We start from the raw sequence: 65186 nt of genomic DNA, 5'->3' as shown, positions 1-65186 counted from the left end.
GTAAATGACCATGTTAGCTTTATTAGATCACCATGTTTGGGAGCAGCATAACAGTGAGCAGAGATTCCTTTTTTGATGTAGATCTTCTTTTTGTCAAGCTCCTGTTACTATTTACGATGTGCATAAACCCCCCCCCCACACCACTATTGAGAAGGACAAAATAGTAAAGGGTGGTCTCACAACCAAAGAGATTCAGTATGTCAATAACACACAGGTAACCTATTCTTCCCCCGTAATTAGAAAGGGCTAAACCTTCAGGTTCTTCGTTCTTACAGACCTAAGACGAGTTAGTGATGATTAACCCCTCTGTCTTTGATCCAGGGGACTTAAGTGTGCTTACCTGACCTATGACCCATAAGCCTTAACCCACCACCTGCTCAGGTGAAACTGCCTGGAAGAAAATGTGCATTATATTTGTTGGTAGAATGCTCATAACTTCCCCAATTTAGTTGGAGTTGGTATAAGCAGTGGCGATTTTAGCATGTAAATGTTGATGGGGCAAACTCCCCAAAAATGTTTTAGATGCATGCCAGCAAAGCTATTACACAACACAACACTAAACAATACATTAATTGCACTATAACAGTGACAAACGGTGCCCACAAACTGTTAGGGCCTACATAAAGCTGTCCCAACAGAGATGAGATGAGTAGTAGTGCAAGATATGTAAACATTATTAAAGTGACTGTAAACCTTATTAAAGTGACTAGTGTTCCATTTCTTAAAGTGGCCAGTGATTTCAATAGGCAGCAGCAGCCTCTAATGTGCTAGTGATGGCTATTTAATAGTCTGATGGCCTTGAGATAGAAGCTGTTTTTCATTCTCTCGGTCCCAGCTTTGATGCACCTGTACTGACCTCGCCTTCTGGATGATAGCGGGGTGAACAGGCAGTGGCTCGGGTGGTTGATGTCCTTGATGATCTTTTTGGCCTTCCTGTGACATCGGGAGCTGTATGTGTCTTGGAGGGTGAGTAGTTTGCCCCCGATAATGCGTTCGGCAGACCGCACCACCCTCTTGAGAGCCCTGCGGTTGCGGGCGGTGCAGTTGCCGTACCAGGTGGTGATACAGCCCGACAGGATGCTCTCAATTGTGCATCTGTAAAAGTTTGTGAGGGTTTTAGGTGCCAAGCCGAATTTCTTCAGCCTCCTGAGGTTGAAGAGGCTCTGTTGCGCCTTCTTCACCACACTGTCGGCGTGGGTGGACCATTTCAGTTTGTCGGTGATGTGTACGCCAAGGAACTTGAAGCTTTCCACCTTCTCCACTGCGGTCCCGTCGATGTGGATAGGGGCGTGCACCCTCTGCTGTTTCCTGAAGTCCACGATCATCTCCTTTGTTTTGTTGACGTTGAGTGAGAGGTTATTTTCCTGGCACCACCTCAGAGCACTCACCTCCTCCCTGTAGGCTGTCTCATCATTGTTGGTAATCAAGCCTGCTACTGTTGTGTTGTCTGCAAACTTGATGATTGAGTTGGAGGCGTGCTTGGCCATGCAGTCATGGGTGAACAGGGAGTACAGGAGGGGGCTGAGCACGCACCCTTGTGGGGCCCCAGTGTTGAGGATCAGCGAAGTGGAGATGTTGTTTCCTACCTTAACCAGCTGGGGGCGGCCCGTCAGGAAGTCCATGACCCAGTTGCACAGGGCGGGGTTCAGACCCAGGGCCTCGAGCTTGATGATGAGCTTGGAGGGTACTATGGTGTTGAATGCTGAGCTATATACAAGACCACTGATAATCTCCCTCGATCTGGGGCTCCACGCAAGATCTCACCCCGTGGGGTCAAAATTATCACAAGAACGGTGAGCAAAAATCCCAGAACCACACGGGGGGACCTAGTGAATGACCTGCAGAGAGCTGGGACCAAAGTAACAAAGCCTACCATCAGTAACACACTACGCTGCCAGGGACTCAAATCCTGCAGTGCCAGACGTGTCCCCCTGCTTAAGCCAGTACATGTCCAGGCCCGTCTGAAGTTTGCTAGAGTGCATTTGGATGATCCAGAAGAGGATTAGGAGAATGTCATATGGTCAGATGAAACCAAAATAGAACTTTTTGGTAAAAACTCAACTCGTCGTGTTTGGAGGACAAAGAATGCTGAGTTGCATCCAAAGAACACCATACCTACTGTGAAGCATGGGGGTGGAAACATCATGCTTTGGGGCTGTTTTTCTGCAAAAGGACCAGGACGACTGATCCGTGTAAAGGAAAGAATTAATGGGGCCATGTATCGTGAGATTTTGAGTGAAAACCTCCTTCCATCAGCAAGGGCATTGAAGATGAAACGTGGCTGGGTCTTTCAGCATGACAATGATCCCAAACACACCGCCCGGGCAACGAAGGAGTGGCTTCGTAAGAAGCATTTCAAGGTCCTGGAGTGGCCTAGCCAGTCTCCAGATCTCAACCCCATAGAAAATCTTTGGAGGGAGTTGAAAGTCTGTGTTGCCCAGCGACAGCCCCAAAACATCACTGCTCTAGAGGAGATCTGCATGGAGGAATGGGCCAAAATACCAGCAACAGTGTGTGAAAACCTTGTGAAGACTTACAGAAAACGTTTGCCAACAAAGGGTATATAACAAAGTATTGAGAAACTTTTGTTATTGACCAAATACTTATTTTCCACCATAATTTGCAAATAAATTCATAAAAAATCCTACAATGTGGGACTCTGCCCCACCTGTCCTGAATGACGGGTCGCAACTGGGCATAAGTATAATGACTGTCACTGGTTGACAACCATGATAGCCATACATAAAAAAAGGATGGGCCTTGATAGCCTGAGGTTTCGCCACCTCTGTCTACCTCTGTTTATCACTAGGACCTGAGGGGTTTCCTACAAAGCAGGATCAATGAGTTAGCCAGCTAACTTGCATAAATATTCTGAAATAACTTTTTCTTTAAAAAAAGATATGCTTGAAATGGGTATGGTCTAATTGAGTCAACAACCAAAAACACATACCTAAGTTTAATGAACCAGAAAATCAAAAGTTATTTCTGGTTGTTTATCAAAGTTAGCTGGCTAACTCATTGATCCTGCTTTGTAGTATACCCATCTGGAGGGGCCACGTTTTAATTTACTTGGTTAACCCGTTTTCACATTTTCCCTTGTTTTCTCTGGCCTTTTCCTTGTCCCACCTGTAATGCTTATTAGTGTTATTGGTTGATTGACTGACACAATGTTAATTTTCAGCACTCACAGTGTGTTATAGGGACCCAACACTGTGAAGGGTTCAATTTATCAACACCTTGAAAAAGATGGTCCTATGTACAGTATGAAAATATTGATTTTAACACTGTGTATTGAATCTACGCCAGAAAGGATGTGTTTACACACACAGGCAGCCCAATTCTGATCTTTTGCCCAACTATTGACAATATATCATAATTGGGCTGCCTGTGTATGTAAACGCAGCCAAAGTGTGTTTCAATCAAAATCAGTTCAGTTTCACACAGTAAACATGATCTCATTGATAAAATTAATACAAACATTCTTACAGCAAAATAGGTATGTATTTTAGACTGTACTATAATACCTGTTACCAATTTTCAGTGAGTGCCTCTGGTGCAGTTTTAGGGGGTTAAGTGCCTTGCTCAAGGACACAACAATAGGAGGTACCATTGAGTATACTGATTATGTTTCTTGTCTATTTCTTGTCTATGTGCTTGTTTATTGCATGTGTGAAGCACCACTATATCACTTATAGAATTGTCCTAAGAGAAAAAATAAAGTTGTTTGAATTTAATTTAAGTGATGCTGAAATACCTTTAACCTGATAACTACAATTTTATCAACCACATCAAGAGAGACCTCTGGATAGACTGGAGCCAAGACGTGTGTGTTAACATCAGTCCCCAAATTAAAGGTTCAGATGGCCAGCACACCCATGGACAGAGAACCAGCTCCAGATCCCCTTAAAACAGGATGGTATAGTGCCACACTTCAGCTATAGTCTAGTCCTCACATTCCACTACATCCACACACACTTTATCCATTGTGATCTCCCTGGCCTGACACACATTCACCCCTACTTGTTTTGTCCATCCATTCCTATTTTAAAAAGGGGATTTTCTCCTGGGCTAGAAATATACTTTGCACAGAGCCCCTGGTTATTGGATTAAGTGTTTTGACGCCCCCCTCAACTCTCTGAGCCAGTAAAGCTGCTGCCCCGAGACCGAAGACAATCTAACCTTTGCTCTAAATCAAGGTTTAGTCCGAGTGGGTGGGTGGGTGGCTGGCCGGCCGCGCTAGTGAAGGGATATTTTGATTGACAGAGAGACAGACAGAGGAGAGGCTAAGGAGGCTTAGAAGGTGATGGTTTATGCCAGGACAGAGCGGTGCCAAAGCCATCTAATGGCCATGCCATCCATCCTATTAGTCTGTTTGTCAAAGATACATGCCATGGTAAATATAGTGAAGGGTATTGAATCACAACAATGTAACATGGAACAAACAAGCCAGGGCAGGACAGGCTATACAGGCTGGGCAACTCCATTCCTGGTGGGCCTCAGACTGGGCAGGCTTTTGGTACAGCCCTTTTGTTACAGCCCAGCTCTTAAATACCGGATTAGACTAATCATGATCTTCATTTAAGGCCATGATTAAATTGAAGACCATAATTAATTAATTAACTGCTTCTACAGTGGCAGGCAGACAGCAATCGAGGCCTTCAGTTACTGTTCGATTGAATGTTAAACTGGCAAAACGAGTGACCTAAGCGATTTGTGTGTAGTATGATCATCGGTGCCAGGTGCGCCGGATCTAGTATCTCAGGCCAACCTCCTGTGCTTTTCACGCACAATAATGTCTAGGGTTTACTGAGAATGGTGAGAATCATGTAAGCTAACAGGCAGGCCACAAACAGACAAATAACGGCGCAGTACAACACTGGTGTGCAGAACAGCATCTCTGAACGCACAAATCGTTGATCCTTGTCACGGATGGGCTACTGCAGCAGACGAGCACACTGGGTTCCACTCCTATCAACTAAAAACAAGAAAAAGGGCCTCCAGTGGGCACGCAATCACCAACACTGGACAATTGAGGAGTGGAAAAACATTGCCTGGTCCGACAAACCCAGTTCCGACAAACATTGCCTGGTCCGACAAACCCAATAGAGCATTTAGGATGAGATGGAATGGGCTGTTCGCAGAATGAATGTACTGCCGTCCAATCTGCAGCAACTGCGTGTTGCCATCGCGTCAGCATGGACCCACATCCCTGTGGAAAGGATGGACCACGGTAATTATTTGCTAGGATAATAATTGCTTGTCAATAAATTAAATGTAATACAATGGCAATCCGGGTTATATGTTAAAATCCTACATATGAACTGCCGACATTATTACGCATATTAATTGATAATGATGGAAAATAAGATATGCAAGATATTTGAATAGATATATATTTTTAAATAGTTAGAGGTGACAGCATTAGAAATGCTTTTGGCGGTTAATCTGCTTCTGTTTTGTGCGTGGCACTGTGTGCTGTTTTTCGATGGATGGGTCCTGGCCTCTCGGGGCCCTAGGGATCCGGAGGGATGTGGGTGGGATGCCGATCACTGGGATGACGGCTCAACTTGGGATGGGGAGGGGCTTTAGCGGGGGAATTAGTGGAGAACAATTGAAGGGATACTTAGTAGCAATGCAAATATCATGGTACAGCTATATGGACACTCAATCATTACGTTTTTTTTTTATGGTACATTTACAAACATATATAATGATAAATAGACTTGAAACGTGTATCTCATTATGGTGTATGGTGAAATAAGTATAGCCAGTTATAATTGTAATGGCTTAGCTGATAATAACAAAAGAAGAACAATATTTACATGGCTCAAAGAGAAGGAATATAATATCTATTGTTTACAGGAAACTCATTCAACAATTCTAGATGAAGTTGCGTGGAAAAAGGAATGGGGGGGCGAAATATACTTCTCCCATGGGTAAAGAAATTCAAAAGGGGTGATGATAATAATTAATAGTAATTTCGATCCGAATGTGCAAATTGTCAAAATAGATACGCAAGGTAGATGGATTATTTTTAATATGTTATTGAACAATAAACAGATATGGCTCATTAACATTTACGGACCAAATAATGATCCACACTTCTTTGACAATATATATAAAAAATTATCAACCCTGCAAGCAATTCCAGACAATATTATTATGGTGGGGGATTATAATACTGTTTTAAATAGCTCAATGGACTGTAAAGGAAATCACACCACAAACAATCACCCACATGCTCTTAAGGAAATCGTGAATGTTATGGATACGTTAGAACTAGTAGATATATGGAGGCTTAAATATCCGGATCTAGTGAGATATACAGTGGGGAGAACAAGTATTTGATACACTGCCGATTTTGCAGGTTTTCCTAATTACAAAGCATGTAGAGGTCTGTAATTTTTATCATAGGTACACTTCAACTGTGAGAGACGGAATCTAAAAAATCCAGAAAATCACATTGTATGATTTTTAAGTAATTAATTTGAATTTTATTGCATGACATAAGTATTTGATCACCTACCAACCAGTAAGAATTCCGGCTCTCACAGACCTGTTAGTTTTTCTTTAAGAAGCCCTCCTGTTCTCCACTCATTACCTGTATTAACTGCACCTGTTTGAAATCGTTACCTGTATAAAAGACACCTGTCCACACACTCAAACAGACTCCAACCTCTCCACAATGGCCAAGACCAGAGAGCTGTGTAAGGACATCAGGGATAAAATTGTAGACCTGCACAAGGCTGGGATGAGCTACAGGACAATAGGCAAGCAGCTTGGTGAGAAGGCAACAACTGTTGGCGCAATTATTAGAAAATGGAAGAAGTTCAAGATGACGGTCAATCACCCTCGGTCTGGGGCTCCATGCAAGATCTCACCTCGTGGGGTATCAATGATCATGAGGAAGGTGAGGGATCAGCCCAGAACTACACGGCAGGACCTGGTCAATGACCTGAAGAGATCTGGGACCACAGTCTCAAAGAAAACCATTAGTAACACACACATTACCTGCAAAACCAGTCCTTTATTGGGGGTGTCTTGCTAATTGCCTATAATTTCCACCTGTTGTCTATTCCATTTGCACAACAGCATGTGAAATTTATTGTCAATCAGACAGGTTGATTTCACAGAAGTGTGATTGACTTGGAGTTACATTGTGTTGTTTAAGTGTTCCCTTAATTTTTTTGAGCAGTGTATATATATATATGTATATATATTTTGTTTTTAAACATGGGGGATTGGAAGTGATGCAGACAATTACATTGATGGAAGTTACAATCTATCTGCAATATTAAGCTGATCTACCCCCCGAAAAAATTAAAAAATTCTGAACCTTTGTAGAATCCAAGCCCCGAAGAATGCAGGCTGTTCTGGAGGCAAAGGGGGGGGTCCGACCCGGCACTAGATGGGTGTACCTAATGAACTGGCCTGTGAGTGTATATTTTTGGTTGCTGACTCTTAGGGTCCATAGGATTACTTTATACTATTAGATACCATTCCACCTATTCCGCTCCAGCCATTAGCACCAGCCCGTCCTCCCCAATTAAGGTGCCACCAACCTCCTGTGTCCATGAGAGCACATTTTCTCTCCCCTGCCTTCCATTAAGCCTGTTGTTTTTAGTATAATTGTACTAAATACTTCTTGCCAGGTTTACAGGATATCAGTTGATTGACGGTATCCTCTGAATAACACAGCAATAAACTTCATTTGAGCCCTCTCAATATGAAGCTAATTCATTTTTGTTTAAGTAGTAAAACAAAAGCTCCCATTTTGCTCTTATTGGCTAATCAAATTGTGGTCATACACAGCACATAGAAGCTAGAGTACAATTATGAATATCTACCTCCACATAGCGGTAGGCATAGTAGTCATCATACATACTTGCATTGGTGTATCTCTACGATGGAATATGCATTGTGTGCATGTAGGTTCTTAAGTGTGTTTAAATGTATGCTGTGTGATTTGGTTGGTTGAATAAGAGTGTCAGTCCAAACAGGTCTACTAGTACATAATGTACATCACAGGAGGTTGGTGGCACGCACCTTAATTGGGGAGGACGGCTCAGTCATGGCTGGAATGGACTAAATGGAATGGTAATCGAACTTATCAAACACATGGGTTCTATGCGTTTGATACCATTCTATTCACTCCATTCCAGCCATTATTATGAGCCGTCCTCCCCTCACTAGCCTCCTGTGATGTACATACTGTACTCTCCTTGTGGGGACCTGAGAATAAATCTGTTTGTCTCCATCTACAGTTCACAGTAAGAACTGTCCCAAGATAAGAGGGAATGGTCAGAGAGACTGAAAATACTGCAATTGCGCCTACTAGAAATGTAAAATGCAATGGATCACATTCACACTGCAGGATTGCAGCTTGTGTGACAAGCAATCAATATTTAAATTCCTACCATCTAAATGATTTACATTACTAGTAAACCTACAGACATTTCCTAAATTGAAAGAGCCCCGTAGAAGCTGTTCACACAAGGAAACATTTATTAGCAAAATAAAGAGATGAAAATTATTGACTGTAAGGCCATTTTACTCAATTAAATCACATCCACTATGCCAGATGTAACAGATTAGCAATTGCATTATTAAATACATTTTACTTTGGACATTAACAGTTTGTAATATATAGGGGACATAACATGCATTTCAACTGCTAGGCATAAAACAGTGCTATTATTACCCATCAAACATTAATAGTGCTGGACTCATTTAAAATACTGCACTAGCACAATAACTATTGAGGTGGTTCAATGTGAGGGGAGACTGGGGATAATTGATCCAATCCATGTCTTGCATCCACCCACCAATGTGTAGACGGAAAGCCTATTGAGAGAAGAGGTAGAGAGAGGTTACATTTTAGTCATTTAGCAGACACTCTTATCCAGAGCGACTTACAGTTAGTGAGTGCATACATTTTCATACTGGCCCCCCGTGGGAAACGAACCCACAACCCTGGCGTTGCAAGCGCCATCCTATATATATATATATATATATATATATATATATATATGCCATTTAGCAGACGCTTTTATCCAAAGCGACTTACAGTCATGCGTGCATACATTTTTTGTGTATGGGTGGTCCCGGGGATCGAACCCACTACCTTGGCGTTACAGGCGCCGTGCTCTACCAGCTGAGCTACAGAGGACTACAAATTAATTAATTATTTTAGATGCTGCGGAGTAGATGCATCACAATTAGCATGTCTTGGCACGTATTCATTTTATTTAGCCTTTATTTTAACAGGGAGTCATGCTGAGAACAAGGTGTCTTTCACAGATGAGCCCTGTAAGTATAATGTAGAATATGTTTAGGCCTATAAACCATTATTCAAGTCTCTATTAGTAACTAAACTTACCTGCTTTTATGGCCAGCCACCACAGCCCTAAGGCCCCCTGTGGCGATGGATATGCATCTTGCGGCTGAGGGTGCGGGCCAGTCGGTCCACGGTGGTGCCGATGTGGCCCAGCTCTTTGCTTGAGGCGAGGCCGTCAATGTTTCCGCTGTACCACAGCACCCAGCCCCCCAGAGACATGAGCACGAACAGTGCTCCTGTGTACACGAGGAGGTCCCCAAAGTCCCTGCCTTTGATATTTAGAGGGACAAAGACTCCCACCAGCAAGGCGGTGCCACCCAGCAAGTCCATCAGCACTGCAAAGGCCAGTGCCAGTTTACAGTGGGACAGGCCATCACAGAGCCCCATGGCCACACCTGAGAGAGCGATGGAATCAGAAATCTGACCTGGGGTACTACAAGTTACAGGGTACACAAACAACTGGGTAAAAAATAAGTGCAGCAAATAAATTCTAGGGAATATGAAAGGCTACATTAAATGTATCATCTACATGAGTGGGAAATAAAAGTGGTTGGTATTAGGTTACAACGATTTAAACAGTTTGTATGGGATAAACAGGAACCCACTGGGCAAAACGGGTTGAATCAACGTTGTTTCCACGTCATTTCGACCAAAACAATCAATGTAATGAACTTGAATCAACGTGGAAAACTGATTGGATTTCCAAAAGTAATCAAGGTAAGGGAATTTCGTTGTTTTTTTCACCCAACTTTTAACCTAAATCCATTGATAGGATGACATTTTTGGTTGATTTCACGTTAGTTCACAACTCAATCAAATGTAGCCTAAATCAACTGAACGTTTAACTGAGACGGCACTAGTGGGAAGGCACTATTTTATAATCTCAGAATAGCCAAACAAATTACATTTTCACTCCAAAGGAACAAAGAAAATAGTTAGGCTAGGTAGGCTACATTGTTTTAAAACCATTGGCTTTCCATAGTCGGTAGTTTACAAGTTGCCCTTTGTCTGGAAAATGTGTCATGTTTTTACTTTGCCCTGGTGAAACTGATGTCGATTCCGACACCGTTTAATGTCGTTATTTATTAGCAAAAATAATTGTCTACCTGGACAAGTTGTGTATTCTTCCGGAATTCGAACCCACCTTTTCACTTTTTTTGTGTTTCTCAACGACCACTTTTCCCCCTCCCACATTTTCACCTGAGCCCCACCCACATATGGTATGCAGAAATTGTATAATAAATGGTTATCATTGGTAGGCTAGTAAGGCTAGAAGATGCACATTTAGTAGTTGATGTATGTGAAGACACGATGAAGTAGGCATAAAGTTAGTTTCACTGTAATTATTATAAATCTCATTAGCCATCAAAGGAAGTCCGAAGCGTTACAAGTCCTACACACGTGCGCTCGAGTAGAAAAGCTGACGAATTTACCTTATGGGAAGCGGAGGGTTATTAACTTGCTTATTAACTTGCGTCTTTTTTTAGCAGAACGAGGTAACAACTAATGCAAACCATTCGATGACCTTTCATGCGAAAACATAAGGTGACATCACCGTCTCGAAATAATAATGACTGTTTTAACACTTTCCGTACAATGTATGATCCACGATTATGCTTATTATAATGTTACAATGTTTCCATATGTAGCCTATCACAGATTTGCAAAACAGCACTCAGCCCAAGAAGGATGACTGATCCTCGGACAAGCACAAGGAATGCAACAGGTACTTTAATTTGTCTTCCTCCTCCAGAAAGGCTAGTTGTTATTTTACTAATTTACTGCATTTACTATAGAAATATATAAAAGCAGGGTTAGCCTAATCTCTAGGCATTTCCATTTAAAGAGCCAATCCTCCCTCACCCCTTTCTAGTTTATTTATCAAATGACATCATTGTTAATTATGTGTCACTCATGTGTCACTACCATTTACTGTGGTCCCTAAAGGTCTGTATAATGTTGTGGATGGATGTGAAGTCTCCTTCCCCTTTGAGGAGAACCTGGACCGGTCTGCCTATCTCAACCAGAGTGAGCAGATTTTGGAAGGTAAGTATGGGCATAAGACCAGTCACACAGATTTTTGTTTCTTTTTTTTTGGGGGGGGGGGGACAACCAGGCTTCAGTATTAACAATTTTACCTGTCTCTCATACATAATACTAGTGAGTTAAGCAACCCCTTATAAATGTGTTCTCTTATCATTAAATGTCAGATAGTTCCGGGCTTAAATGTCAGATAGTTCCGGGCTACTCGAACACAAGCAACATGATATGCAGTTTATTGATTAATTTCCCTAATTGGCTAGAAATTCCACACACCTGGAGGGTGGAGGTAATTAAACTACCACCCCTCATGAAAAGGGTTCTGCATAATCACCTCTTGATACCTTCATCAACTCAATTAATTATGGTGTCATAGGTCAAGTGGTCAATAACTTCTCAGTGCCTACCCATGAGGTATGACTAATGTCAAATAGTTAACTGCACTCCTCCCCCTTCCAGAGTCGGCATCTGAAATGCCTCCGCACTACAGTCCGTTCATGCTGATCACCAACCTGCGCACCCACCTGTGTGTTTCCCTAGAGAAGAATCCATGGCTGCAGAAGCGCATCGACGACCTGGAGGAGGAACGCAACTTCCTGCGCTGCCAGCTGGACCGCTTTGTCTCCTCCATGAGGACCCCGGAGAGCAACCGTAAAGACTGGGGCAGTGGTGGGTGGTGGTGGGGAGCACTTTTCTACTGACTTCCCACTGGGCACAGACGTCAATTCAACGTCTATTTCATGTTGGTTCAACATAATTTCATAGGGTGTCAGGTAGCCTAGCGGTTAAGAGCATTGGGGCAGTAACCGAATGGTCGCTGGTTTGAATCCCCGAGCCGACTAAGTGAAAAATCTCTCAGATGTGCCCTTGAGCAAGGCACTTAACTCTAATTGCTCATATAAGTCACTCTGGATAAGGGCATATGTGGAAACAAAGTTGATTCAACCAGTGTGTGCCTAGTGGGTTAGTACTTGACTATACGTTCCAACTTGTTGCCTCAAAAATATCTAGTCACACTTTCTATTTAATACACTGTTTGAGAACATAATACAGGTGAATACATTATATAGGCTGATACATGGAGAGAGGTGAAATGGAGGTAGAGGAAAACAGATGAGAATTTCAAAATTGGAACTCTGTTGAACTCTATTATCCTCTGCCCTCTATTAGATTGGTATCCTGAATCCCAGCACGCTAGTCTGAACTACACTACTCTGAAACCTCCACCAGAAAGATCTCCAAGCCCTCCTCCTTCACCCATGACCACCAGGTCTGGAATGCTACGGAAACACGTCCAGAGCCAACTTCACACACGTAGCAGCAGAGTACCTGGTGAGAGGGAAGCAGAATCAATTTTGGGTGGGATGGCTTTTTAGGAGTGGGAGAATCATACAGCTTAAGCTAGGCTTTAGTGTCAAATGTCATCAAGTGTCTTGAAGTGTATGTGGATACATTTTCTCACCGTGTCCCCCCCTTTCTCCAGTAAAACAGGAGGTGCGGGTGATAGAAGAAGATAAGTACTTTGAGGAAGACAGTTATTTAGAGGAAGTGGAAGAGGAGGACGATTCATCGGATGAGATGTCGTCCAAGAAAAAGGGATCCAAGAATGGTGGGGAGCCAAGAATGAAAATGAGACGGGTCTTCCGGATCACTCGAGGCAAGGAAAGACAAAGAGGTAACCAAGTCATAGTTTATTGCTCTATTATTTCCAATGCCCAGTGCATTTGTGTCAGCTGCGTCATAATATTCAATTGTATGTTGGAAAAATTAGTTTCCTTGTTATCACACTTTTGGGGGAAATCCCTATCAACTGCTAACTAAAATGGCTCCTCTCTCCTTCAGTGAAAGACCCTGACGGTGTGCTCCATCGGTACCAGAAGATCCTCCTCACTTACCAGCGCCTGAGGAGCATGTCCAAGACCTTCCAGGTCCACCGGGTGGACCGCAACACTATGGCCTCCACCTCCCCCATCGCCGAGCTGCTGCTGGTGGCCCCAGAGAAGGTAGCCGAGGTGGGCGAGTTTGAGTCTTCTAAGGAGAAGCTCCTGGACTACGCCCGCCGCTGCTACAAGGCCCTGGACGAGCCCATGCACACCAAAGTGGCAGCCATGAAGAAGAACCACCTGCTTCTGCCCATCTCCTACAGGTTCAGAAACTAATGGGGGGTCCTTTCCTCCTATAAGTTTAGACATCAATGGATAGGAATGTAGACAGAGAAGTTATTGACCTTCATGGGGATTCACTTACCAAAGGCTATAAGGCTTTGGTCACAGCCAAAGCTTCAGAATATTTTTTTGAAGTATCTTATTCATTGTCCAAAGTGGAGATTGTGGTTGAATAATTTTCTGACAGTGGCTAATTGCAGGATTACTGTATTGGGGGCTCTAGGTTCTTTTTTTGTTTACCGAGAGATTTCTGTTCTCCCATCCTTTCATTTTTTTGCAAGGAAGAAGAGATGTGTAAGAAAGATTTGGAGCCTGTCACTGTATTAACTAAGAGCCACACACTGGATAATTTTGTGATGTAGCCTATTATAGCAGTTACATAGAAAAATTGTGTTGGCTCCATCCTGAGTCATCCACTGGTTGGGCATGCTGTTTATGGTAATTGGTTTATGTTTTGATAGCCATGAATCAAAGACTATCTATCTTTCATTCAGTCAGATGGCAGAGCAGAATTATGATTTGAGGTGTTGCTGCATGATTCATGAATGGTAGAAGCACTGACATATTGCAGACTCTGCATTCCTTCGTTTGAGAACCTTGCTAGTTTTTGTAGATGACTGCCATTCAGGGAAATCTTTTCGACAAGTTTGCTTTAAAATAATTTGGGAGTCCAAATGTGAATAATTTGAGCATGTATTGTTGTTTTGATGGTAGAGAAAGTTAATGGACAGGCACACCGTTTTGAGCTGTGGGTTTGAAGAAAATCCACCTGTACATATATTTATTTGTTTTCATTGCCGAACCATTTGTTAATACCTGATTCACAGCTAAAATATTATTTGTATGTTTATTTTATTTTTTTCTTCACATTTTGATAGTATGTTGAGGTTAGTGAAAGCAGTGTAACCCATCTGCTGTACAATAAAAAACATAATTTGTGCAAAATGCAGTTATGAGTTTTAGTAGTTGGTATCTGTCTTCCTAGATATGAAATTGATCAGAAATGTGCCTGTGTTTATAACTAAACTGGGTGGCCTCTGAACAATGAATTCCTCTGCTCAACACACACTAGATTAGTATTATTCCATGCCGACAGAGGGCGTCCTAACTCCCTGTGTCCAGTCTTGATTCAAACAGATGTGTTTATTTGTAGCCTTGGTAGCTAAACTAACAAGATAGATAAGTCATAAAATCTAGGTCCAAAATGTCGGATTTTGATGAATTCGAGAGACTGTTGACTGAAAATAAGAAAGGTGAGTGTTGTTGCACATTCATCCTACAGTAATGGTTAATTTTTACCAGCTACAGTAGCTCCAATATATTATTTTAGCTAGCTAGCATACCAGTAGCTCGCTGTCACTGCATTGCTGCTAGCTAGTTTGCACTAGGCCTATAATGTGTTTACCAAAACAATATTATGACTGAGAGACTCACATGCTTGCACGTCTGCTTGCAATGTACAACAAAGGGCACTGATTGACACCCTAGCCATCCCTGAATAGCTAGCTACATCTGCAGGATTGACTAGTGACATTTGTATTTATTTGGGAGCGACATTTTTAATTGCGACCTGATCATTACTTTTTGACTTGTGCTGCTATTAACTGCAGCACGCTCACTATCAGTTAGCTTATCTAAAGGGTACTGTACCAGGACACATAGCTATACATTTATGCAATGTAGAATCAGGGAATGTCAGGGAATAGTGTTACAGATATGCCTACAGATCGTGTTTTCTCTGCATGTTGATGGAGTGAATTTTGAATTGCCTTTTAACTCTAACGTTCGCTATAACAAGAGTAGCAGCATATAATTGTGCTTATCACAGTTTTTTTTCGGTAGTATGCATAAGGCTTTTTCTCTCCTGCTGCAACTAAGGGATCCTGTGTCATTGTCAGTGACTCTCGCCTCCTCTTCCTCCCTCTTTCCCCTTTTAGAGCGGGACAAGGAGAATCGGCACGGGCGGCGCACCTTGTCCCGCAGTCGCAGCCGAGAGAGGAAGAAGAGGAGCTGGGAAAGGAGGAAGAGCAGGGATAGCCGCAGCGACAGCAAGGACCGTCAACACAGGCGCAGGTGGATACCGCTGTACAAGTATTTGAAATGAGATCCACTCCCATTTTGTGTGAATAGTTGTCTGCTTTGTGCACCATTGACTGGTTTCAAATATTTATTTCCCCACCTTTATGCAATAGTAAAAGGAATACCCATGTTTTAACTGTCATTTCAGCACACAGACTCAAAAACAATCCCAAGAGACTGTTGTGAGGTACAGTAATACAGCGGACAGTGACTTGCATGACACCTTCAAAGTATAACTGCTAATTAGGAGTCAGCTGTCCATCTGTTGGTTAAGTACTGTACTTGGTGGTTGCTGAGTGTAATAACGTTAGAATTGCTTCTTAATACAAGGTCAAGGTAAGGGGAGACTACTTGGATCTGTAATTGTCATAGAGGCTTGCTTTGAAATCCATGCTTATATTTTGGTCGATGTCTGATGTTTAATCCATATACAAATGTGAACATGTAGATGCTAGATATAGTTCTGAGAGGAATGTGTTATAACTATCCATCCCAAATGTATTTTTTAGTTTTTTTAACATCTCTTTGATTCCCATACTTGTGCTATTCGTTGTCCTCTGTCCACACAGTCTCTGCATTGCAAGGCTATATATATGTCCATCTCTCCTGTCCTGTCCCCTACTGTCTCTCTCCTGCAGTCGCTCTCCAGCTCTGCACAGAGAGAAGAAGAAGAAAGTGAGGAAGTACTGGGATGTCCCGGCACCGGGCTTTGAGCATATCACCCCCCTACAGTACAAGGCTATGCAGGGTCAGTTTGGCAATACTGTCACATCACAGTCCGTATTATGTCTGCTCAAAAGCAAAGGCTGTTGATGTGATATTGTATGAAAGTATTCAACTCAGTCCCTCTCTCACTTCATACATATACATAAATATATAGTCATACGTACACTGAGTGTACAAAACATTAAGAACACCTTCCTAATAATGAGCAGTTGCACAACTTTCACTGGAGATGGAAAAATGAAATTACTTTTTTGTCCCACCCCAGTTTTATAATTGCACTGTGATACAAATCGCGGCACCAGTGTGCTTTAGGACCATGTGGACGCCTCAGAGCGGTCGGGTAGGCTGTTTTCCGGTTTCAGCCAGCTGGATTTAGGACCGCACGGACATCACAGAGTGTGCGGACAGGCTGTGTGAAGGCAAAGCTTCTGAAAGGCTGGCGTATAGGACCAGCACGGGAGAGATGATCAGAGGCAGCTGCTGTCTGTGTTGCGCTTTTTCTCCGACTTGTAAAAGCAGGCAGAGCAGAAACTGGCTACTCTTTAGTTGACTGATCTAGCTGGCAAGGTAACTGCTGTTTGACAGAAAAAAAGTAGTTATTCCCAGTGCTGAGCTAGTAGTGTAACTGACATGTTACGTTAACCAATGTTTCATCCCCCCTCGACTGAAATGAATGAACTACTAGCAGCTAGTTAATTCTAAAATTGATTAAATCGTTTTTTCCCCTCATCAATCTATACACAATACCCCATAATGACAAAACAGTTTTTTTGAAATAGTTGCAAATGTATTAAAAATAAGGCTGTTATCACATTTACATAAGTATTCAGACCCTTTACTCAGTACTTTGTTGAAGCACCTTTGGCAGTGATTACAGCCTCAAGTCTTCTTGGGTATGACGCTACAAGCTTGGTACACCTGTATTTGGGGAGTTTCTCCCATTCTTCTCTGCAGATCCTCTCAAGCTCTGCCAGGTTGGATGGGGAGCGTCGCTCCAAAGCTATTTTCAGGTCTCTTCAGAGATGTTCGATCGGGTTCAAGTCCGGGATCTGGCTGGGCCACTCCTGTGTTGTCTTGGCTTTGTGCTTAGGGTCTATGTCCTGTTGGAAGGTGAACCTTCGCCCTAATCCTGAGGTCCTGAGGTTTTCATCAAGGATCTCTCTGTACTTTGCTCCGTTCATAGTTCCCTCGATCCTGACTAGTCTCCCAGTCCCTGCCACTGAAAAACACTCCCCAGCATGATGCTGCCACCACAATGCTTCACCGTAGGGTTGTTATTGGCCAGGTGATGAGCGGTGCCTGGTTTCCTCCAGACGTGATGTTTGGTATTCAGGCCAAAGAGTTCAATCTTGGTTTCATCAGACCAGAGAATCTTGTTTCTCAAGGTCTGAGAGTCCTTTAGGTGCCTTTTGGCAAACTCCAAGCAGGCTGTCATGTGCCTTTTACTGAGGAGTGGCTTCCGTCTGGCCTCTCTACCATAAAAGCCTGATTGGTGGAGTGCTGCAGAGATGGTTGTCCTTCTGGAAGATTCTCCCATCTCCACAGAGGAACTCTGGAGCTCTGTCAGAGTGACCATCGGGTTCTTGGTCACCTCCCTGACCAAGGCCCTTCTCCCCCGATTGCTCAGTTTGGCTGGGTGGCCAGCTCTAGGAAGAGTCTTAGTGGTTCCAAACTTCTTCCATTTAAGAATGATGGAGGCCACTGTGTTCTTGGGGACCTCCAATGCTGCAGCAAATTTTTGGTAGCCTTCCCCAGATCTGTGCCTTGACACAATCCTGTCTCGGAGCTCTATGGACAATTCCTTCGACCTCATAGCTTGTTTTTTGCTCTGACATACACTGTCAACTGTGGGACCTTATATAGACAGGTGTGTGCCTTTACCACAGGTGGACTCCAATCAAGTTGTAGAAACATCTCAAGGATGATCAATGGCAACAGGATGCACCTGAGCTCAAATTTGAGTCCCATAGCAAAGGGTCTGAATACTTATGTAAATTAGGTATTTCTGTTTTAAAATTTGTACAAATTGCTAAAACCCTGTTTTCACTTTGTCATTATGGGTTATTGTGTGTAGATTGATGACGGGAAAAAAACGATTTAATCAATTTTAGAACAAGGCTGTAAGGTAACAAAGTGGAAAAAGTCAAAGGTGAATACTTTCCGAATGCACTGTATATACAAAAGTATGTGGATTCAGCTATTTCAGCCACACCCGTTGCTGACAGGTGTATAAAATCGAGCACACAGCCATGCAATCTCAATAGACAAACATTGGCAGTAGAATGGCCTTACTGAAGAGCTCAGTGACTTTCAACGTGACATCGTCATAGGATACCACCTTTCGAACAAGTCAGTTAGTCAAATTTCTGCCCTGCTAGAGCTGCCTCGGTCAACTAACGTCTAGGAGCAACAACGACTCAGCCATGAAGTGGTAGGCCACACAAGTTCATAAAACGGGACCGCCGAGAGTTCTGAAGCGCGTAAAAATCGCCTGTCCTGGGTTGCAACACTCACTACCGAATTCCAAACTGCTTCTGGAAGCAACGTCAACACAAGAACGGTTCCTTCACGAAATGGGTTTCCATGGTCGAGCAGCCGCACACAAGCCTAAGATCACCATGCCCAATGCTGCCATTGGACTCTGGAGCAGAACTGTAAAGTTTGGTGGAGGAGGAATAATAGTCTGGGGCTGTTTTTCATGGTTCGGGCTAGGTCTCTTAGTTCCAGTGAAGGGAAATCTTAACGCTACAGCATACAATAACATTCGAGCTGATTCGGTGCTTCCAACTTTGTGGCAATAGTTTGGGGAAGGCCCTTTGCTGTTTCAGCATGACAATGCCCCCGTGCACAAAGCGAGGTCCATACAAAAATGGTTTGCCGAGATCAGTGTGGAAGAACTTGACTGGCCTGCACAGAGCCCTAACCTTAACCCCATATAACACATTTGGGATGAATTGGAACGTCGATAGAGAGCCAGGCCTAATGGCCCAACATCAGTGCCCGACTTCACTAATGCTCTTGTGGCTGAATGGAAGCAAGTCCCCGCAGCAATGTTCCAACATCTAGTGGAAAGCCATCCCAGAAGAGTGGAGGCTGTCATAGCAGCAAAAGGGGGACAAATTCCATATTAATGCCCATGATTTAGGAATGAGATGTTCGACGGGCAGGTGTCCACATACTTTTGGGCATGTAGTGTAGCTACCACAGTCAGTTCAGCTCTAGCTAGCCTCTAGCTATCTGTCAGGTAGCAGTATCTAACAGCTGTTGTGTGTATGGAAATGTGTTGTAGCCTTTGTTTTGTCCCATTTCAACAGAAGTACATTTGAACCATTGTATCATTAGCTAGAGCTAGCCAAAAGTTGGGTAATGTTAGCTAGCTAGCTCACTAACTTTTGCTATTATTTTTGCCTCAATCACACTAGACCTGAGTCAAATGATGAAACCAGCATCCAAACGATTGAAGACATATATTCTGATGTTTCTTCAGCGTAATGTGAGTTTATATTAGTCAGTAAAGCAATTGTGACGTCACGAGAGGCTACACAGCTTTCAGCGGGATTGCTCAAGTAGTGCAAGGAGACAAGGTTCAAACAAAACAAGGATTTTATTAAAGGTCTTGGGAAATTAACGAAAATATAAAAAAATTCTGTTCTCTTGTGGCTCTTTAAGGGTTAACAGTTCAGGGAGGTCTCTTCCACATCCAAAATCATAATTCTCACTCGCTCAGATAACTTTTCCCCAGCCTTACTGTAGTCCACGTTGCAGCTAGTGGCCAACCCAGCAAAAAGTCCTTCCAAATGTCTCTCCCGTATTTCCACAGGCGAATATATCCAAAGGTGAGTATTTCCCAAAGGTAAGTATCTCCAAATCCTTATATTCCTCATGGAAGTGGACGTGCAGCACTCTTGTCCTCCAGAGAGCCCAGGTTGGAGACTGTGTTTCTTCACAACCCCCACACTCCCTCTCAGTGTGTCTCTTCCCTTCAAACCACCTTCAGCTCATCAGCTCCTGATTTGTTTCAGCTGCGTGGGAAGATTGGCCATAGAGGGGTGGAGTTCCCGACCATACCAGCAGATGGAGCCATAGCTGTCTGGGTTTGCAGCCATCTCAGGGGGATGTAACGTCCCTCCAGGACACAGCCTCTCGTGACATCACACATCCCCCTCCTCGGGACCGACGTCCTCGTCGGGGTAAAGGCAGCGAAGAAGGCATCACGCCGGGAGAGGGCGTCCGCATTGCCGTGGTGCTTGCCAGCCCTGTGGACAACAGAAAAGTTAAACGGTTGCAAGCTCAAAAACCATCTGGTTACTCTACTGTTTGATTCCTTGTTCTTGGCCATCCACTGCAGAGGGGCGTGGTCAGATACCACCATGAAACGTCGGCCCAGGAGATAGAACCGAAGGGACTCCAGGGCCCAGACTACAGCCAGACATTCTTTCTCCACCGTTGAATAGTTCTTCTCTCTTGGAAGTAACTTTCTGCTTAGGTAGAGAATGGGATGTTCTTCACCGTCATGTGCCTGGGTGAGGACAGCACCCAGACCCACCTCCGAAGCATCCGCTTGGACAATGAATTCCTTCTTGAAGTCTGGTGCCACCAGGATCGGACTGGAGCAGAGTGCTCGCTTCAGGTTGAGGAAAGCCGCCTCCGCCGCAGGGTTCCACTTCACCATTCGTGAGTGGCGTTTGGTCGTCAGCTCCGTCAACGGTGCAGCTATGGTAGAAAAATCTGCAATAAAGCGTCTATAGTAGCCAGCGAGGCCCAAAAATGACCTTACTTGCTTCTTGGTGATGGGCTGCGGCCAGTCCTGTATGGCCCGCAGTTTGGCTTCCTGTGGTTTGACCAACCCCCGCCCAATGGTGTACCCCAGGTAGTTTGTCTCACTGAAGGCCAGCTTGCACTTCTTCGGGTTTGCCGTGAGCCCTGCTTCCCTGAGCGAATCCAGCACCGCTTGTACCCGGGGTATGTGGCTGGCCCAATCCGGACTTTGTATAACAACATCATCCAAATAAGCCGCTGCGTACCTCTTGTGGGGCGCAAGGACTCGATCCATCAGGCGTTGGAACGTGGCAGGTGCCCCGTGGAGACCAAACGGAAGTCGGGTATACTGGTAGAGCCCCTCCGGGGTGGCAAAGGCTGTCTTCTCCTTGGACGCCGGGGTCAGGGGCACCTGCCAGTAGCCTTTTGTGAGATCAAGAGTGGTTAGGAAACGAGCATGCCCCAAGGAGTCTATTAAATCATCGATACGAGGCATTGGGTATGCATCAAATTCAGACACTTCATTCAACTTTCGATAGTCATTACAAAATCGTACTGAATCGTCTGGCTTGGGAACTAGTACGATGGGACTTGCCCAGGCACTGTGGGACTCTTCGATTACTCCCAACTCCAGCATCTTCCTTACCTCCTTCTGTATAGCCACTTTACGAGCCTCTGGCACGCGGTACGGGCGCTGGTTTACCGTTCGGCCAGGCATGGTGCGGATCTCATGTTGGACCACCTCTGTGTGACCGGGAAGGGAGGAGAAGACATCCTGGTTCTGCTCCACGAGTTCCAGGGCCATCTGTCGTTGATGTGGGGACAGATTTGGACCCAGCTGAACCTCTTCTCGCGCCGGTTCCTTGGTCTCTGTGGGGGGTAGACAGCTGAACATCGCCTCTCTGGCGTGCCACTTCTTTAAAAGGTTAACATGATAAATCTGCTCAGTTTTTCTTTTATCTGGTTGCCTCACCTTGTAGTTTACTTCTCCCATGCGTTCAATGACCTCATATGGTCCTTGCCAGGTTGCCAGGAATTTACACTCAACGGTTGGCACCAGGACCAGCACTCTGTCCCCCGGCTTAAACTCCCTGGGTTGAGCAGATCTGTTGTAGGAGGCTTGCTGTTGCCGCTGACTGGCCTCCAGGTGTTCCCGCATCATGGGATAGATGGCCTTCATTCTCTCCCTCATAGCCCCGACATGGTCGATCAGTGTCCGCTGTTGGCATGGCTGCTCCTCCCAGGCCTCCTTGGCGATGTCGAGCAGTCCTCTGGGTCTGTAGGAAAGCAAGAGCTCAAAGGGTGAAAAACCAGTAGAAGACTGAGGTACCTCTCTCACCGCAAATAATATGTATGGTAACAGCTGATCCCAGTTGCGCCCATCTTCCCCTACCGCTTTCCGCAGCATGGATTTTAGTGTTTTGTTAAAACGTTCGACTAGGCCATCTGTCTGGGGGTGGTAGACCGAGGTTCTCAGCTGTTTGATTTTCAGTAAAGCACAGAGTTCTTTCATCACCCTGGACATGAATGGAGTCCCTTGGTCCGTCAATATCTCCTTTGGGATTCCCAGACTAGTTGAGAGAAGGAACAGCTCCTTGGCGATTTGTCTGGATGTAGCCTTCCTCAGCGGAATGGCCTCCGGGTACCGGGATGCATAGTCCAGAATGACCAGAATGTATTGATGTCCCCTGGAACTTTTCGGTAAGGGCCCGACTATGTCTAATCCAATCCTCTCAAAAGGAGTTTCGATAATGGGCAAGGGAATGAGCGGGTTTCTATATGTGGGCTTTGGCGCAACCTGCTGACACTCAGGGCAACTACGGCAGTAGTTCTCTATCTCTTTGTGTACTCCTGGCCAAAAGAAACGTTGCATGATTCTTTCCTTAGTCTTCTCTACCCCCAAGTGGGCCCCTAGCGGGTGTGTGTGTGCTAGGTTGAGTACTGTGGCCCGATAGGGCTGTGGCACGAGGAGCTGTTCATGCACTTCATCATTTTTCTTGACTATCTGATATACTAACCCCCGGTTTACTGCGAAATGGGGGTAAGTAGGGTTTGTCTTATCACCTAACACTACACCTTCTAATACCTGCACATTTCTTAAGGCATTTGCAAGAGTAGGATCTTGTAATTGAGCCGTACCATACTGGCCTGTGAGAGGGGGAAGCTCTTGGGTGCCTGGGACGTCTTCTTCACTGGAGAACGGAGCACTTTCCTGGGCTGCGTTCTCTTCTCCCGTATCCGGACCAGTCTCTGTGTCGGTCTGGGCACCTGCCATCCCTATCAGAGCCCGGGCGGGAGTGAGTAATTCGGAGGATTGCACCGGAGCCTTCCCGGGATGAGTCTTGCCTCTCCGTTTCCGAGGTACTCGGGTTATCCTCTCCTGAGACTCTCTCCAGAGTGGGTAAAAGGCTGGGCAGTCTCGTCCAATTAGGACAGGGACGGGGAGGGAATCAACCACCCCCGCCGTCGTGTGTATGGTTCCCCGTGTGCTGGTCATTGTAAGTTCAGTAATGGGGTATTCTCTGGTGTCTCCATGGACACAGGAAACTGGGAGGACTTTCCCCGGGGTCAGACACGTTGGGCCCACCAAATCCTTACGCACCAGGGTGGCCCGGCTACCAGAATCTAGTAAGGCCTCCACATCATGGTGATTCACAGTTACCGGGCAGGTGGGGGGTCGATCTGGGCCGCCATCTACGACTCCCAAGAGCGAGGCAAAACGGTGTGTGGGTGCTGAGCTGGAGGACTCCGCAGTGGGCATAGGTTCATCGGCTGGTTTCCCACACTGCCAGGAGATATGTCCCATCTCCCCACACCGGTAACACTGTCGAGTTTCCCCCTCCTGGTGTACTCTTCTTGGACCCGCCTGGTTTCTGGCTCCCCCTGGAGCCGGGATAAGTCCTGACGTGGCTGGGTTCGAGACCTTGGGGTCCTTTGGACGGGTTCTTCCCATTTGTGGTGGGGCCGCACTCCTGGGGTCTTTTCGGGAAGCATTCAGCATCTCCGCTGTGGCCTGGTACTTTTCCACAGCTTCCACGGTCAGATCAGCCGTGGTCAAGGCCTGTTGACTGATGAACCGTTTTGCCTCATAAGGCAGGGCGCGTAGGTAACGATCCACCACAACGGCCTCCACCACCGCCGCTGCTGTATTCCTCTGCGGATCCAGCCATTTCCTTGCGATTCGGACAAGTTCATGCATCTGCGCCCGAGGAGGTTGGTCTGGTTGGAAGGTCCAGCTGTGAAAGCGCTGGGCCATACCAAACTTTGTGAGTCCATATCTGCTGAGGATCTCAGACTTCAGGGCATCATAGTCAGTAACCTGGTCAGGGCCCAGGTCCCGGACAGCATTCAGCGATTCCCCGGTTAGGAAGGGGGCTAACAGACCAACCCACTGTTGCTTGGGCCAGGCTTCCCTAGTGGCCGTGGCCTCAAATGCATGCAGGTATGCCTCAATGTCATCGGTAGCTCCCATCTTAGATATAAAGTCACTTGCCTTTATGGGGCGGGTATTTTGGACAACCATCTGTCTCTGCAACTGCAATTCCTCTGCCTTCAGAAGGTTGGCTTTCTTTTGCTCCTCCAAGAGAGCCACGTTTGCTTGCATCTGGGCTTGCTGGCCAGCAACAAGGGCTTTCAACATGTCCTCCATTTCAGTCGGCGGGGAGCCTACGGCCAACTTGGAAAACTGGGTGATCAAACCTTCGGTATCCTCCTCTGACATGCACTATTAACGCTTGAGCTTGCCCGTATTCTCCACCATCTGTGACGTCACGAGAGGCTACACAGCTTTCAGCGGGATTGCTCAAGTAGTGCAAGGAGACAAGGTTCAAACAAAACAAGGATTTTATTAAAGGTCTTGGGAAATTAACGAAAATATAACAAAATTCTGTTCTCTTGTGGCTCTTTAAGGGTTAACAGTTCAGGGAGGTCTCTTCCACATCCAAAATCATAATTCTCACTCGCTCAGATAACTTTTCCCCAGCCTTACTGTAGTCCACGTTGCAGCTAGTGGCCAACCCAGCAAAAAGTCCTTCCAAATATCTCTCCCGTATTTCCACAGGCGAATATATCCAAAGGTGAGTATTTCCCAAAGGTAAGTATCTCCAAATCCTTATATTCCTCATGGAAGTGGACGTGCAGCACTCTTGTCCTCCAGAGAGCCCAGGTTGGAGACTGTGTTTCTTCACAACCCCCACACTCCCTCTCAGTGTGTCTCTTCCCTTCAAACCACCTTCAGCTCATCAGCTCCTGATTTGTTTCAGCTGCGTGGGAAGATTGGCCATAGAGGGGTGGAGTTCCCGACCATACCAGCAGATGGAGCCATAGCTGTCTGGGTTTGCAGCCATCTCAGGGGGATGTAACGTCCCTCCAGGACACAGCCTCTCGTGACATCACACAATGTATTGTTATTCAACTGTCAGTTTCCCTAGTTAATTCCCTACTTTTCACACTGACACGGTATAAACAGCTCTACAGGCTTCACTGTCATGGTGCACAGTCAGTACACAACACTATGATCATCATGTCTTAGCAGGGTCAGGCAGCCAGGGAATACCAGTCTACGGAGCTCAGGTGAATTTTGCGATCAGTGAATGGATACAAAGTTCCATCTTGAGTTGATGGGTAGGCTGCAGTCAGGAATCTGGGAATAATGGTAATTTCAATTATTGAACCATTCATTATATTCTTGGATAATATAATGTATAAATGTACACCAAGGAAATTCTTTGTCATGCCTCATCTGAGCAGGATCAGATGGTGACGGGTCTCAGCAGGGTCAGGCAGGCAGGGAAGACCAGTCTGTGACGGCGCAGAGGTGAACATTTGCAGATACAACACTTTATTCTCTCTGTGCAGCAAACACTGGACAAGAAAGAAGCTTCAAAGATTTAAACTATTTTATGGCAGTCTGACAAACCTCTAAAGTTGATTTCCAAACTGTATCAAGGGTTGATAGTGGCTTTTCCCAATGACACAAAACATGTAAAACAAAAATGTGAGGAAGACCTGGGAGACGCTATTGATGATGATGAATGGATACAGATATGTTAGAATGCCCAGTCATGTTCATATAATCTCAGACATAAATTACTGCAGTTTAAGACCATCCATATAACATATTATATGCCAGTTAAACTGAATATCATGCACTCAGAAATTAAATTATTCTGCTGGAGGTGTAAAACACAAAAGGGGGTATATTTGCATATATTATGGTCTTGTAAAGGCTGGCTGAATTCTGACAAAGAGTATGTTCTTTTATCTCAGCATGTTTACAGATTCACCCTGTTTTTGTTTGCTTATAAATGTTGATACTGGAGACTGTTATCAGACAAAACTATAACCTAGCGGCTAAGAAATGCATTGCCATTAATTGGAAGGTTGGTGATCCTCCCACAATGTCACAATGGATGGCAGAAATGTAAAGTTATGCATCACTGAATTTGATTTATTACAAGATTAAGGGTATACTGTGCAACTTTCATAAGGTCTGGATTTCTTATATGGAATACTGTACGACAAAAGCAGTCTATTGAAAACATGCCCACTTCAGGGGAGATACAGTACCTATTTAGGCAATCGCTAGCTGCTGGGCTGCTCAATCCTGGCCCTGGGGGTCTGCTGTTCTGTTGGTTGTCACTCTTGCCTTGGCCTAACACACCTGAAAACAATAATGAATGTTTCACTAAGATTCTGAAGCTGAGTGGGGTGTATTGGGTTGGGGCGCTGCATGGTCGTGGACCCCTAGGGGCAGGACGGGGAGACCCAGCTATATTGTGTGCAAGTAAAAAGAGCTCTACAGTACTATTAGGCTTATGATACGAATTATATGGAGGATGTACTGTTTCTGTGTGTTAATGTGTAGAAGGTGTATGTGTGTTTTTATTAAACTTTTGATTTCCAAACCTTTCCCTTGAGACATAAGAAAAAGTAGATGTGAAGGAAGTTGTGTTGGGGAGAGAGTTGAGTTATTGACTAGACTGGTGGGGGTCGGGCGTGCAGGCGGATCGGGCTGGTCTGGCTGAAATTTGATATAGATGATGTCTTAATAAAGACAATCAAAAGTTAAGTCTTTTGTACTTTATTTGTAAGAGTTGTTCATTTGTTAGGCTGTTGGTTAAAGGTGCAACACAATATTGATTATTGAATTATCATTGATCTATACTGAACAAAAATGTAAATGCAACATGTAAAGTGTTGGTCCCATAAAATAAAAGATCCCAGAAATGTTCCATATGCACCAAAAGCTTATTTCTCTCAAATGTTGTGCACAAATTTGTTTACATTCCTGTTAGTGAGCATTTCAACTTTGCCAAGATAATCCATCCACCTGACAGGTGTGGCATATCAAAAAGCTGATTAAACAGCATTATCATTACACAGGTGCACCTTGTACTGGGGACAATAGAAATACACTCTAAAATGTGTCACACAACACAATGCCACAGATGTCTCAAGTTTTGAGGGAGCGTACAGTTGGCATGCTGACTGAAGGAATATCCACCAGAGCTGTTGCCAGATAATTGAATGTTAATTTCTCTACCTCCAATGTCATTTTAGAGAATTTGGCAGTACGTCCAACCGGTCTCACAACAGCAGACCTCGTGCCCTGCGGGATCGTCTGAGACCAGCCACCCGGACAGCTGATGAAACGGGACTATTTCTATTTTTGTGGGGAAAACTCATTCTGATTGGCTAGGCCTGGCTCCCAAGTAGGTGGGCCTATGCCCTCCTAGGCCCACCCATGGTTGCGCCCCTGCCCAGTCATGTGAAATCCATAGATTAGGGCCTAATTAATTTATTTCAATTGACTGATTTCCTTATATGAACTGTAACGCAGTAAAATTGTTGCATGTTGCGTTTATATTGTTGTTCGGTATAGTTCAGTCTTATCAATCACTTAAATATTTAATAATGGTCTCTTACCTAGCTTGATGACTGGTCATTTTTTATTACTTTTTTGTTGTTCTAAATAGAGACAGCTAGAAGGGCAATGGGTCATATTTGATTGTGTAGAAATTCAGGAAATGAGCTTTAGATGCCCCAAAAAATAGAAGGACCCTCAGACCCCATGCCAAGTTATATCCCCTCCACTTCTAAAACCAAAGTTGTGCCCCTTCCCACAGTGGTGTCAAGTTCGCTGGATGTCCTTTGGATGGAGGACCATTCTTGATACACACGGGAAACTGTTGAGCGTGAAAAACCCAGCAGCGTTGCAGTTCTTGACACACTCAAACCAGTGGGCCTGGCACCTACTACCATACCCCGTTCAAAGGCACTTAAATATTTTGTCTTGCCCATTCACCCTCTGAATGGCACACATACACAATCCATGTCTCAAGGCTTAAAAATCATTATTTAACCTGTCTTCTCCCCTTGATCTACACTGATTGAAATGGATTTAACAAGTGACATCAATAAGGGATTATGGCTTTCACCTGGATTCACCTGATCATTCTACATCATGGAAAGAGCAGGTGTTCAGTATTTCTTCTTCGTTGGGAGTCATATCTAACTTGAGTCCATGTTCCTCTCTCAGCTGCTGGCCAGATCCCAGCCACGGCCCTGCTGCCCACCATGATAACTCCAGAGGGGCTGGCCTCCACCCACACTTCTGTACCCATGGTGGGCAGCCAAATGACCAGGCAGGCCAGGAGGCTCTACGTAGGCAACATACCGTTCGGCATCACAGAGGTAGGTAATAGGGAACTGCTACCCTTTCCAAACTACTGAGTTGTACATAAGGCCTAAAATACAGTTAAAGACGAACGCCACAACCCTATGATATAACTGTCATAGCATCAGCTGGTCGAGAGCCTTCTACATACTTCTGCCTTCCTCACTGCAAAATGTATAATAAGTGACTCTTTCGTGTGATCGTCTATGTTGTGTCAATAGGAGGCCATGATGGATTTCTTCAATGCCCAGATGCGCCTCGGCGGTCTTACCCAGGCCACTGGCAACCCTGTTCTAGCTGTGCAGATAAACCAGGACAAGAACTTTGCCTTCCTCGAGGTGTGTGCTCAACTAAAATGTATTTAATATAAAAATGAAATAGCATGAAATAGATCATGGATGGCAGTTATTAGCTAACTTGCATTGCCCGTGAACAGTTTCCTTCCTGAGTGCTGAAGTTTTGTTGAGTTCTGCATGCTTCTACCATAGCACGTCATAATGTTGACCTTCTCTCTACTTGTTCCTCTTCCAGTTCCGCTCGGTGGACGAGACAACCCAGGCCATGGCCTTTGACGGCATCATCTTCCAGGGTCAGAGCCTGAAGATCAGACGGCCTCACGACTACCAGCCCCTTCCCGGCATGAGTGAGAGCCCCAGTGTCTATGTACCAGGTGGGTCTTTCCATAGGACATCAACGGCTTGTTTACCCTGTTGAATCCTCTGATTTCAATGAAAATTTTCTTAACCCCATTTCTCACTGTTGCTTGGATTAGGAGTGGTTTCGACTGTTGTGCCAGACTCCGCCCACAAACTCTTCATCGGTGGCTTGCCAAATTATCTCAATGATGATCAGGTCAGTCCTTTCTAGCTTATTGAAGTCCTTCTTTCTAAGTCTCTGGCATGATCAATAAATGTCATACTACTCTTTATTTTTGTCAATCATCAAAGGTTATTTAGTTCCAACAATGTTACTGTTACTGGCAATCTATCTTTAATTTCCTCTCATATTATGATGTTCATTGTTGGTGTTTTCCTGTCTTCACACCCTGCCTTTGTTCCGTAGGTAAAAGAGCTATTGACCTCCTTTGGCCCTCTGAAGGCCTTCAACCTGGTCAAAGACAGCGCCACGGGACTCTCCAAGGGCTACGCCTTCTGTGAATATGTGGACATCAATTTGAATGACCAGGTCAGTGTCAGATATTGCACCTGTATTGCTGGATGCAATCTTGTTATAGACTTGATGTTAACATAAGGTCATAGACTCTTGGGCTGCATGTCAGTAGTCCAAAGTGGCTACCCTGTGTTTCTTCTTTCATCCGCACTGATCTGATATACCTGGCCAAGTGAAAGCAAATCTCATAATAGTTTTCTGCCATATTGCTTTCACCTATCCAGCCTTTGCAGATCAGCGCTGTTGTAGGAAAGGAGATGAGAATAGGATGCACATTTTGAGTGGAAAGATGGGCGCAAATCCCAAACTCCTTCTATAATAAAAATTAATATATTAACTTTTCTAGTTCCATGATCCCTCTGTCACCACCAGCAGGATACTGGGACAGGCTACATTCTTTACTTGCTAAATTCATTTGGAAGATGAAACACCCTCGTATTAAGTTTTCTACTTTTCAGCGTGAAAAATGTGCAGGTTACCAAAACCTCCAGCGTGAAAAATGTGCAGGTTGCCAAAACCTCCCAAATTTCAAATTCTATTTTTGGGCTTTAATTTTACTCCCTCTGTACTCATGTTTAAATCCTGCTACAGCTGTATCTTGGTGCCCCATAGAGGAAAAACAAGTTGCCCCTCAGACTCCAAGACACAATCCATTCTGATATCCCGTCAAACATTGCAAACTCAAATTTGGCCCTATCATCTCACAACTTATTTCAGTCTGGCGCCTGGTTGGTAAACATACCAAAACCAATCTCACCATCCTCACCTTCCTTTATTTCACAATCACACTCTCCACCTGGGTGGTCGTCCTCTCTCTTCATCAATGGTCGGAAAGAGAGAATCCTACTATCTCAGATATAACTGAAGGCTACTATCTGTGTGCATCTCAAGCAATTTAACTTACCTGGTACTTCCTTTTTCTTTTACTTACAACTCCGTTCTGCTTTGCGTGTTTATGGAGTTCCTTTGGGGGACAAGAATGGTCTATCCATCCTATCCAGAAATGATTTATTCATAGTAGTACACAGGGACTGGTCTCTAAATGACATTCTCTGCTACTTAAAATTACTCATAAACCAATTCCTTCCCATGTATCATGGAAGAAAGACCTTTCCGTATGTACAGTCGTGGTCAAAAGTTTTGAGAATGACACAAATATTAATTTTCACAAAGTCTGCTCCCTCAGTTTTTATGATGGCAATTTGCATATACTCCAGAATGTTATGAAGAGTGATCAGATCAATTGCAAAGTCCCTCTTTGCCATGAAAATGAACTTAATCCCAAAAAAACATTTCCACTGCATTTCAGCCCTGCCACAAAAGGACCAGCTGACATCATGTCAGTGATTCTCTCGTTAACACAGGTGAGAGTGTTGACGAGAACAAGGCTGGAGATCACTCTGTCATGCTGATTGAGTTAGAATAACAGACTGGAAGCTTTAAAAGGAGGGTGGTGCTTGAAATCATTGTTCTTCCTCTGTTAACCATGGTTACCTGCAAGGAAACACGTGCCGTCATCATTGCTTTGCACAAAAAGGACTTCACAGGCAAGGATATTGCTGCTAGTAAGATTGCACCTAAATCAACCATTTATCGGATCATCAAGAACTTCAAGAAGAGAGGTTCAATTGTTGTGAAGAAGGCTTCAGGGCGCCCAAGAAAGTCCAGCAAGCGCCAGGACCGTCTCCTAAAGTTGATTCAGCTGCGGGATCGGGGCACCACCAGTGCAGAACTTGCTCAGGAATGGCAGCAGGCAGGTGTGAGTGCATCTGCACGCACAGTGAGGCGAAGACTTTTGGAGGATGGCCTGGTGTCAAGAAGGGCAGCGAGGAAGCCACTTCTCTCCAGAAAAAACATCAGGGACAGACTGATATTCTGCAAAAGGTACAGGGATTGGACTGCTGAGGACTGGGGTAAAGTCATTTTCTTTGATGAATCCCCTTCCCGATTGTTTGGGGCATCCGGAAAAAAGCTTGTCCGGAGAAGACAAGGTGAGCGCTACCATCAGTCCTGTATCATGCCAACAGTAAAGCATCCTGAGACCATTCATGTGTGGGGTTGCTTCTCAGCCAAGGGAGTGGGCTCACTCACAATTTTGCCTAAGAACACAGCCAAGAATAAAGAATGGTACCAACACATCCTCCGAGAGCAACTTCTCCCAACCATCCAAGAACAGTTTGGTGACGAACAATGCCTTTTCCAGCATGATGGAGCACCTTGCCATAAGGCAAAAGTGATAACTAAGTGGCTCAGGGAACAAAACATCGACATTTTGGGTCCATGGCCAGGAAACTCCCCAGACCTTAATCCCATTGAGAACTTGTGTTCAATCCTCAAGAGGCGGGTGGACAAACAAAACCCCACAAATTCTGACAAACTCCAAGCATTGATTATGCAAGAATGGGCTGCCATCAGTCAGGATGTGGCCCAGAAGTTAATTGACAGCATGCCAGGGCGGATTGCAGAGGTCTTGAAAAAGAAGGGTCAACACTGCAAATATTTACTCTTTGCATAAACTTAATGTCATTATCAATAAAAGCCTTTGACACTTATGGAATGCTTGTAATTATACTTCAGTATACCATAGTATCATCTGACAAAAATATCTTAAACTTTGTGAAGACCAATACTTGTGTCATTCTCAAAACTTTTGACCACAACTGTAGTACTGTGACTAATTGGACTAGAGTTTGGTCCAACAAATCAATTTCATCAAGAAACCCCAACCACCAAATGATACATTACTATTTTGCCCATAGAACTTACTGTACACCATGCAAACTATTTAAGATGAAAGCTAGACAAACCCCAAATTGTTCGGTCTTGTCACTTGTTTTTCTGTCCATGTGTACCTGTTTTGTGTACCTTATTACAAATAGTAAAAACATTTGATCACAAAAGAAAGGAAGCTAATTTTGACTATTGAGATGCATCCCTCTGTTTTAACTGTTTACTGTCTCAGGCCATTGCAGGGTTGAATGGGATGCAGCTGGGGGACAAGAAGCTCCTGGTCCAGAGAGCCAGTGTTGGGGCCAAGAACGCAGCTCTGGTGAGTACCGGAGATGATAGACTACATGGAGAGACACACTTTACAAATGGTTGCTGTTCAAAAGGAGCAAACAGGAGAGAACCTTTCGAAATAGAAGACAGAATGGGGAAAAAAATTAGTGATATTTTGGGGTAAATTAGGACCTAACTACCCCCTCTGTTTCAAGCCTTTTTTAATCCACCTCCACTGACCTAAAACATCAAGCTTTGTTTCATAACTTAATCAGGACAATCCAGAGCTGATTAACGATTGACTAAGCGTATGCACCACTGCAAAGTAGACATAATATTATTACAAAAACAAGTTGAATAATAACAGTTTCATATTTGTTTTTGTTTTGTAGTTTTTTTCTTTCATTTGTTTTTACACCATAAACATTCTAAAACGTTTTCTAAAAGTATCCCATGTTCTTTCAACCTTCCCAATAACCAACACCTCTCCCCACCCTTCCCCTCTTCCACACCCCCACCGTTCCCCTCTTCCCCCACCAGACGGGTATGAACCAGACCCCAGTGACCCTCCAAGTGCCAGGCCTGATGCCAACCTCCATGGCCTCGCTGGGTGGCCTGCCCACTGAGGTGCTCTGCCTGATGAACATGGTGGCTGTGGAGGAGCTGCTGGATGACGAGGAGTACGAGGAGATCGTGGAAGACGTCCGCGGTGAGTGCAGCAAGTACGGCCAGGTGAAGAGCATCGAGATCCCCCGGCCTGTGGATGGCCTGGAGGTCCCAGGCACTGGGAAGGTGAGGAGGGGGAGAGGAATAGGGGGGGACATGGGTGTTAGGATGGGATAGGGCATGGGGGTGTTTGTTGCAGTGTTTTGAGGAGAGTTTGTGTTGTGTGTACTCTGAAATTGCACAGTTTCAAAGTGAATCCGTTAAATTATTGAATCTCCTTGGGGAAATGTGCCTTTCGCCTCCCATCAAACAAGCATAGCAATTCATAACATCACTCTTGCCTAGTCTTGTGGTAATAGTTTCCAATGCGATAATCCCTTTGTATGTGTATGTGTAAACATTTATCATAGTTCATTGCTGTAGAATTATATTTAACATGGTTGTCTGGTTCCATACAGAATGGCCATACACCCACTCTCCTATCCTTTCTTTCCCTCACCCTCAGATCTTTGTGGAGTTCATGACCCTGTTTGACTCCCAGAAGGCCATGCAGGCGCTGACAGGCAGGAAGTTTGCCAACAGGATGGTGATGACCAAGTACTGTGACCCGGACGCCTACCACCGCCGGGACTTCTGGTAGACCTGAGAACCAGAAAAAGGGAGAATAGCAGAGTTTCATGTTATTTATGTAATTATATGAATATTTATGAGCATCACAACACTCCTAACTTTTTGCACTTTTTTAAAGAGGAGGCGTAGAAAGTTCATTTAAGGCCACTTATCACTGTAAAATCAGCAGAATTGGTTGAAGTATTACTTTTCGCCTCATCGCTTATGAGTATATGATTTTATTCAATGAATCAAGTTCAATCATGATTTTAACCATTTTATTTTGCCATGCCTGAGCCAGAGGTACCAGGTGTTTTTTGTTACACTACATGACCAAACGTATGTGGACACCTGCTTGTCGAACATCTCATTCCAAAATCATGGGCATTAATATGGAGTTGGTCCCCCCTTTGCTGCTATAACAGCCTCCACTTTTCTGGGAAGGCTTTCCACTATATGCGGGGACTTGCCCCAAGAGCATTAGTGAGGTCGGGCACTGATGTTGGGCGATTAGGCCTGGCTCGCAATTGGCGATCCAATTCATCCCAAAGGTATTCAATGGGGTTGAGGTCAGGGCTCTGTGCAGGCCAGTCAAGTTCTTCCACACCGATCTCGACAAACCATTTCTGTATGGACCTCGCTTTGTGCATAGGGGCATTGTCATGCTGAAACAGGAAAGGGCCTTCCCCAAACTTTTGCCACAAAGTTGGAAGCACAGAATTGTCTAGAATGTAATTGTATGCTGTAGTGTTAAGATTTCCCTTCACTGGAACTAAGGGGCCTAGCTCGAACCATGAAAACAGCCCCAGACCATTATTGCTCCTACACCAAACTTTACAGTTGGCACTATGCATTGAGGCAGGTAGCATTCTCCTGGCATCCGCCAAACCCAAATTCGTCCATCGGACTGCCAGATAGTGAAGCGTGATTCATCACTCCAGAGAACGCCTTTCCACTGCTCCAGAGTCCAATGGCGGCAAGTTTTACACCACTCCAGCCGACGCTTGGCATTGCGCATGGTGATCTTAGGCTTGTGCGTGGCTGCTCGACCATGGAAACCCATTTCATGATGCTCCCGACGAGCAGTTCTTGTTCTGACATTGCTTCCAGAGGCAGTTTGGAACTCGTAGTGAGTGTTGCAACCGAGGACAGACGATTTCTACGCTCTACACGCTTCAACACTCGGTGGTCCCGTTCTGTGAGCTTGTGTGGCCTACCACTTCGCGGCTGAGCCGTTGTTGCCCCTAGACGTTTCCACTTCACAATAACAGCACTTACAGTTGACCAGGGCAGCTCTAGCAGGGCAGAAATTTGATGAACTGATTTGTTGGAAAGGTGGCATCCTATGACGGTGCCCCGTTGAAAGTCACTGTGCTCTTCAGTAAGGCCATTCTACTGCCAATGTTTGTCTATGGAGATTGCATGGCTGTGTGCTCGATTTTATACACCTGTCAGCAACGGGTGTGGCTGAAATAGCCGAATCCACTAATTTGAAGGGATGTCCACATACTTTTGTATATATACAATCTTCAGAACATCAACGCCACTTATTGTGAAGTCTGACTCATGTCTGAGGGGACATGCAAATACTGTAAGTGGCTGTGTCAGATTTAACTTATCATCACCGCCCTCTTTTGATAACAAAACGTCTGAAAATGATGTAATGTTGTGACTTTGTGGCTCTGGCACCAATTCTCAGTGTGCAACCCCCATTCCACAAAATGTTTTGCAACAGAAAACAAATGTGTATTTCTTATTGGAAAAGTTCAGATAGTTCAGATCTCTCCCTGTTTCAGTATGTTTTCTTCAGTTTGGTGCCTAATGAACACAACCCTGAACTCTCCCCGTCCACAGCTTCCCTCTCTCTCTCCTCAGACAATCTGCTATACAGCCGAAAGCCTTTATCAGAGTTATCACTGCCCTGCCTCGACCCTTGGTAGGTTTTGTAAAACATTATTGACATTGACTTACAATCACTAGGTAATGTTATTTATTATTTCACTGTAAAATCATATCTGCTGTATTTTTGTATTACGTTTTTATATGTTCCTATTATAAGTTCCTATTTAACCCAGTTGAGCTTTTCACTCTCATGGCTTTGCCTCAGTGAGATCTCTTTAGAACCAAAAAAGGCATGTGGATCTGCATGTGTGAGGCTTTCTGATGGGTGACATGAATTCAGGTTCATGACAGGCGAGACAATAGAAAAGTGAAGATAATGTAGATAATTTGTAGGCGTGGGTAGGCTCTATGAAACAATGTGAAGAGTTCAATTACATGCCCCTTTCTTCCACTTCTCTTTCCTATTTAATCGTTTTCATTTTCTATACTACATGGACTACTCTTGGAGGAACCTGTCTGCCATTATTTTCCATTCTATTCCCATCCCCCTCTTCTCCAAGACCTTCCGTTGCTTCGAATTTCATAATGGACATTTCTTTTGACAGGTTTTGCGCTCCAAATGCTGTAGTCTCCTGAGGATCTTTAGATGATTTGCATTACCAAAGCATCTCCACATCTGAGATTGTTTGTTGTTTTCCTAAACAGGTTGAAAGATTATGTAAGAGACTGGCTTTGTCTCTGTCCTTATACTGTCAACAGGTTAGCAGGTGAGAATTTTTGCACTCCGTCACTTCCCTCAACATTGTAAGGTTGTATTTTTTGTTTACAGAAGGTCTGAGTGATCACATTAAAACAGATTTTATGTACTCTGATGTCTATCTGATCTGTTTAATGTCTACAAGATATTGAGTCAGAATTGAGTGTGCGTGTGGCTCGTCCTTGGTATTGTATGGAGCCAACTATATGGGTTCTGCTCAGGCGGAATATTTTTGATGGTGGATGGAAAAGGGGTGATCAAAAGTGATAGAACAGTGTTCAGAGACTCCATATAAAACCAATGTGTATCTAGATTCATGTAATCTCCAAGCTAGAGTTACTGCTGTATTGCTATCAAGGCTTGAATCAATATTTAATTTCCCAGTGCCTCCCAGTGGGGTTGGAAAAAAAGACAATGCCAGCCCAGAGTTCTATTCACTGAGTTTTGATAACTATATTGTAAAATTGCTTTAGACTGATGGCAACATCTTTTATTTCAGTCATGTAGGCCATTTGATTAATGAAAGACAGCATTGAATTATTTCATATTGCACTGTAATTAATAATCTACATGGCAGTCTACACTTGGACTATTACAGCTCATATTATCAATAGATTTTCTGTCAGCTCAGTTTATTATAATGTTTTCTTGCCATTTGCTGGCCAGTGTTATGGTTTGGGACAAGGATCAAAACATGAGGGGGGCGAGGTTTGATTACCTTTCACCTATCAAACTTAACCAATCATAGTCCGACTTGTGCGGAAGTAGTAATTCTGTCCCTCTAGACGGACAGACAGTCTAGCCAGTGAAAGGTGAATAATGAGGATGAAGCTCCAATCGCATGCAAGGGAGGCGGGCCTTCAGTCCATCAGGTCAACAGCGGAGGAGGTGTTACTGGTAGCCATCTTGGATGTGCGGAGTGATTGTTTGGCGAAAATAATTAATACAATTTAGAAATATAGCGTGAGGACTTGGGCAAATACGATTTAAAAGAGTGGGGTCAACTAATAAAAGAAAAGCTTAATCGGAAAATCCAGGTAAATGAATCGTACACTAAAACAGAACTAGTTATGTGCCATTTTCTTCTCCCTTCCAATTTGGCTCACACTAATAGCTTAGCCGGTGGTTATCCACTAGCTGGCTATCAGCTACAGAGCCAAATTGACATGGGTTCGGCTAATATGTTTGCCAAGGAAATTCAAGTTTTGCAATAATGCACGGCAATTTTGTAGCCGACAAGTTATTGTTACTTTGGTGTGGAAGTGGTCTACTTGTTTGCTTATCTCTGACAAATAGAAACAGCTTATAAAGGCATCTAACTATGTTGCTTGTAAACATTTAATGTTTATTTTAATGCTCACTTAAAAAAAAAAAAAGCGATCGTTGCCCCCAAGCCAGATGTGGAGGCTAGCCTAGCTCACTTACTGGATCTGTTGAGAAAGTCTAGTGTGGGTAACATTTTGGCGAATGTACTTCAAATACATCCTCAACTCACTGGCTGAAGTGATGGTAAAATTGTGTTATCGAACCGTGGTTGCGCCAAGCTGCGTGGACGTGTAACATTGTCGCAAAAAAGTATCAAGTGATGCTCAGCAAAGTAACCTGCCTCGCGCATTATATTGTTGAACTCACGTGAACTGTCTGAACGTCAAAGTATCCAGACACCACTCAGTGACTACAATTCATGCAGCTAGGCTAGCTACATCAGTTAGCTGCAGTCTACTGCCACTTGTGATATTTACTCTTGTATTATGGTATTGATTGACAGAAAAATACTTTAGCAAACATTTTAGTTAACATTTTCTCAAGAAACATGGTCAATGTTTATTTATTTTGAGACATCAATCGAGGTTTTAAAGCATTTCTAAATTCAAAACTAGTCTTGTACTGTACAGTACATTAAACAAATCTACACTGAACAAAAATATAAACGCAACAATTAAGAAAATCAGTCAATTGAAATAAGTTCATTAGGCCCTAATCTATGGATTTCACATGACTGGGAATACAGAAATGCATCTTTTGGTCACATACCTTAAAAAAAAAAAAGGAAGGGGTGTGGATCACAAATCTAGTCAATATCTGGTGTGACCACCATTTGCCTCATGCAGCGCGACACATATCCTTCGCATTAAGTTGATCAGGCTGTTGATAGTGGCCTGTGGAATGTTGTCCCACTTCTCTTCAATGGCTGTGCGAAGTTGTTGGATATTAGGGGAACTGGAACACGCTATCATACGTTGATCCAGGGCATCCTAAACATGCTCAATGGGTGACATGTCTGGTGAGTATGCAGGCCATGGAAGTACTGGGACATTTTCAGTTTCCAGGAATTGTGTACAGGTCCTTGCTACATGGTGCTGTGCATTATCATGCTGAAATGGACAACAACATGAGGTGATGGTGGCGGATGAATGGCATGACAATGGGCCTCAGGCTCTCGTCACGGTATCTCTGTGCATTCAAATTGCCATCGATAAAATGCAATTGTGTTTGTTGTCTGTAGCTTATGCCTGCCCATACTATAACCCCACCGCCACCATGGGGCACTCTGTTCACAACATTGACATCAGCAAACCGCTCGCCTACATGACGCCATACACGCTGTCTGCCATCTGCCAAGTACAGTTGAAACCGGGATTCATCCGTGAAGAGCACACTTCTCCAGCGTGCCAGTGGCCATCGAAGGTGAGCATTTGCCCACTGAAGTCTGTTACGACGCCGAACTGCAGTCAGGTTAAGACCCAGGTGAGGATGACGAGCACGCAGATGAGCTTCCCTGAGACAGTTTCTGACAGTTTGTGCAGAAATTCTTTAGTTGTGCAAACCCACAGTTTCATCAGCTGTCCGGGTTGCTGGTCTCAGACCGTACCGCAGGTGAAGAAGCCGGATGTGGAGGTCCTGGGCTGGCGTCGTTACACGTGGTCTGCGGTTGTGAGGTCGGTTGGACGTACTGTCAAATTCTCTAAAATGACGTTGGAGGTGGCTTATGGTAGAGAAATGAACATTCAGTTCTCTGGCAACAGCTCTGGTGGACATTACTGCAGTCAGCATGCCAATTGCACGCTCCCTCAAAACTTGAGACATCTGTGTCATTGTGTTGTGTGACAAAACTGCACATTTTAGAGTGGCCTTTTATTGTCCCCAGCACAAGGTGCACCTATGTAACGATCATGCTGTTTAATCAGCTTCTTAATATGCCACACCTGTCAGGTGTATGGATTATCTTGGCAAAGGAGACATTCTCACTAACAGGGATGTAAACAAATTTGTGCACAACATTTGAGAGAAATAAGCTTTTTATGCATATGGAACATTTCTGGGATCTTTTATTTCAGCTCATGAAACATGGGACCAACACTTCACATGTTGCGTTTATATTTTTGTTCAGTATATGTTTCTGTGAGGCCCCTTGAAAAGTCGTTTTCCCTTTCTTGGAATGGTCAGAAATGCCTTGTTAAATGACCCATGTCTAAACCCAATTACATGCACCATTCTACCAGGAGTTGACAATGTGTGAGATGTCAACAAGTCAGACTGTCAATGTAATGGTGATGCCCCCAGGGTAGTAAATGAGAGAGTTGAGTGTCTCATTGAAAATGCTTTTTAATGTATTTAACTTGAGTTGAAAGTCGAATACTGTACCATTAGAAATTTATCGGAGTTATCAAAACTTTGTTCTGCATGCTAGCAGTTTTGAAGCGGTAGCCTAATGTGAAAACCATGTACCTGCGCAGTGCATGCTCTCACTATACATCTTCATCACATCGAGATGTGAGAAACATTCTCCCCAGGTGGAAAGCTGGGTGGTATTTGTTAGGCAGCAAACGGTAGAAAGCGGACTGAAACAGGCAGGGACTACCTGAACTTGTCCAATAACAAACGCTCGTTTAAATTTTCTGTTGCTAAACGTTTTGCTGTGGTGTGCCTGTGCCCTAATGAATACGAGACAGGATTTCACACTGCTAACTTCACTGAACTTCGCTGCCGAGCTAACATGCTATGAAAAAGTAATGTAGCGTAAAAGGGTTGCCAGAGATGACTGTAATCCCGCTTTATGAATTGTATTTTTCTCTACAGTGAAAGAAGTAAGGCATGAAGAAAGCATCCTAGTCAACAGTCATGGCTGATAAAAGGAAACTTCAAGGTGAGGTTACCAAATGGTCGACCAGATGGTACCACCTGCCAATGATCCACCACCCAGTCCATCACTATAGTCCCTCCCTGCATTCATATGTTCTCTATGAAGCATGTCTATCCAACAGACGAAATGTCACTTAATTTCTCCATCCATTCAAGAGATTTACCTCTTCATCCTAAATCTGGCAAGCTTCAGCGCAGTATAGTGCACTCCGCTTATTGTGATCAAATTGACCTGCACGGATGTGATCGCAGTAAGAGAAGTGCTGCACTGTATTACTGAAAAGGGTTGTGACGCCAAACAAAAGAAGCCAGAAGCAACATTTAGGAGTAAGGATGCATAAGGCCAAAGTCAGACATAATCTGCAGAGACAACCTTCTTAAATTAAGACTACCGCACCCCGTTGCCAGTGCCTGTGGCATTGCATTTTTAACCCGGTTTGGGGTGACACATGTAGCTTTTACTGTATTTATCTTTGATGAGGCTGCCAGCCACAGTTAAAAAAGCGATGCTGCTTATGGGGAGAGGGAGAGAGTCGCATTTGGACTTTACATTATTCATCCTGATGTGATGCGTCTTGAAGGATTTTTTAGCCATGGCTCTCTTTCCCAAATCTCCATTTTATTCTATGCCCTTCTCCAGGTGAAATAGATCGATGTTTGAAAAAAGTAACGGAAGGCGTGGAACAGTTTGAAGACATTTGGCAAAAGGTAACAGCCATATCTCGTTTTAATTTTGAAAGAATGTTGTGTGTTGATCTGAAAATATGTGCTAACTGGGCACAGATATGTAAGTTAAGCGCTACCACCCCAGCACTTTGGTTGTTGGAATGTTTTGTGCTGACCTTAAAGGTCCACCAAATTATTCAACGTTTAACATCCGTTGTATATGCAGGGTCTTAAATACTGCAGCACGCCTTGTTTGGTGGGATTGTAGCCATTATTATTCACGGCCGTGGGGATAGAAAGGAAACCGTTTGTTAGTGTGTTCTGTAAAGCAAAAGAAGAACACATTTTAAAGCCACATTCCTGAGTTTGTGTTTCGGCCCAATGGCAGCCCCGCCACTTGATTTGATGTAAAGTTGGGGGATGATGAGACTGGAGGGGATGTAGGCTAATCACTCAAATGTATAGACCGAGGCAAAGCTATGAATGCTAGGATTGACAGTCCATGAGATTTGAATTTGACACACTAGTTTTAGACATATTTTGAAGCTATAGGCGACATTGTTTACAAATACTTTATATGAAACATGTTTGGGAAGAGTTACTGATTGTCTGAGTGTAATCTGTATGACTGTACCCCTCCAAACCACAGCTTCACAATGCAGCCAATGCTAACCAGAAGGAAAAGTATGAAGCCGACCTCAAGAAAGAGATTAAAAAACTACAGGTGGGATACAGACAACGCTATTGTTCTCAACTGTTATGTGGCTTGAGGACATGGTTTTGGGACGTTCCTCAAATGTCAAAACAATGTTTGTTTACTAGTTTTGTATGGTTTAGCCGTGTGTGCACGTGCATGCAGACATGTATGTGTTGATTATTAAATACGATGAGGGTCAGCTATCCTTAAAACCAAGCAAAAGCATCTGTGTGTGCACTTTGTGTTTGTTTCTGAACGTGTCCATGTGGACCAAACTTATGTGCGTCAACCATACTTGAGCTCACAGGGCAAGCCACAGCATGCTTTCACTAAGACAACTTATGTCTCTTTCTTTCTTTCTCGCTTTGTTCCTCTCCTCCTCCTTCATCCTCCAGCGTCTTCGAGATCAGATCAAGACGTGGGTGGCCTCCAACGAGATCAAAGACAAAAGGCAGCTAGTGGAGAATCGCAAACTCATTGAGACGGTAAGTGTGTGAAACACATGTTCATTAGCCGCATACTGAGAAAACCCTTGGTATAAACACCTGTGCTTAGCAGGGCTTACCAAGCCACAGTGCGTTGATGAGGTTATTCAGACAGCTTCAATGACCGCACCTGCTAACACAATGAGATAGATGTGTCATCTTGTCCTCTGGCTCTAGGGTCTTGTATCTAAGTGTGATCCTCTGTGTGGTTTTGGTTGACCTGAAATGTGGTGCTACTGAGCCAAAAATACATGGGATGATGTTGAAAAGCACACTTGTATATCAAGAGTCTTGATGTGACTTTTGTATTGTGGTCAGCCAATACAAATTGAGACGCAAACAGTGGTGACGTTTGATAATATTACCTTTTTGTGTGTATTCATGTTAAAGCGATGTTCATTGTGAATACCATATCTCTGTTAGCAGTAAGGTTTATCAGGGGAAGGCAACTAGATTCAGCCGTGGGGCGATTTCTGTCAGAGCGGATGGTTGGGGCCGGAACATATTTATAATAATTTGTACACTGCAAATTGACCACAACTAAGCCCCAAAATATTTTTTTTTGAAAATAACAATCATTTCATGCCTTGATTACATTGAGACACGGTCACATCTCTTTTATTTTTTTATTCGTGGGAATACTTGGGAACATATCTTTTTTTACTTTGGGGGTACAAATAAAATCACTTGCGGGCCGGTTTTGGTCCGCTGGCCGCCTGTTCTTTAATCATCTGCATTTCATACCTGTGACACTTTGCTTAGCTAAGGGCAATTCCACGGTTAACTCCATTTCTCACTTTTAAAATGTATGCCAAACAAAAACCATTGATTTCCAAGTTTAACAAACCGTACACCTCTATGCACAAGGACTACTTTTAACAATTTCCTCTGAAAAATTTACAAAAACTAATTTAGTGGAAGAACTGTGCAGATGCCAACTTTGATAATGGAATTACAGTAAAATCTCAGGTTATGTGACCACGTTTTCCAAAAACTCTTAAGTATCTGCTCCAAATTAAAATTCAAAGATGTCTGCAAAAAGAATGGTGTGTCAGCTATTTTTTACCTTTTATTTAACTAGGCAAGTCAGTTATGAACAAATTCTTATTTACAATGAAGGCCTACACCAGCCAAACCCGGACGACGCTGGGCCAATTGTGCGCCGCCCTATGGGACTCCCAATCACGGCCGGTTGTGATACAGCCTGGAATCGAACCAGGGGGTCTGTAGTGACACCTCATGCACTGAGATGCAGTACCTTAGACCACTGCGCCACTCGGGAGCCCGAGCTATGGCATTGAACTACAGTAAGTGAAGTGGCTTTACACCCGGTAACAGAATTACATCATGGATCGCTGATCTGTACTACATAGAAATGCATAGTTATGGATATGAATATCATTCTCATGTTTTATCAGTTTGGACTGCACAGTAGAGTACAGTACAATACAGCAGAGTTCAGTGCAGTAGAGTATAGTACAGTACAATATACTGTACGCTACTTTTCTTTACTGTATTGTACTCACTGTACTGTCCAAATTTGTGAAACATATGTCTATGATAGGTACAGATTTGGTCCGGTCCGTCTGTAGACGTTAACATCAAGGCCAGGGTGAATTGATCAAATTTCAACTACTTTTCAACGTCCACGGACATCCAGTGTCGGTCGGTGCTCAGTGGGTGAGGATGCTGGTTCAAGTAAATGGAAAGAGGGGGCTCATAGGTAGGTGTCAGTAAGAGCTGGCATTAACCTGGAGAGGGAGGGAGATAGGCAGAGAGACGGGGAGGGGTTGTCCAGACTTAGACTGTTTTAACACTCTTGGTTTGACCACCAGACAACAGAAAGACAAAGAAAACAGTTGTGAGCTGAACATAATTCCATTACAGATTTTTTTGGTAATTCCGTTACCAATTTGGTAACCGAATTACGAGTTTTAATCACTTAATTCATAAACTAAAGTGATATCAGTAAAATCACTATAACTTATTGGTAAGTCTACCGTTACTTGTTACTTCTGTGAACTTTCATTATCTTCCCTCATGAGGGAGAGAAATGTGAAAATATCTTTAAGAAATGTGTGTTTTTGGTAACGGAATCACAAGGCAATATTTCTTAAACTTACAGATGGTAAACAATTTCTCCCAAACGAAATATGTGTTTATTAGTTGGCGTGGGTCTTTACCTCAACATTGTGTTTTAATGTATTTCTAATACCTTTTAAGACTTGCTGGTGTTCTAAAGACCCCTTTTCCTTCTGTTTGTCCAGAAATCAAAGCTTTTACTTATGTCAAATTTTTAAGATTGAAAATGGTTGAATGCCGTAATTTCCCAAAAATACAGACTCTTCGCTTTCATTTGACACCCAATTTGATATGCTCTTATGCAGGGTTGGGGTCAATTTCATTTTAATTCTAGTCAATTCAGAAATAAACGCAATTCCAATTAGAAATTTTCCTAATTGAAAAGCATTGACGAGAATTGGAATATAAATTTCAGTGTACTTCCTGAATTGACTGCAACTGAAATGGAATTGACCCCAATCCTGCTATGAATTTCACATGTTGGCGCTCATGGGTCCTTTTCGATGGAAATGCCTCTAAGCATAATGTGCTACTTTTTTTTTTTTGCAGGCTTTTTTTCCTCAGCTTGGCACTCAACTTCTAGACTCAGCCAATAACTACATCACTTTAACAAGGGAGGAAAACTAAACTGATCACTGTTAGTCAAAACTATGTCATCACCATATCCCAATTTATGGTCCACAGATATGATAAACGAAGGAAGTTGCCCCATAGCACTTATTGAAGGCTCAGCTTGTCTTGTTTGTCCTTCAATACGTATTGTAGTATTGAGGTAGGGTCCTAGGTATTTACAGTAATGGGGCGACACCTGTTCAAAGCAGGCAGTTTGCCACTTTGTCTCTGTCCCAAATGACAATAGTGTACCATTTAGAATGTACCCTTCAGGTTCCAGTTCCGCAGAGCCCTACCTTGATCTATATGAAAGATTCATCAGTCCACTCTAGTGCTGAGGTGGATAAAGAAAAAAACAGCGGAGACTCCGTCCACAGCCAGGCCCCCCTCAGGAGAACAGTTAGCCACATTAAAAACATTTATCAAATAGTCACTGCTCTGCTAAGCATTCACAGGCTTCATGCCAGAGTTTTAATTTAGCTTCTTGTTATGCTGTTAACAGATTAACACAGGGGGACTATCAGTCTTATACATAGGTACTGCTGGCATGCTCTTGTGTGGATGACGATTATTACTACACTTACTGTGGCTGCTGACTTCTAGGGAAATGCATTGAAACAATGTTCCGTGTTAGGCTGGGTTTACGCGTCTCCAATCATTCTCTTTAGCAAAACGTCATACAAATTCTGGCATGCACCAAAATCTCTGTGAACTCTGCTTGTGGAAGTCACAGAAGTTGTGGAGCCTCTTCTGAGAACACCTAGTGGAGTGTATCCAGCATTACTGGTCAAGGAAGCTCACACAGGTGTCAAAACTTAGTAATCACTGGCCTGATTGGGAGATCTGTACCTGCTGCAGTCATTCTGAACCATTATATTGAAGGATGGCTTTAATTGGTGAGGACTCTGTGTCAATCTCCACCCACAGTGCCCAGCATGCACACGGTCAGTAGGTCTGAAATGGCAAGGTATTATCTGAACTTGCCCAATAAAAAAAAACGCTCCCTTTCGTTTTCCGTTGAATAACATTTCAAAACGTTTTACTACGGTGTGTCCTAATGCCCTATCACGACCCTATTTTGATCGCCAACTAGTCCAATGCTTTGACGTGAGCAGTTGGAAACATCTGCTTTCACAAGCCCAAAGTTTTTATCTCTGGCATAGCTAGCATATGGTCAGCCAATTGACTCTCAAAGAAAACCTGTCACCTGTAGTGATTTATAAACCAATTCCTGCTGTCTCCCCCTTTAGCAAATGGAGCGGTTCAAGATAGTGGAGCGAGAGACCAAGACAAAGGCGTACTCGAAAGAGGGGCTGGGCCTGGCACAGAAGGTGGACCCGGCCCAAAGGGAGAAGGAGGAGGTCGGCAATTGGCTAACGGTGAGCACTACTTTTGATTTGAAACCTTTACCCCGAAGGGAATTTGTTTCACACAACATGAGCTCATTTCTATTGGCAATAATATGGTCTGATGACATGACAATAATGACTTAGGGATTTCATCATGCAAGCTAGGCCTATTCATCGCACTGCACTTTGTTTTCAAAGTAGATTGGACTTGTTAAATGTCCAAATCTGCATTTGTTTTACATTTGCTTTACTGCATAGTTTCTAGGGCAGGGACGATACCAGTATCGTAATATTCTTTCCATGGCAAAAATGAAAACACGAAGCAGACAACTCTTTAGTCCTTTAAAAACCTGCTGTATGTAAAATATTGTGTGCTTTAGCTTAGGAAATGTTTGTTTCCAACATTAGGGCTGTTTTCCCAAATAACTTAAATCCGCTTTGTGTTTTGTTTCCTTGCCACGATACTGGTATCGTCCCAGCCTTAATAGTTTCACCTATGAAATAGGTGTTGGTGTTTGTATGGACCACACTGCATAATGACTGTGGTTCTGGTGTGATTATGGCTGTTGTGTTGGTTTAAATCATTGAATGATATCTTGGCTGTCGTCCATCAGAATACGATAGACACTCTGAACATGCAGGTGGACCAGTTTGAGAGCGAAGTGGAGTCCCTCTCAGTCCAGACTCGCAAGAAGAAGGGAGACAAAGAGGTCAGTAGTCCTTTTGCTGCACCATATGTTATCTACACTACATTACCAAAAGTATGTGGACACCTGCTCGTCGAACATCCCATTCCAAAATCATGGGCAGTAATATGGAGTTGGTCCCCCCTTTGCTACTATAACAGCCTCCACTCTTCTGGGAAGGCTTTCCACTAGATGTTGGAACATTGCTGGGGGGACTTGCTTCCATTCAGGCACAAGAGCATTAGTGAGGTCGGGCACTGATGTTGGGCGATTAGGCCTGGCTCGCAGTCGGCGTTCCAATTCATCCCAAATGTGTTCGATGGGGTTGAGGTCAGGGCTCTGTGCAGGCCAGTCAAGTTCTTCCACACTGATCTCGACAAACCATTTCTGTATGGACCTCGCTTTGTGCAAGGGGGCTTTGTCGTGCTGAAACAGGAAACGGCCTTCCCCAAACTGTTGCCACAAAGTTGGAAGCACAGAATCGTCTAGAATGTCATTGTATGCTGTAGCGTTAAGATTTCCCTTCACTGGAACTAAGGGCCTAGCCCGAACACTGAAAAACAGCCTCAGACCATTATTTCTTCTCCACCAAACTTTATAGTTGGCACTATGCATTGGTGCAGGTAGTGTTCTCCTGGCATCCGCCAAACCTAGATTTGTCCGTTGGACTGCCAGATGATGAAGGGGGATTCGTCACTCCAGAGAACACGTTTATACTGCTCCAGAGTCCAATTGCGGCGAGCTTTATACCGCTCCAGCCGACGCTTGGCATCGGCAGTCCCGTTCTGTGAGCTTGTGTGGCCTACCACTTCGCGGCTCAGCCGTTGTTGCTCTCAGACATTTCCATTTCACAATAACAGCACTTACAGTTGACCGGGGCAGCTCTAGCAGGGCAGAAATGTGATGTACTGACTTGTTGGAAAGGTGGCATCCTATGACTGTGTCACGTTGAAAGTCACTGAGCTCTTCAGTAAGGCCATTCTACTGCCAATGTTTGTCTTTGGAGATTGCATGGCGTTGTGCTCGATTCTTATACACCTGTCAGCAACGGGTGTGGCTGAAATAGCCGAATCCACTCATTTGAAGGGGTGTCCACATACTTTTGTGTGTATATATAGTGTATCTTCTCCTCCATATCTTGCTCTCCTCCGTCTCTCTCTGTTTTCTTCCATACTTAAGTCTTTTCTCTTTAGATGATGTCATTCTAACTCTAAATTCATCTCTCATCCTATGTGTCTCTTTATTTTCTCGGCACGCTGCATTATCCAATGCACCTAATGTAAAGTAGGTACCATCTGTTTTCCACTTCCATGCCTCCACACATACATATAGTACATTCTGCACTGAGATTGTTAGCCCAAGCATACATTGAGTTTTAAGCATAAACTTACACGCGCATCTCTGCTATAGAAACAGGACCGCATCGAAGAGCTGAAGCGCTTTATCGAGAAGCACCGGTACCACATCCGGATGCTGGAGACCATCCTGCGCATGCTGGACAACGACACCTTGCCGGTGGATTCCATCCGCAAGATCAAGGACGACGTGGAGTACTACATGGACTCGTCGCAAGACCCCGACTTCGAGGAGAACGAGTTCCTCTACGACGACCTGGATCTGGAGGAACTCCGTAAGTGCTGCTTCATCGTGGCGTTGTCGCGATACTCAGTATCACACTACTGATACGACAAAGTACAAGGAAACAAAACATGAAGCGGACTAAATTTCCTGAGGAAACCGTCTGATGTTGGAAACAGTCACCCAAAGTCACATTTGTTAGTTTTGTCACGTTATAGCACACACAGTATTTGACCTAAAGCCAGTTATTAAAGGACCATAGAGTATTTCCATGGCAAAAGCCATGGAAAGAGTATCGGTAGTATCGATACTGTGTCGAGACATCACTACTCTGTGTGTGTGTTTATTCCTGAATGTGCGTATGTACTGCATATCTTAGACCCCATGTGTGTATAATTTATGATGGCTTGGTTATTGCAATACTGTACGTTCTATCATTTCTGTTCATGTTGTCTCTGTATAATTGCCCACTTAACTTTTTCTATATGCAACTTTTTGTTTTTATGTAGCTACCTCTCCCTCTGTCTCCCCCCATCCATCTCTTGTCTCTCTAGCCGGGTCGCTGGTGGCCATGTCCCCACCGGGCCAATCGCTCCTGGACGACGATCTCTTCCATCAGATCTCCAGCGGCACGCCTACCTCCACCACTTCCTCCTCGCCCGTCCCCGCCCCTTACACTACGGTGAGGAAACCCCCCCCCCCCCCGTTGGTTCTGACTACTTCTCACTTCAGTCTCCATTGTATCCCCTACTTGCTCTCCCATGCTTTACAGCCACCCACTCTCATGCTGTACTGTAACAGTATAGTAATTAGGTCTTGTGAATGTTGAATGCTCCCGGGTTGGAGTGGGTGCTCGGTGGTCCCTCGCTCTCAGCTCAGAGGGGGTTTAGAGAAACAAGGATGAAAGGGAGCGGATTAGGAAGATGTTGAAGTATGATTTGAAGTTTGTATTGAGCCTCAAAATGAACAGCACTTGAATTAATTTAGGTACAAAACATATGTTGTCGCATGCAAACCCTGTTTTGCATTGAATTAGAACCGGTGGTCATGGCTCGGTCCTTATTGGAGATCTTTTGTTTTTTTCTCCAGGAGAACTCTGAAGATGACAAGAAAAGGGGACGTTCGACAGACAGTGAAATCAGTCAGGTAAGATGAATTCCAATGTAAACAGTGCTGTCTGAGTCATGCATTTTGTTGGGTCTTTGGTCTTCAAAACTGCGCAACTTTCCATCTATATACTTTCAGCTGTGCTGCACCAGAAGTGGTTTTGAAGTATGTATTTTATTCCATTTCAGTCGCCTGTCAAGAATGGCAACCCCTCTTCGTCGTTATCTTCCTCCTCCTCATCTTCCTCCTCGTCCTCCTCCTCTTCATCATCTGCCTCCTCGGGAGCCGCCTCTTCCTCGCTGGGCTCTATGGCGACCATCGCCGGAGGCGGCCAGGCCATCACTGGGGGCAACAACAACAGCCTTCTGGGCAACATGGGGGGTCTCCTCTCCAACTCTGGCAGCTACAGCAACGCCACCCAGCAGCAGCTGCAGCAACTGCAGCAGCATCACCAAACCCAGCAGGCCAGAAACTCAGTCATCTCCTCCAACGCCCCCTCCAACTCCAACCCCAGCCCGTCGAACAACATCCTCCTCTCCAGCCCCTCCGCCTCCTCGCCCGCCAACTCTAGCACAACCCTCACACCCAACACCCTGCAGCAGGCTCTGTCAAGGCCTTCTCCTGCCTCCACCTTGGGGCTCGGGTTGGGCTTGGGCCTTGGTAAAGGCGGCATGAGTGGGTCACCGGCCGTCAGCCAGATGTCGGGCCTTGGCCTGTCAGGGATGCCGGCGTCCTTAAACACCATGGCCGGGCTCCTGGCGGGCTCCACTTCGGCCCCCTACGCCACGGCAGCAGCAGGCTCCGGAACCATCGGAAGCCCCCTAGCAGGGAAAATCAGCAGCGTGAGCACTAGCAGCACTAACTCCAGCACAGTGGGACTGGTGAGCGGAAACGGCGTCAGCGACAGATCCGCAGGCCTGTTGGGCTCTTCAGTTGGTGTCAGCGGTGGGATCCTGGGCCTCAGTGGCCTTAGCTCAGGGCAGTCGGCAGTCCAGGGCCCTCCCCTGGTGGCCCCCAGTCCCATAGGAGGAGGCCTGGCCCCTGGAAGCAGCCTGGGAGCCATAGGAAACATTGGAGGGAACTCTGGTTCAGGAGCACCAAGCAACAGTGTGGGCATCGTAGGAGGAAGTGCGGCGGTCGCAAGGCTGCCCGGTGGACAGAAGCAGAATGGTAGCACTAGTAAGCTTGAATTACTATCCCTTATTTGTGAATTTTGTTTTATTTATAGTAGTTGTTCAACCCAGAATTGGGTTGTACAGATTATAAGGTAGACCAAACCAAATATTATCAAAGTTATGTTTTAGTTTGTATGCCTCCCTCTCAATCTCCTCTGTCCCAGGTTACAGTGCTGTAGTAGCAGACAGCACACCAGATTCCGCCCTCAACAGTACCAGCAAATTACAAAGCAGCCAACTCTCGTCTTTGACCTCCACCACCAATCAGCCGTGAGTAAAATATTATTTTTTTAAATCCTATAGTATCTTGTATTGTGAATCTCACTGTATACAATGTGTATGGTCAGAATTATTCAAACTCACTTAAAACCAAATCAATCAATGTCTCTCCCACCCACCCAGTAAAGACAGTGGCCCCAGCCTCTTAGGGTCCTCGTCGTCCTACATTGAGAGTAAACCTCCAGGCAGCAGTATGCTCAACGGGCCACTCTCCTACACACAGTCCTCTGAAAGCATGAAGGTGAGAAAAACACAAGGAGCTTCATGTAAAAATGACCCTGGCCTTAGACATTGTCTAGGATCAACCCCAAATACTAACCTGAGCCATTACGGGGAGAACTTCTTGGGACTTTTTCCTGATATCTCACCCAGTTGGTTTAACCCCTTTCGCACTTTCAGCCCCAGGAGCCTCTGAGCACTGTGAAGTCCATGGCCGAACAAGCGGCACTGGGCTCAGGAATGGAGGGAGAGATGCCCGCTCTGCACCTCACCACAGGTGAGCAACCGACTGGACGTAAAGACTCCAAAATTGGGCCATGGGATCAGTCTTGGAATGAGACCAGTTGGTTGGAATCTATTGATATACAGTGGGGAGAACAAGTATTTGATACACTGCCGATTTTGCAGGTTTTCCTACTTACAAAGCATGTAGAGGTCTGTAATTTTTATCATTGGTACACTTCAACTGTGAGAGACAGAATCTAAAACAAAAATCCAGAAAATCACATTGTATGATTTTTAAGTAATTAATTTGCATTTTATTGCATGACATAAGTATTTGATCACCTACCAACCAGTAAGAATTCCGGCTCTCACAGACCTGTTAGTTTTTCTTTAAGAAGCCCTCCTGTTCTCCACTCATTACCTGTATTAACTGCACCTGTTTGAACTCGTTACCTGTATAAAAGACACCTGTCCACACACTCAATAAAACAGACTCCAACCTCTCCACAATGGCCAAGACCAGAGAGCTGTGTAAGGACATCAGGGATAAAATTGTAGACCTGCACAAGGCTGGGATGGGCTACAGGACAATAGGCAAGCAGCTTGGTGAGAAGGCAACAACTGTTGGCGCAATTATTAGAAAATGGAAGAAGTTCAAGATGACGGTCAATCACCCTCGGTCTGGGGCTCCATGCAAGATCTCACCTCGTGGGGCATCAATGATCATGAGGAAGGTGAGGGATCAGCCCAGAACTACACGGCAGGACCTGGTCAATGACCTGAAGAGAGCTGGGACCACAGTCTCAAAGAAAACCATTAGTAACAAACTACGCCGTCATGGATTAGAATCCTGCAGGTCCCCCTGCTCAAGCCAGCGCATATCCAGGCCCGTCTGAAGTTTGCCATTGAAGATCTGGATGATCCAGAGGAGGAATGGGAGAAGGTCATGTGGTCTGATGAGACAAAAATAGAGCTTTTTGGTCTAAACTCCACTCGCCGTGTTTGGAGGAAGAAGAAGGATGAGTACAACCCCAAGAACACCATCCCAACCGTGAAGCATGGAGGTGGAAACATCATTCTTTGGGGATGCTTTTCTGCAAAGGGGACAGGACGACTGCACCGTATTGAGGGGAGGATGGATGGGGCCATGTATCGCGAGATCTTGGCCAACAACCTCCTTCCCTCAGTAAGAGCATTGAAGATGGGTCGTGGCTGGGTCTTCCAGCATGACAACGACCCGAAACACACAGCCAGGGCAACTAAGGAGTGGCTCCGTAAGAAGCATCTCAAGATCCTGGAGAGGCCTAGCCAGTCTCCAGACCTGAACCCAATAGAAAATCTTTGGAGGGAGCTGAAAGTCCGTATTGCCCAGCGACAGCCCCGAAACCTGAAGGATCTGGAGAAGGTCTGTATGAAGGAGTGGGCCCAAATCCCTGCTGCAGTGTGTGCAAACCTGGTCAAGACCTACAGGAAACGTATGATATCTGTAATTGCAAACAAAGGTTTCTGTACCAAATATTAAGTTCTGCTTTTCTGATGTATCAAATACTTATGTCATGCAATAAAATGAAAATTAATTACTTAAAAATCATACAATGTGATTTTCTGGATTTTTGTTTTAGATTCCGTCTCTCACAGTTGAAGTGTACCTATGATAAAAATTACAGACCTCTACTTGCTTTATAAGTAGGAAAACCTGCAAAATCGGCAGTGTATCAAATACTTGTTCTCCCCACTGTATCTTCCAGTTTACAACAAGAACATCATGTAGTGTGCCAAATGTTGCTGACTGGGAGACTTTCTAAACACCTTTCAATTATTTATGGTATTATTACTGGGCGGCAGGTAGCCTAGTGGTTAGAGCGTTGGGGTAGTAACTGAAAGGCAGCTCGTTCGAATACCCGAGCCGACAAGGTGAAAAATCTGTCGATATGCCCTTGAGCAAGGCACTTAACCCTAATTTGCCCCAGGGGCTCCTACTATGGCAGCCCCTGTAAAACAACACATTTCACTGTACCTATGTGACAATAAAAAACTTTTTTTTTTGGGGGGGAGGTTGGCTTTCAGACCAGAGACTCCTTTTTTCTAACTCTCTTTTCTCTCTCTGTGGCTTCAGACATTTTCCCCAGCGCTACAGCCCCCCCGGGGCCTCCCTCGGCCCCCCAGCAGCCCTCGCTCTCAGAGGTCAGCATCCCCCCATCGCTGGGTGTGTGCCCGCTGGGGCCCGTGCCCCTGTCCAAAGACCAGCTGTACCAGCAGGCCATGCAGGAGTCGGCCTGGACACACATGCCCCATCCCTCCGACTCAGAGAGGATCAGGTACGAACATATATGCAATCTGAAGCCACAAAGTGTCTCCAGGGTTGAATCTCAAAAGGCTTCCCTCTTACACTTTGGCTAGGAGAGAGGACATGAGGAATCAAGTAAAATACTTTTGCGATTCGCCCCAGGCCTCCATTTGGGGGATTTCTGTATCACTTCTGTGCACTGTTGCTTTCGTGTAGATTTTTTTTCCTTAGCATTTCTCCATGTATTCAACCCCTATTGTGACTGTTTCGGTCCTCCAGGCAGTACCTGATGAGGAACCCGTGCCCCACCCTGCCTTTCCACCACCAGGTGCCGCCCCCCCACTCCGACTCTGTAGAGTTCTACCAGAGACTGTCCACAGAGACACTGTTCTTCATCTTCTACTACCTAGAGGTGTGTGTGTGTGTGTGTGTGTGCGCTTGTGACAAAACGAGCTTTACTGTGTGACTGAGACGCTGATCATGTTCATGGTTTGACTTTTGATGAGAAAGATGGCGGTCTGTATTGTTTGTCTTCAGGCCATGTCATGTTTTGGTTGTGCACATAATAGTAGCATATTCCCTTCTGCGTTCTCTCCACAGGGCACTAAGGCCCAGTATCTGGCAGCCAAGGCCTTGAAGAAGCAGTCGTGGCGGTTCCACACCAAGTACATGATGTGGTTCCAGAGGCACGAGGAGCCCAAGACCATCACAGATGAGTTTGAGCAGGTGAGCTCGGCCCCCCTCCACACACTGCAGACTCCTTGGACCGCAACCTGGGTCGTGTTCATTAGGCACCAAACGGAAGAAAGCGACTTGTCCAATAATAAAACACATTTGTTTTCCGATGCAAAATGTTATCCGTTGCATGCTCCGTTGAAATATTGTTTCTCTGTCGATTAACCCATATTTGAAGATTTTAGTCAGATTTTTAAGGATTTTCACTGACATTGCTGTGCTTTTTCCAATGTCTTTTAAAGGGGACGTACATTTACTTTGACTACGAGAAGTGGGGCCAGCGGAAGAAGGAAGGATTCACGTTTGAGTACAGGTACCTTGAAGACCGAGACCTCCAGTGACATAAGGCAGAGAAGGAGAATAAAAGAAGGGTGGACTACTGTCGACATTCCTGGATTGAACTCAACACACTGGGAAGAGGGACGGATGCAGACGCGAGACTGAGCCAGTCTTAGCAGAGCATAATGCATTTGGAGCTCCTCCCTCTTTGCCCTGCGAAGCCACACCCCTACAGTGATAAACCCCTCCCCTTTTCCCCATCAGGCCGTTTTGATTTAGACTGACGCTTTTAATCTCTTACCTGAACTGGATCCCCTTTTTTTTTGGCAGATAAGAAAATCATGATTTCATATGTTTGGTTGATAATGCACTCTGTATTCTGTATATATATTTTTTTTCTTCAAAACTCACCTACCACTCATTGACAGAACCAAAGATGATTGGTCAAATCCGTCTTAATTCCTAGCAGTATGGCAGTCCAATTTAAAAAAAGAAGTGACAAGGCACAGAGAAAGGCCAATCAAATGAGCCCTTGGGGGATGTTGGGGGGGGGGGGGGGGGGGGGTCCAAAGCCTAAAGCGTTTCACAGCAGTCAGGTCATCGCTGGGTTGTACACAAGCTAAAGCCTAGATTGTAAACGGTAGCATTTCCATGCTACAATAAGGGCTTATTGGGGTGACTCCATGTTTTTATCCCTAATGAATAGACTCTTCAGGGTCACCAGCCCCACCCTAATGTTAAACTAATAGCTGCCTCTTGGGTACACCCAGCATTGACCACACTGCCATAAAGATTGCTATAGTACAACATGGTAACCCATTCCTCCATTCATTCCTATCCCAAGTTACAACATTACGTTTCTATTGCTGTGGTCAACAGCAACAGAAACCACACCAGCACTGAAGCGTCTCGTCTGTAGAGAAAGTTTACAGGTGTTTTAACCCAAGAGGCGGGCTTTTACAATAAAACTCAAGGCTGCCCTAGTAATAACAATTCATTATTTTTGTTTCCGTCACTTTGATAATAATGTACAAATCAGTTGTGATTGCACTTCCAAATTCACTTCAACCACCAGGTAGATATTTCATTTTCTCAGGATGTGTTTGATGGATCATTATGTGAGGAAATATACTATGTCAGAAGCTCCATCATTGCAACACAAAAACCCCCACAGAAATCAGACTGACACCCCTGGGCAATTTTGTTTTGTCTGCCCCAACAAGGTTTTCTATTCCCCTTTAATGGCCATTCTTTTCATTTCTATAAGGCTTTTAAAAAATAGTATCCTCCAATGTTTGGAGTGCAATCTTAAGTTTGTCATTTTCGTTTGCCTATGTCTCAGCGATGGAAAGCGTTTAAATTCTAAAGAGTGAGACCGAGTTTTTTAAAGAGAACTTGTCGGGGCACCATTCACTGACAAGCCTGCTGTTTTTAATGTTATCTTTACCTATTTGGCGAGCGGAAGGGAAGAGAAGTCATCCAGAGGCGAAATGTGAATCTCTCTGTATAGACTTCCATTTTCATCCTTTTTGTTTGTCGTTGTCTTCTGGACAGCATGACACTTGTAAGGTGGAGCTGAGAAAAAATGCAGTAAATATGAACCATAATCATGAATAAAGGATTGTAAAATATTAATAAAATAATTACTTTTCAGAAGTATTGTTTGTTTAATCATTCATAAACCTTTTGGTGAGCGCCTTAAATGTGGGTAGAATTTTAAAGCAGACGTATAATGCATTATTATTTGTTATAACAGTATTACTACAGTAATACAGTTCCTTTTTAGGACCACACATAGTTGGTCCAATAAGTGTACTGAACACAACATATGATTTACATTTACCACATGCAAATATTAAAGGGGCAATCTGCAGCTCAAACAATAACAAAGCAGTCTACCCACCACCTTTTGGTCCACAGCTGAGGAGTAGGGCTGGAAAATGTAACCACTCTGAAATTCATAGAGCAATTAATCCATGGACTGACAATCCATGAGATCAAACGTATAGTTTTAACCATGTTTGTTTACAATTACATGGTTTACAAACATTGGAGTAAAACAAGCTTGTATTTTGGGCTCTGGCAGAGTAGGACAGAACTAAACTCATGAGGCATTTATAAGTTACATTCTTCAATAATCAGTACAAAAATGGATGTAGCAACTGCAGATTGAAACTTGTTCTTACAGGCTTCCTCTTACAGGCTTCCTGCAAGCATTATCATGCTGCTTATTAGTGCATATGCCATGCATATCCTAGAGTAATGTGAGTTAAGTGGCTGAGCCTAGCATTAGCACGTAGTGTTCCTAAATCCGGAACAGCAGGTAACTGCTTCTATTATTACCTCAGTAGAAGACCTATTCCAGACAGTGACCTAGTACTTTCTGTATAATAGTGTACCCTACTCAAGTAAAGAATAAAGTAATGCAAAATGCACCAGTCACTTCCATCAAATGGTAGAACTACCCATGAATATTGCATTGGGTCATAGAGGCATAATCCTTTTTAAGGTGTGAACACATAATGTGCATTGCTATAACATTATAAGGGGGAATCCATGCATGTTTATGACAAGTCTTTCAATGCATTATAAGTGCACCATAACGCATCATACCTGCTGGTTTTAAGTCAAATGTTACCACTTTGACCATACAATTTTGGCTGTCCCCTCTCTTTCGTTGTGTTTACATTGCACCATTGAGCGCCTATGTTTTCCTCTCCCTGTCTCTACATACCTTATGATATACGCAGCACAACACAACATATGGTTGCTAATGTGTTCAACAACAAGATGGCTGCCAAGGCTCTATGCTACTTGATGACATGATTTAACCTGGTCATGGACTACTGCCTGGAAATGTTTGGGAGCCAGGGGTGCTTGGCCCTGTGTATCTGAAGGTGCTGTGTGTCAAAGTGTGTGTGTATTTGTGATGCACTCCGACTCCATCCTGGCCAGAGGACACTTTGAGTCATCCTGCACTGTTGACTGAATAGAGGTCTGGCAGGTCTACTGCTGAAAGGCCTACATAGCGATGGCGACGATGCTTCTCTTTTGCCCTCAAGACATGGAATGGAGGAAGTGACGCAAATGGTGAGGAAAGGCTCCTTATGCCTTAACACTCACCCACGTCACATCTGGGAGCTTGTCGTTATCTCTGTCTTCATACGACCCAGATTTGATCATTTTTTGTTCAATGGTTCATATACTGTATACATCCATATGCTTTGTAGTTACGCCAAAAAAGGGGGCGGGTCCAAAGCCTGACCCAAAGCCTGAAATGAGTAATAGGTCAGCCATTACTATCTTACATTACAGTACCCTTTTGACCAACATACTCATTATATCAGTATATTTTGGCATAGCCATCAACAGGCTCTTGTAATGCCCTCAAGGACTAGCTGAACATTTCTCTTTCTTTGGATCTAAGACTACAAGACAACACAAAGTAAGAAATTGACCAAAGTCTACACATTGTCATTGTGAGGTGCAGTCCCTCAACACCGGACACCCTGTCTGCTTCATATGGGTGGGCTTACCCATTGACTGTAGATACCCCTGAGAATTCTCAATTTCCTGTTCAGGGGGGAGAATTTCCTGTGGCTGGTTCACAAGGGTCCTCTTTTAGCCTGTCCTCAAATTGTTATTATGGAGTGAAACGTGAGTCTCTGGACATTTCATTCAGATACAATTTCAGAGTTTTCATTTGCGAAGTGACTGGTCAGCAATTACCTTTGTTGTTAAAATGACTATTGCCATATTTGTTAGCCTCTTGGAGACAATATTGATGATGTGATTGGTTAATTCATTGATATATTGACGTTCAGAGTAATCACTGGCAAGAAGTGGTGATTTGGACAGTTGCCTAACCCTGGCTCAAAGAGTCACTGTGTGCCATGTTATAGAAAACCCTCTGTGTGGCCCCTGAACCCATGCAGTCCTGCAGTGTGCTCCTGTTCTGCTACACTGGTCAATATTGCTGCCTCTGTCATATAATAATGCTTCCACCAATGGTGGACTTTATGGTAGCCTTTGATGCATATTATTTTCTATTATGCTCTGTTTTATGTAGCCTACAGGGTACTGTTATTTATCTGTCACTGAGGGAAGGCATGCCTGAGAGATTTTGGGAACAGTTTGTGCAACAAATTGAAGTTATTTGCATATTTCCTTTTTTCTTATGATGATGTCATTTAGTGAATGGGGCAATGACTGGGAAGAAGGAAACAAGCATCTACTAATTTCCATCCAATTCATAATTAGCTGAAACACATGGACATGGTTGTCAAGGCAACTAATGACACTGCATTATCCTAGACTCTTCCCTCTCCATCTATTTCCCCATGAAACGCTGTAAAGCAGTGTCAATTTTCCCCCCATCACTCTGCTAGTGTTTTAGATTTTTTACATTCCACTGTTAATTGCAATGAGCTTTGTTGGGCACATAGAATAGACTAATTGTGCCATTTGAAGGTGTGTGCGTGTTCGCTCTTGGTGCATGCGTTTAAACCATTCCATTTCATCCCGGTTTGTGAACCAATGGTTCCGCGAAAGAAATATCTCATTGGGAATAAAGCGTGTAACCGATTGGTAGATACTTTTGCCCACTTAACAAATGGAAACGTGGACAAGTAGGCCTACCATATTGTCCAATCAATGAATGAGCACCGAGTGTGGCGGACCTTTGTGAAAGCAATCACTTTTTGCGAATTTCATCAACGCTGTGGAACCTCTATAGTAAAGGGTGAGCGCAATGACGATTATAGTCACCGCTAAAAGGAAATAGCAATATGTGATTATCTAAATTATATCAGAAAATATATTTTCAGACGCGCTCCCTCTCGTTTTTTTTTATTATTGTGCGATTTTCTATGTCTATTCGGAGAGAAACATGTCCTTCGAGACCAATTCATTTCATCCTCACCTGGAATTACAATGGAAAATGTAGGCATGATCAATTATTTTCCGGGAATCACAATAAAGATCCAACGTTGGTGAATGGACTATTAAGACAACCGGTAAAGCTACCTTTTGAACACTTTTTAATGAACAAATCTGATTACTGTTCTCCTGTTTGCATAACTTCAAAAGCTTGAAAACGGATTTCCACAGCCTCATTCGACTGGATAGATAAACACGACTCACGCAATTTAGGATGGAGGTTGATTATTAATTGAGTGCTAATTTTTCTCTTCTTGTAAAAAAATATATATTTTTGACCATATGACACATACCATTTTGGTGTAATTATTTAATATTTGAAAGAGACGAGCGCATCCGCGTATGAACCCCAATCTATGGCCTTTTATTGTGATGCTCAATTTATATTGCCATTATTGTGTTGGCATCAATCGGCAACAATTGATGTGCGGCAATATTTTTTTCCTTGTTTAATTTCAAAGAAACATGGTGACGGGCCTGACGACCGCATCTAAAAATAGATCATCTTAATACCCTTTGAATACAACCAGAGACACGCAGGTAAGTCGTTCCTTCATTTTGTTTCTGTTTAGTGCTGCAACATTGCCTAATGAAACGCGCACGTGAACAGGTCTCGCTCTTTGAGCCTCGACCACCATAACTACCCTCCCATTTTGTGTTTATCTTGTCCGTTTCCCCCATAAATGAAGTCACCTAGCAGCAATAGAAAATGGAAGTGTGTGAATTGGCCTATACACACAATTACTGTATGAATTGTTCCAACGTGAGCAACGCCACATGAATGCAAATGTCGACACACCAACCGTGCCATAATGCTCATGGTCAGCAAGCCTGCCTAACTTTAATGTGTATGGATATGGTTTTGCTTTGATAACATTGTCACATAGAGGCACCTGTTTGCTGCCCAAAACCTCAGCTGTGGGAGGCTTGTCCATATATAATCTCCCACAAATAGCCTATAGACTAAGCTCAATGAACGCTACATGATATGGCACATTAAGAAACAGCCACAATAGTTCAATAATGGTGCAATTAGCCTTATCAAAAATACTATGGCATTTCCCATTATTAAAGGTAATTATCATTCACTATCAAGGGAGTCAGTAATAGGTCTACGGTAATTAAGTTGCTTCCATAATTCATGATTTCTTGTCTTCAGAGGCCTATGCATGCTGACACCTAATTACAAAGGACACTGTTGCTCACTGTCCTAGTGCACTGCCTTTTGAACCAGCATGCTTCAGTCCAGAGAGAGATGGGGAGAAAAGGTGGGGGGGGGGGGGATAGAGGGGATGGAGGGGATGGATGGAGGGGATGGATGGAGGGGAGGGATGGAGGGGATGGATGGAGGGGATGAACAAGAGGAGCAGTGGGGTGGACAAACATCTGACACTGAGCAGCATGGGAGGAGGGTGAGATAGATGGAGAGATCCTTGGGAAAGGAGAAGAGGTGAAGCGAAGCCCATTGTACAACGAAGGGCATCGATAAGACAATAGACGGATATGTATGGATATAGAGAGAAAGTGGAGGACGGTGTTGCTCCTTCCCTTTCTCACTCTTCCTCTCGTTCAATGCTGCAGTGCTATTCTGAGAGAGCCTGCTCCAGCCCACTCGCTGGCAGAGAGAGAGCGGGAGGGAGGGAGGTGGGAGCGAGGGGGGGTCAGTGTAGTGCTGACACGCTGTGTGTCAGCATGTGCACTGTCTCTTTAAGATGTGTGCTCGTGGTAGGGGCCAGGCATATGCAGATGCTCAGGCAGCGTACATGTTCGGAATGCTCTGTTCCATATGCAACCGAACAGACTCATAACATCTCCCTATTTGTGGCTAGGACGAGTGGTGTGTCTGTCGAAACGATGTGTCTGCCTAGAAAGCATCACATTAGAGGAGATCAGCTGTTGTCAATACCTTCTTAATTGCTGCATCAAGGAAACGGAATGGAAAGGGCCCGAGGGCAGTCATTGATTTTAAAGGCACCCTTAACTTTTCAGCACAAGAGACTCCACTGTTAGGGCTTCCAACCAAGCTTTGCCTCCTTTTTTCCTCCTCCCATCTTGAAACAATACTCCCCTTCCGGGAAACCCCCCCACTCTGCTCACATCTGTGGCTTCTCCCCTCCTTTCTCCTCTTGAGGGATAGTCCTTACTATGAGACCTACTCTTCTCCCCTCCTTTCTCCTCTTGAGGGATAGTCCTTACTATGAGACCTACTCTTCTCCCCTCCTTTCTCCTCTTGAGGGATAGTCCTTACTATGAGACCTACTCTTCTCCCCTCCTTTCTCCTCTTGAGGGATAGTCCTTACTATGAGACCTACTCTTCTCCCTTCCTTTCTCCTCTTGAGGGATAGTCCTTACTATGAGACCTACTCTTCTCCCCTCCTTTCTCCTCTTGAGGGATAGTCCTTACTATGAGACCTACTCTTCTCCCCTCCTTTCTCCTCTTGAGGGATAGTCCTTACTATGAGACCTACTCTTCTCCCCTCCTTTCTCCTCTTGAGGGATAGTCCTTACTATGAGACCTACTCTTCTCCCCTCCTTTCTCCTCTTGAGGGATAGTCCTTACTATGAGACCTACTCTTCTCCCCTCCTTTCTCCTCTTGAGGGATAGTCCTTACTATGAGACCTACTCTTCTCCCCTCCTTTCTCCTTTTGAGGGATAGTCCTTACTATGAGACCTACTCTTCTCCCCTCCTTTCTCCTCTTGAGGGATAGTCCTTACTATGAGACCTACTCTTCTCCCCTCCTTTCTCCTCTTGAGGGATAGTCCTTACTATGAGACCTACTCTTCTCCCCTCCTTTCTCCTCTTGAGGGATAGTCCTTACTATGAGACCTACTCTTCTCCCCTCCTTTCTCCTCTTGAGGGATAGTCCTTACTATGAGACCTACTCTTCTCCCCTCCTTTCTCCTCTTGAGGGATAGTCCTTACTATGAGACCTACTCTTCTCCCCTCCTTTCTCCTCTTGAGGGATAGTCCTTACTATGAGACCTACTCTTCTCCCCTCCTTTCTCCTCTTGAGGGATAGTCCTTACTATGAGACCTACTCTTCTCCCCTCCTTTCTCCTCTTGAGGGATAGTCCTTACTATGAGACCTACTCTTCTCCCCTCCTTTCTCCTCTTGAGGGATAGTCCTTACTATGAGACCTACTCGTCTCTCTGTGTCATTACTATCCATATGGTGTCTCTCATCATCATGTCCCATCTAGCTGTTTTTGTTGAAGTCAAAACATGTCTATTCTCTCGAAGTTGATGTTAATGTAGTGTGATCTCGCAGGTCCTTACATAACGAAGGATTGTATGAGAATGTAGTCCTCAGGAGTCTATGACTGTGATATTCAAGGTCTGGTGTGAAAGGATGAGCTTTTCTGAATCGTATGATGTTACAGATTTGCTGACAGTATGACGATTAGAATAAATGAAATCGTTGGTTTTAAATGAATGCAATATGCATTGTCATTTTTACAACGTGGATATCTCGTAATCTGAAATATGAATCAATTTAGCTAAACAGAGTGAATGTTAGCACTAGTTAATTACTGCTTATATCAGTTATTAGCCAACTGTTTATGTAGGAGTAATCATGCATGCTTGTTCAGTGTTGGTATTACCAGTGCTTTTGTACACTGAGTGTACAAAACGTTAAAGACACCTTCCTAATATTAAGTTGCACCCCCCCTTTTGCCCTCAGAACAGCCTAAATTCGTCTGGGCATGGACTCTACAAGGTGTCAAAAGCGTTCTACATGGATGCTGGCCCATGTTGACTCCAATGCTTCCCACAGTTGTGTCAAGTTGGCTGGATGTCCTTTGGGTGGTGGACCGTTCTTGATACACACGGGAAACTGTTGAGCATGAAAAACCCAGCAGCTCCTGGCACCTACTACCATACCCCGTTCAAAGGCACTTAAAGATTTTGTCTTGCCCATTCACCCTCTGAATGGCACACACACAATCCATGTCTCAATTGTCTCAAGACTTTAAAATCCTTCTTTAACCTGTCTCCTCCCCTTCATCTACATTGAGTGGATTTAACAAGTGACATCAATAAGGGATCATAGCTTTCACCTGGATTCACCTGGTCAGTCTATGTCATGGAAAGAGCAGGTGTCATTAATGTTTTGCAACCTCAGTTTATGTCTTGTACCTAACTCTCCTAGAATAGAAACATGATGGCTAAACTGTGTAATAAGAAAGAGTCATCCATTTTTCTGCTTGCTCTCTTCTTCTTATTGCAGTGTCAATTTAGAATAAGTAAATTAGAAGACATTTGAAAAAAGCAAAGAACTGAAAGAACCTCAAACCTGGATTATGTCATCATGACTGTCTCGGCCAGGTGGAACAACTAGGGGGATGTTCTCCCCTGCTTTTGATCCAGAGGCTGTTTGCTAATTACAACAGACTTTCTACATCCCTTTTTTCTTTTTGGGGGTGATTTTGGACCTTCATTTGTACTGACTGTTTCTTTCTTCCCTGTTTTGTTTCAAGCGAGACCAAAACCAGTGCCATACAAACTGTGCAAAATAACAACAACGACGAAACTATCAAAAAGTCAAATGTATCATTCATATCTTATATTTCAGTTAGTGTCATCTTGAGTTCACACAGCGTTCACATTCAATATCAAAATAGTCATTTTGAATTAGTCTCCCTAACACATAAAATACACATTTCAGATCCCTATTATATCAAAATAGCATTGAAGCTCAAAGCATACATAAACTCATAACATTCTATCAATAAAAAAGTAGTTAAAACCACATTGTGGAGAGTTAGCCTAATGCCTGTAGAGAGGTGTTAAACGTACATTCATTGTCCTTCGTCA

General features: G+C 44.2%; 2 protein-coding genes, 1 long non-coding RNA gene and 1 pseudogene across 7 annotated transcripts; 3 read left to right on the top strand and 1 right to left on the bottom strand.

The window, feature by feature from the left end:
• Positions 1–8489: 8489 nt before the first annotated feature.
• LOC311109523 lies at positions 8490–10505 on the bottom strand. Its single transcript, XR_014610606.1, has 3 exons — positions 10444–10505; positions 9380–9732; positions 8490–8844 (listed from the first exon to the last, which is right to left on the bottom strand). It is a non-coding gene; the product is annotated as an uncharacterized lncRNA (long non-coding RNA).
• A 143-nt stretch (positions 10506–10648) lies between these two features.
• Positions 10649–13536, top strand: LOC311106981 (coiled-coil domain-containing protein 106-like; the record flags this gene model as incomplete). Its single annotated transcript, XM_084149399.1, has 7 exons — positions 10649–10653; positions 10987–11063; positions 11285–11383; positions 11837–12028; positions 12548–12709; positions 12861–13052; positions 13220–13536. The coding sequence occupies 7 exons, from the start codon at positions 10649–10651 to the stop codon at positions 13534–13536; spliced, it is 1044 nt and encodes a 347-aa protein (XP_084005525.1).
• Positions 13537–14712: 1176 nt separating this feature from the next.
• Positions 14713–34302, top strand: LOC311109435 (splicing factor U2AF 65 kDa subunit-like; annotated as a pseudogene). The gene is made up of 11 exons (XR_014615257.1): positions 14713–14795; positions 15480–15664; positions 16260–16369; positions 28646–28800; positions 29005–29121; positions 29315–29453; positions 29556–29635; positions 29846–29968; positions 32916–33002; positions 33494–33745; positions 34125–34302. The product of XR_014615257.1 is annotated as a splicing factor U2AF 65 kDa subunit-like (transcript).
• Positions 34303–37727: 3425 nt separating this feature from the next.
• Positions 37728–57087, top strand: LOC311109398 (CCR4-NOT transcription complex subunit 3-like). 4 transcript variants are annotated; one of them, XM_084152259.1, is made up of 18 exons: positions 37728–37864; positions 40908–40974; positions 41611–41678; positions 42286–42360; positions 42729–42818; positions 46763–46891; positions 47476–47571; positions 48964–49177; positions 49680–49807; positions 50215–50271; positions 50421–51411; positions 51572–51677; positions 51810–51927; positions 52086–52182; positions 54247–54448; positions 54697–54829; positions 55018–55143; positions 55395–57087. In XM_084152259.1, exons 2-18 carry the CDS (start codon positions 40950–40952, stop codon positions 55491–55493), a joined length of 2754 nt encoding a protein of 917 aa, XP_084008385.1. In that variant the 5' UTR covers positions 37728–37864; positions 40908–40949; the 3' UTR covers positions 55494–57087. The 4 variants fall into 4 exon arrangements, with proteins under 4 accessions (XP_084008385.1, XP_084008383.1, XP_084008384.1 ...); XM_084152257.1 differs by having other exon boundaries at positions 49635–49807; XM_084152258.1 differs by having other exon boundaries at positions 48958–49177.
• Positions 57088–65186: the final 8099 nt, after the last annotated feature.

This window comes from Coregonus lavaretus (assembly GCF_964263955.1).
Source record: "Coregonus lavaretus genome assembly, chromosome: 3".
In the NCBI taxonomy this organism is placed as follows: domain Eukaryota; kingdom Metazoa; phylum Chordata; class Actinopteri; order Salmoniformes; family Salmonidae; genus Coregonus; species Coregonus lavaretus.
Note: the sequence above shows the minus strand (reverse complement) of the source record. Positions and strands in the feature narration are given on the sequence as shown.

What these genes read in the sequence shown, in the direction of transcription:
- LOC311109398 (XM_084152257.1), top strand. Translation starts at nt 40,950, where the DNA reads ATGGCTGATAAAAGGAAACTTCAAG. An exon ending in ACCTCCACCACCAATCAGCC is followed by an intron (nt 51,678 to 51,809) that starts GTGAGTAAAATA and finishes CCACCCACCCAG; the next exon opens with TAAAGACAGTGGCCCCAGCC. An exon ending in TCCGACTCAGAGAGGATCAG is followed by an intron (nt 54,449 to 54,696) that starts GTACGAACATAT and finishes TCGGTCCTCCAG; the next exon opens with GCAGTACCTGATGAGGAACC.